This window comes from Ascaphus truei, chromosome 5, assembly GCF_040206685.1.
Source record: "Ascaphus truei isolate aAscTru1 chromosome 5, aAscTru1.hap1, whole genome shotgun sequence".
Classification (NCBI taxonomy): Eukaryota; Metazoa; Chordata; class Amphibia; order Anura; family Ascaphidae; genus Ascaphus; species Ascaphus truei.
Genome location: NC_134487.1, coordinates 280,349,569 through 280,421,657, shown reverse-complemented (window position 1 = coordinate 280,421,657; position 72,089 = coordinate 280,349,569). Strand labels below are relative to the sequence as shown.

Here is a 72,089-nt window from a genome sequence, read left to right as displayed (position 1 = left end):
ACTGCTCAGCAGGTTACAGATAAATGCACATTTAGAAATGCCAATAATCACAGCTGATACACGAGTAGGGTATACAGGAGGTCAATAATGGGGTTAGGTCAATAAAGCCCATATGCACCCCACCCCCCCTCAATATAGAGCTGGTATATATCGATTACCCAATAGAGTGGAGCCGGTCTAACTGCTAATCGCATAGTCCCCTATATCAGCGCCGATCCTGGTTATATCAGCGCTGATATGCTCGAGGACATGCCTGTCTTGGAAGTGAGTGACTCAGTGACCCCTCAAGGCTGGAGGATCCCGCGATAGGATAGTAAAGCGCGATCCAGATTAAACACACACCGCGAGGGAAGCTGTTAGTATAATAGCGTGGATTAATATCCATGTACTGCTACATTTGAATGAATAAAGCTTCCCGCGTGTGCAGGAGGTGAGTGGCCGACGCGCGCGTTTCACGTGTAAAACGCTTCTTCAGGGCACGTAGGGGGAGGTCCCTGCGTGTGGAGGTAGGTTTATATAGTCAACGTGAAAGTTTCTGTATTCACACTTAACCCCTTCGTTACTGGTGCAAGACGGATAAAGTATCCCACTGCTAAGAGTGCACTGTATGTGGTCTGCAACTTGTAACAGCTTAGTTGCCAGATTCAATATGCCCATAAACTGTTGCTAAAGTGTAAGACTCGTTGCAAAACTATCATGGGCTGAATAACTGTGGCTACAGTAATGTTTGTCTATGTGATGCATTGCTGTTTAATTGCTCACATTAGCTGGGGGTTTAGTGTAGTAGAATTTAATATTCATTGTAAGTAGTGATGGTTAGTCACTGTTAGTAATGGAGGTATATCTATGATTATAGACCAAACCTATTGCAGATACACTGTATTCCATCAATTATGAATAATAAATAAATGAATGAAATGCACACTTTGTCCTTGTATCATTTTTGCTAGTAGTTAATTTTTTAATGTTTAATGATTTTGATTTTATGATTTTATGAATGTAGGTTGTTGAAGGCTGCTATGTAACTATATATATACTGCAAATAGTACAGAAGCGAATACATGGGAGTAAACCCATGAATATAGATCTTAGTGGGCTCTGATCGTTTCAAGTTCAAGAGTTATAGGGTTTATATAAAGGGGCTGAAGACAAAGCCCTCATTAAGTCCAGATGGGCTCAATGTTCCCAGTGTATAAATCCACCTTGATTCGATCTTTAGTAGTTCATTGTCCCAGTCCCCACGTCTGATTCCTGGAGAGAATTGATCTATCCCCATAAAGGTGATGGCTTTTAGGTCTCCCTGTTGACACTTATTTACATGATTAGCCACTGGGGTATCCAATTTATTCCGGATAGATCCTACATGTTCCAGAATCCGTATTTTTAGTAGACGGCGGGTTTTGCCCACGTACTTTTTTCCACATTTACATGTTCCCATATAAATTACTCCTGGTGTATTGCAATTTATGAATTTGCGTATATTGAAGTGTTTCTTGTTGTCATGGTTACTGAATGTTTTAGAAACTGTCATGTACTGGCAAGCCTTACATCTTTGACAATGAAAGTTGCCATTTACACGAGGTGGTAACCAGGTGGCCCTTGGTATTGACACATTGTGGTGGCTGTGGACCAGATGATCTCTAAGGTTCTTGGCCCGTCTGCTGACCATTGCTGGATAGGATAGTATGGAGTCGCACAGATCTTCGTCTGCCCTGAGTATGTGCCAGTGTTTCAGTAAGACTTCCCTAGCCACCCTCCATTGTTTTTTGAAGGTGCCTATGAATCTTACTGTTCTTTGTTCTGGCTGCTTTCTTTTGTCCATAACCAGTTCTGATCTTGCCTTGTGCTTTGCCCATTTGTATGCCCTTTTTATAGTATTTTGACTGTATCCCCTTGCAGTGAACCTGTCCTTCATGTCCCTTGCTTTTTCTTCAAAGTCTTCATCCTTGCTGCAATTTCTTCTTAGGCGAAGAAATTGCCCCACCGGTATTCCCTTGATAAGTGATTTGGGGTGATGACTACTGGCTAGGAGTATGCTGTTTGTGGCTGTCTTTTTGCGATATATTGTCGTTTCAAGATTGCCATTGTCATCCTTTGTAATCAGTAGATCAAGGAAGCAGATTTGTTTGGGGCTATGTTCAAGTGTCAGGCGAAGGTTGAGGTCATTTTTGTTGAGAATTTCAATAAAATGTTTCAACAACGCCTCAGTCCCACGCCACACTATCAGCACGTCGTCAATGAAGCGCAACCACATTTCCACAAAGGTGGTCAGATATTCCAGTTCCTCAGAAAAAACTACTTCTGATTCGCACCATCCCAGATACAGGTTGGCGTATGTAGGGGCACATTTTGTGCCCATGGCTGTACCCTGTATCTGGTGATAAATGGTTTTGTTGAACCAGAAATAGTTTCTCTTTAGAACAAACTGCAGTAGTTCCACTGTGAAACTGTTATGTTTTTGGTGGTGTTGACTGCGTGTGCTGAGAAAGTGGTTGACTGCCCGTATTCCCTGATCATGCCTGATGCTGGAATACAGTCCCTCCACGTCCAGGGTAACCAGAATACAATCATGTGCCACTGAAATGCCGTCCAACTTTGTGAGGACATCTTTAGTGTCTTTAATGAAGGACGGCAAAGTGCTAACAAAAGGCCTCAAAATCTTGTCCACATAAGCACTTGCTTTCTCTGTAAGGTTTCCAATCCCAGAAACTATGGGTCTACCTGGGGGTGGTTGTTTGTTCTTGTGAACCTTAGGAAGGCTATAGAATGTGGCGATTTTGGGAGTTCGGACCAGTATATAGTTATACTCTTTCTCTGAAATGAGCTTCGAGGAGAGACCCTCATTGAGAATATTGATCAATTCCCTAGTAAATCTCTGAGTAGGGTCTGCTTCAAGAATCCCATAACACGCCCGGTCAGACACAATTCTAATGTTTTCTTTCTCATAGTCCTCTGATCTTAAAATAACAAGGTTGCCACCCTTATCAGATGGTTTGATTACAATGTCTTTAGCGTTAGCCAGTTCTTCAAGGGCTAATTTCTCACCCATGCTCATATTGTCAAGTTGTTTTGTCTTAGGGAGAGATTCAAGATCCTTTGTAACTAAATTTACAAAGGTGTCAATATGGGCATACTGTTCCCCATATGGCATAAATTTAGACTTGGGTCTAAGGTCAGTAAAAGGCCCTTCACCCGGAGTCCTATCAGATTCTGCCTGTAGGGATAAAAGATCCTCAATAGCTTCAGTTTCCCTTGCATCAGGTATTGGGGCCCCCTCACGGTTCGCCAGCCTCCTATCTCTTGATCTATACATTTTGTGTAATTTGAGTTTTCGTGCGAATAAATTCACATCTTTAACCCATTCAAATGTGTTCAGATTATTGGACGGAGAAAAGGACAGACCACGTTTCAAAACTCGTATATGGTTTTCATTGAGGGTTTTATCTGTTAGATTTATAATTTGAAGCTCGTCACCTTCTAGTACCCCTGGTAGCCTCTCGCTTTCTTGTTTTTGGTTTTGTTTCTGGAAGTGTTCGTATTCCCGCTTCTGAGAGCCCATACCTTTCCCTCTCCTGGTTTTTCTTTTTCCCTCTCTGTCTCTTTTGTTCGTCCTTCTTTCGGTTGTCTCTGCTCTAAAAAAGAGACCTGAGGTAGGTAATGTGCAATTGATGACCTGCGTCCTGGGGTGTTACTTTCTGAGGTAGTTGGTCTTTCCTCCTCACTTTCAGATATCTCCCACTCTGTTGAGGACTCCTGGGTATTAGATTTGGGTTTGGTTTGTTTACGGCCTTTAGAGGTGAATTTATACCTGTAAATCTTGCCTGTCTGATAGTCTTCAGTGTCTCTCATAAATTTTTTATGTTTACGCTCCTTTAGATCACTTGTAAATATGTCTATATTGTTTTTTAGATAGTCCTCTAAATCAGTGAACTTATCATTTGTCTTCCATTCTTCTACTTTTGCTAGTAAAGTGTCAAGTTCACAGTTGATCTTTGTTAATTTGTCTTTTTGGTAAGTGACCAATAGTTCCATTAACATAATAGAGCATTGGTTATGTACTAACTCCCAAGATCTAGTGAAGTCATCGTCTAATATGTCATAAGCAGGCGCAATATTCGCCCTAAGACCCCTAGGGATAAATTCTGCCTTAAGATACTTCTCAAAACTAAATATCTCCCACCAAGTTTTCCTCTGGGATTTATAAACTTTATCCAAATCCCTAAAGAAGTCACTGATATTGGGTGTGGATGAAGATTCTGGAGCTACGTAATCAGATGAGAACATTCGTTCAGCCTCCACCTGCCATTCATTAAAATCAGATTTGTTAGATAAAAAACCAGACATAGTGTGCTGATCAATGGATGGTATTGTCGCGTGCTGGGTGTAATAATGGGTCAAGACAACCCAAATGTGATGTGCTACACGTAAAGAAAACCCGCACAGCTACTGTTAACCACAGTGAGGTGCTGACTGGATGAAGACGTGATTGTATCATATGAAAGAAAAAAGAACCCAGTCTTCCAGCACTCAATCACAACAAATGTATAATTGTAAATTTAAAATACTTTATTAATAACCATGAATAAAAAATAGGGTGTTAAAACTAGATTATAGGGAAGGATCCTATGAGAGCCCACTTGAAGGACAGTCTCAATGTGAGTGTATCAGGGCGTATAATACGCACTAAATTGATACACTCATAGGCTCCTTCCCTATACCTTTAGGTAGCTATAACCTATAGCGACTGATCCCGAGTATGTACTAGGGATCTGATTATTCAACATCTACCCACCGAGCCATAGGTGGGTTATCAATGATACAGTCACGTGCTGTTGAATACCATTTAACCTATGGCTCGGTGGGTAGATGTTGAATAATCAGATCCCTAGTACATACTCGGGATCAGTCGCTATAGGTTATAGCTACCTAAAGGTATAGGGAAGGAGCCTATGAGTGTATCAATTTAGTGCGTATTATACGCCCTGATACACTCACATTGAGACTGTCCTTCAAGTGGGCTCTCATAGGATCCTTCCCTATAATCTAGTTTTAACACCCTATTTTTTATTCATGGTTATTAATAAAGTATTTTAAATTTACAATTATACATTTGTTGTGATTGAGTGCTGGAAGACTGGGTTCTTTTTTCTTTCATATGATACAATCACGTAATCATCCAGTCAGCACCTCACTGTTGTTAACACTAGGTGTGCGGGTTTTCTTTACGTGAAGCTCTTATTAACCTTTACATTACCAGGAAAAGCACTCTGTATTAGATTTGTCACAATCAAACTGCAAGCAAGCAAGTTCCCCTGAGAGTGAGAGATACAATGGAGTGAGCTTTTAACCATTTACATGTGGGAGGGGGTGAGATAGATATCTATACATATATATTTAGGCACTGTACCATGTATAAGTTTCACTGGATGTGCACTGAGCTCTGTCTGTGTTTCATGTTCTGTCTCTGGTTTTAACTATCAACTGGGAGCGCAACATTCTGTTTTCTCTATACATCTACTTCGCCCTAAAGGCGGACATCTGAAAGGGTTCCCCAAGAGCTGCTCCCATCTGCACAGAACCAATGGGTTAACATCTGGGATTGCTTGTTGCTATGTGTTTCGTCATGCCCACCCTCTGCAGTGTTTATGACTCTAGACAAAGGAATTTCAAAGCCCAGCTAAATTCATTCAAAACCCCTTCAGCCTACAACTGCATCGCCCCAAAGGCAGACAGCCGAAGGGTATCCAAAGGGTGTCAGCCATTTGCTGCCATCCGGCTGATCTTACAGCTGCTCGGTTACTGGGTTGGGTAAAGTCTTCTAACACAACACATTGCAGGCCTATCTTACCTCTTCTAACACAATTTTAACCATGTCTGTAACTGTTACGCCTATAATCATATATTACCTCTAACTGTCCATGAAATGTCTGTAAATTGAATGTATCACCACTATTCATTTAATGCAACAATGTATTATCAGAACTGTGTGCCCAGGGCGCTTGAAAATGACAGGTAACGCTCAATGTATTTACTTCCTGGTAAAACATGTCAGAAATAAATAATACAATGTTTTGATTTCCAGGGTTATTTGGCTTTTTGTTCTTTGGTTTTCGTGGTGGTTTAGCAGAGCTGATCTACAGCGCATGATTCCTATCCCGTGCCATAACCGGAAGTCTCTTTGAATGTTTTCATTAGCAAGATACAAAATACAGAAGTGTCACTACTGTACTGTATGTTTAGAAAAAGGGTAAATATCTGAGAAAATATAGACACTGTAGCTTCAATGGTGGACTGATGATCTAACGTTTATTGAGGTATAGCTTTAGGCTACCATATATTCTTATAACTACAAAACTCTGCCATACATACATTATTCACAAAAATTGTGTAGCACCAAACATCTCAGTCATTTATCTGAAAAAAGTAAAGTGCTCAAAATAAGCAGGTACAAGTGTGATCCCTCAGTTTCTTTCACAAATGTAATATATGACCACAACATATACACTCTGTTTTGCTTTCTGCTCTGGTCTATTTAGATTAAATATAACAAAACACCCGCTGAGTGGCCAAATGGAGTACCAACACCGAGTGTCGTCTTAACGCATGGGCACGCTGGGCAGTTGCCCGGGGGCCCCACGAGCATAGGGGCCCCACGCTAATCTATGCACAGACCAGAATTTAACACTCATTCTCCCATCACCCGCCTCAACATTCAAATCTCCCGCTAACTCGGTAGAAGGAGAAAAATTACGACTTGCAGCGGAGAGTTGGCGTGTCTGCATTCGCGAGAGAAATGTCGCCGTTTTTATTGCATGCAATGTTATGGAAGCAGAATATTGTAACGGATTCGCAGGAGGCAATTAACGGCTGGGGTGGTGCAGGCAGGGCCCAGTGCTTTGCCCGAGGGCCTATAATGCTGTTAAGACGACCCTGCCAACACCCAAATATCTGTGGTAGAACACACCAGATTTATTATATGGATCCTTTAAGATGGATTTCACCAATACATTGAATTTTCAGATAATGTTGGAGAGTTTACAATCTATGTTTCTCTGAGAGGTAAAGTTACTTACAGTAACTTGGCCAAAGTTAAAGCAAGTTTAAACCTGTCATTCCCATTTCATAGAACATTGCTTGATCTTACCATAAAGCCACCCCTTACCCGTTTCTTAAAAAAAAAAACTAAACATCCATGCTTCCCAGAATGGGGGTATCTCCTGGTGAAAAACAGCATCACTGCTAACTACATTACTTCTTTTAAGCCATTGCAACTTTAAACCTGATGAAACATGGCAGCCTAAAGGTAAGCCGCCAGTAAGTGTGGCAGGTGACATCACCCTTTAGTGACTGGCTCACCAGCAGGATGTTGATGCAATTAACATAAACCAGGAGATTTACCAGTTTAGGGCCATTGCAATCGCATGCAATAAGAGCATGGCCACCAGGATCAGATACTTAAAAACTAAACCCGGGACTTCAAGGGGTTAGCTGAAAGGGTAGCACATAATGACCTCCAGTAATGTGCTGACCACTCACAAATACGGGGATGGGGGGGGGCATGGAAGTTTATGCTGAGTGATGCCCAAATATCAATATAAGTAGTCACAACATATGAAAAGTAACCATTTAAATAAGTTCCCTTAACTATAACAGAATCATGCTTTCTAATTGTGTATCTCTTTGAATATGTAAAATAGTTGGTATTACAATGTAAGCCAAACTACAAGAGCACCATCTAGTGGTTAATTAACATACAATGTTATTTTGATGGGAATTCCATATACAATCACGTTTTGGATGTATAAAGTACAGTACTAATTAAACATTTTATAGATATGTTACCATTTTTAATAAAAGGGAATAACCCCAAAGGGTTAGTGAAATCCTGCTCTATACGAAAAGAGGGCATGCAAATAGGGGTGAATCTAATCAGGAGCCCAAAGACGAGAGGGTGGTGCTAGCAAGGAATTTATTTTGAACAATAATGGGAGAGAAGAGAGATTCCCTTATAGCTACACTCAGAGAACCACACTGCAGATTTAAAACTTAAACTTTGAGTATTTTTTAATAAATGGGTCCTAAATACCATTTTTATCTACAAATGCATGTCTGGTGTGCTGAAATTAAAAGTAGACTTGGATTTATTCAGATAGCTGTGCTCTTTGCCCACAATAAACCCATTGTTATACCATATAACTGCTTAAAGTAAACTGTGCAGACATTTTTTTATAGGTTTATCTTGTGAAATCCATAGAATGTTGTTATCCTTATAAATAAATAAATGTTAATAAAAATATAACATATAGCTGTGGCCATCAAAGGGTTAACCCCCAGACTTAATGTAGTGTCCCATTCTTTAGGAGCCCAGCTAACGGTGTGGCCTGGGCTTGGTTTTATGAGGTAGTACCTCCTGGGTGTAGCTAAGAATCACTAGGAAGGGAGCCGGCCTGAAACAGTCTAGGCTTGGTCTCCCATCTTAAGGGGTAGCTAGGCTTAGGGACTAGAGGTCAGCCACCAGTAGCTCAACAAAAGGAGAATGGGGGTCACTGGACATGTTGAGTATAGAGTTGGACCTGAAGGAAAAAGGCTGTTGCTGCTCCCTCATTGCCCTCGAGGATGCCCTTCTATCTCCCTACCGGGCGTTAGTCTTCACTCATTTCCTCTAACACCCCAAGCTAGTGCACATCCTCTGGTACTGCCAGCCTTCCAGTGTCTGCACACCAGTACCCCTTTTGACTTGCTCCTGTAGCCCAGTGGCTTTATAGGAACAAATTCTCTCTAAGCCCGCTGGTCAGAAAGCGCATCGCACAGCAGATGCTAGTACCAATAATCAACTATGGGTCATAGTATTTGGCACAGCACCTCACTCACCTTAGCAAACTAGACTCCTTCTACAATTCAATATGCCGCTTTGTCCTTCAATGTAACTACAACACACATCACTGCAAGATGCTCAAAGAACTAGATTGGCCATCACTTGAGTCTAGGCACAAAGTTCATCTCTCCTGTCTTGCCTTGAAATACTTTCTGGGCAAGCTACCAGTCTATCTGAACAAGCTCCTCACCCCTACCACATGCAGCACTTTTCACCTGAGATCTGACACTAAGGGACTTTTCATGGTCCCAAGGTTCAACAATGTCACTCCTCCTACTCTTACTGTGTACCCCACAACTGAAAAAATCTACTGGAGACTCTCAAAACCACCAAAAGTCTAAGTACTTTAAAAAATAAAGCTGTCTCACATTTTAATGTGGTGGCAACTGTTACATACGCCTATAACTTACTTTATCTTTAACTGTTCATGCAATGTCTTCATGTTTAATGTATAACCCTGTTCACCTAATGTAATGCAATGTCTTTATATATAATGTATAACCCTGTTCTCCTATGTAACTATGTATTTGTAACCATGTACAGTATCTGTCATCATAACTCTGTGCCCAGGACATACTTGAAAACGAGAGGTAACACTCAATGTATTACTTCCTGGTAAAACATTTTATAAATAAATAGTGCTTGCACCCTGAACTCCTTCCCATCTCCATTAGGCTAAATAACCTTTTTTGAGCACTGTGAAGAAAAGCTTTTTTCTAGCATGCCAATTAAATATACCAACACAAAATTGGCTTGTATATTGACATTAGGAATTGGTACTGTATATTCATTGCTTAGTATTGTATTGTTTGTCTTTATTTATATAGCGCCATTAATGTACATAGCGCTTTACAGTAGTAATACGCGACAATCATATAAATAACAAATAATATAAATATCAGGTCATGGGAATGAGTGCTTCAGACATAAAAGTAACATATAGGACTAGGAGTCCTTGCTCCGAGGTGCTTACAATCTAGTTGGTAGGTAGGAAGAATGTACAGAGACAGTGGGAGGGAATTCTAGTAAGTGCGTCTGCAGGGGGCCAAGCTTGATGTATCATGCGTATAGTATTAGCCACGGTGCTACTCATATGCTTCTTTAAGCAAGTGTGTCTTAAGGTGGGTCTTAAAGGTGGATATAGAGGGTGCTTGTCGGGTATTGAGGGAAAGGGCATTCCAGAGGTGCAGGGCAGTCAGTGGGAAAGGTTTAAGGTGGGAGAGGGCTTTAGATACAATGGGGGAAAAGAGAAGACATCCTTGAGAAGAATGCAAGAGTCTGGATGGTGCATAGCGAGAAATTAGGGCTGAGATGTAAGGAGTGGCAGAAGAGTGTAAAGCTTTAAAAGTGAGGAGGAGAATTGAGTGCGAGATGCGGGATTTGATTGGAAGCCAGGAGAGTGATTTGAGCAGGGGAGACACTGATACAGATTTAGGAAAGAGTAGAGTGATTCTGGCAGCAGTGTTTAGGTTAGATTGTAGGGGAGACAGGTGAGAGGCAGGAAGGCCGGACAGCAGGCGGTTACAGTAATCAAGACAAGAGAGAATGAGGGCCTGAGTCAGAGTTTTAGCAGTTGAGCAACAGAGAAAAGGGTGTATCTTAGTAATATTGCGGAGGAAACAGTGACAGGTTTTAGAAACATTTTGATTGTGAGAGGAGTCGAGTGTAACCCCTAAGCAGTGTGCTTGGGCTACTGGGTGAATGATAGTACTTCCAACAGTAATGTGGAAGGAGGTAATAAGGCCAGGTTTGGGAGGAAGTATGAGGAGCTCTGTTTTTGCCATGTTAAGTTTAAGACAGCGGAGGGCCATCAAGGATGATATCGCAGAGAGACATTCAGAAACTTTGATTTGTACAGCAGGTGTAAGGTCAGGTGTTGAAAAGTATATTTGTGTGTCGTCAGCATAGAGGTGATATTTAAACCCAAGAGATGTGATTATGTCATCTAGAGAAAAGTGTGTACAGAGAAAATAGAAGAGGTCCCAGGACAGAGCCATGAGCCCCCCCCCCCCCCCCCCCCCACACACAGAGAGACTGATAGAGGAGGAGGTGTTAGCAGAAGAGACACTGAAAGTATTATGGGAGAGGTAAGAGGAGATCCAGGATAGAGCTTTGTTCTGAATACCAAGAGTATGGAGAATGTGAGGAGAAGAGGGTGGTCCACGGTGTCAAATGCTGCAGAGAGGTCGAGTAATATGAGCAGAGTGTAATGACCTCTGTCTTTGGCAGCATGGAGGTCATTAGTTTTTTTAGTGAGGGCTGTTTCAGTCAAGTGAGCAGTGCGGAAGCCAGATTGTAGAGGGTCTAGGAGAGAATAGGTGTTGAGAAAATGGAGCAAGCGAGAGAATACAAGACGTTCAAGGAGTTTAGAGGCAAAAGGCAGGAGGGAGACAGGTTGACAGTTAGAAAGACAGGTATGGTCAAGCTTGCTGTTTTTGAGTAATGGTATAACTGATGCATGCTTGAAGGAGGCGGGAAAGGCACCAGAGTAGAGGAAGGAGTTAAAAATGTGTGTGAGCATAGGGATTATTGTAGGAGCAGGAGGTTTTAGGAGATGGGAGGGAATGGGGTCAAGAGGGCAAGTGGTAGAGCGAGAAGAGGAGATCAACAGTGACACATCCTCCTCTAAGATAGTGGAAAAAAAGTCAAGGAAGGCAGGAGGAGAGTAGTTTAATTATTATTATTATTATTATTATTATTATTATTATGACCATGCGACACGATTTCTGAATGAAAAAAAAACGCGTATTTCTGTTATGTCTTGAATTAAACCACATAATACACAACATACTGTAGCACTCACAAAACAACAAAAAGATCATATTAACTGGTGCTTACACTACTAGCCTTGTCACTGCTAGTAATGGTCTTCCCATAAAAATGGAATACATTTATGTAAAGTCTGCAGATCTCTTTTCTGTACAGGTGGTGAATATTTTTGCATCCCATTATTGACTATTGGGACTCTATAGCTTCTATCAGACAATTTTCTCTACGTAATCTTGGAATTTCTCAACTTCTTACTGCTGTTTTTAAACTGTACTCTGGGGCTTATTCTGTAAGCTGCGTTAGTGCTGAATCGTGCGATGTGCACAGAAAACCCCATTGACTTAAATGGGGCTTTCTGTGCAGAGCACACGGTTCAGCGCTAACAGAGCTTACAGAATAAGCCCCAGTCTATGTTTTCTGCCAACTATGTGAGCTGAGTGCTTTCTGGGGCAATCAGTTTTTTGCTATTTAGCTTTATCCTGGTGATCCCCCTTCTTTCAGCTTTCTCCTTACACCAGCTTTTTCTGACGTCACTGCCCTTGTTTCTGAATGACCTAACAGGAAGAGTTCCCAACGTTTTAGGGTTGCAGATGTACCCGTCTTAATTCAAAATAGCTAATAAAGAAAAGCAAAATATGAAGGTAAACTAATGCCTTCATAAATAAAAAATAGAATGAGTTCTACTATATCACTTGATACTCTGCTTAATTAGCAGTTAGTAACAGCTAGTTCTAATAGGGTTCAAATCATGGTGATCTATATTCCATTATGTCATTCCTGCTATATCAGGATTTTAGTATTAGTATCACTCTCTCAGTTAGTGGCGATTATCGTTATACACTGATTGTTAGTAATCACACTTAGTTCTAATTCTGAACTTTAGGAATATATTCCTTATCAGTGGCGATTTTCGCTTTTAGATATAAGGCACTACAGTTTAGTAGTCCGTCAAGATTATAGTAGGATTATTAATATAGTCCTAGCTTCATATCACGCACAACATAGTCTGTCACACCTTAGGTGTAGTTCTGAGAACCAATATTGTATACTGCACCGACACACTTTATTCGAGCAAATGCCCAGTTTGTACCTGGCAGATACCTGGAATCCGCCGCTGCTCACCTCTTGCATGCTTCGTTGCGTTTGCCTTCCCAGCCACGTTTCATGCCTGGCTGACGGGGGCCTGATCTGTTAAATGATAATGATCAGGATTTACTAGGCTGCAATGCTTCGCTTGTCCACCAGATGGCATAAACTCATGACTTGTAAAGCGCCGAATCAGTAATGTGTGGGCTTGCAGTTGTTTCGTTTAAAAAAAGATACTGTACCACAGTGTGCTATTGTAACTTGGCCTTGAGACTGAAGGAAGACGTTGCAAAAAATGTATCAATTTAGGCTTTACATACTGTATTAAATAAAGACAAAGACCATTTTCGCTTACACTATTCTCCAGAGACCCACCCGCCATGAGTGTTCAAATGCAACCCGTGTTCCAAAAACCTGACAGAAGTTATGCTTATTTGATATGGGCCGCTATTAATGCAACAGAGGATAAGATGGCAACAGTTGTTCAAATTTATCAGTATTTTATCGAAAACTATGACTTTTACAAATTTTCGCCAACTCCTCATTTGTGGAAGCGTGCAATAAGGAAAAGGTTATGTAGTGACCCCTGTTTTCACCGTATTGAGCCCCAATTTGTTGGAGGGTATTGGTGTGTGTCACAGGGTTTTTCCCGTATCTATGATCATGGAGGCGGCAAAAGGCGAAGGGTCGTGTTAAAACCAACTAAGAAGCGACAGTCCCTGCCAAGCAATGCGCCAGAACCAGAACCAGCACCAGCACCAGCTTCTAATGATGGTCCCGCCGTCAGTGACAACCCTGAGACAGAGTCGGATTTCGCGGCCAGTTTTGATGAAGCTTGCATGTACCTAAGCGATTTCCCGCCTCACCTGCTGACTACAGGTGGGCTAGTCCCGCTGCAAACTATCGACGTGGGTGATGATGAAAGCTGGACTGGCAGTGGCCCGCCGGCGCAAGCTGAATGGGAAATTCAGTAATACAGTATGGTGAGTACTGTATTGTTGCCGTATTATTTTGGTGGGGCTGGCTGGGTACTGTACTTCTTTAGGGGGCTGACCATTACTGTACATTAAAACTTTTCATTTTGTTTTTCCTCAGAAAAGAAAACGGCTAATGGGGGGATTTCGATGGATAATATTGTGCTGTACAGTATGCTGATGTTTTCCGGCCGAACAGTATACTGTTTAATAAACCCGAATAAATAAAACTATGCATTTATTCTACAGTACATGTTCAGTAAATTACTGCACATACTGGGGGCGAGATGTGTTTGCAGCAGAGAGAGAGATTTAATAATATTGTACAGTGAGCAGGGGGTTCCCTGAGCCAGAAATTAATGCTCAGGGACCCCCCCTGCTCCTGCTCAATATTATTACAAATACAGAAATGCTGCGTCATTACTATAGCGGATAGCCGCTAAGGCAATGAAGGGGTTAACCCACCGTGCCCGTTTTATTGTGTGTAGTGGGGATGGGTGAGGGGGGGTTAACCCCTTCATGACTGTAGCGGTTAATAACCGCTATGGTGATTAAGGGGTTAGGGGACATTACTTTGTATGTTTTAATTTTTGTGTCTGTTTTGCAGAAGCGGAGGGGCCATGGCCAGGATGGGGGGGGGGGGGTAACGGTACAGTATGTGGGTAGGGGGTGAGGGTGGTTAGACCTCACAGTACAGTATGCACATTGGGTCCCCCCCCCCCCTCCCCACATTTACATACACTGCACGACATCAATGCAGGAGGGAGATTTACTGGTAAGGAAGGCTTTAGGCCTTTATATCTCTCTCCCTTCAGTGTAATCTGTTTAACAGACACATTAGGGGAGAATGGGCTTTAGGCCTTTATACAGTATCTCTCTCCCTTCAGTGTAATCTGCTTAACAGAAACATTAGGGGGGAGGGGGCTTTAAACAATGCTGTGTATAATGTACTGTATAAGGTTTTTTACAATTAGATAGATGTAATCCTTGGTATTGTAAGGGTTAGCTTTGGTTTTAAATTGTGTTTTCTGGTTGGTACTTACTGTACAGTATATATTGACTTTTGTTTACTTGATTGGTTAAAGTGTTTGTTTGGAAGTGTTTGTATTTACTGGTAGAGTAGCTTGCAATTATATTGTTAACATTCATTTGCAGAATGTAGAGTATATGGTGCATAGATTTTATGCTATGCATCATTTACAGTATACAATGTAAATGCAATGTACTGTGTGGATTGGAATGTTATGTTTTATATTGTAAAATCAGTTAGGATTATTAAATGGATTATTATTATTATTGTCTGTACTGTATAGAGAAGCGTTATTTGTAGGACAGTATGATTTTGATAACCATTCTACATGTACTGTATTTGTATATTGGTTCATCATCTGTGTGTATATACTGTATACTGTATACTATATATATATATGTATATATATGTATACAGTATATATATACTGTACACAGTATATACTGTATATGTACTGTATAGGGATTGTTATTATATATACTGTATACTGTATATATATATCCAGTATATATACAGTATATACTGTACAGTATATATTTATTTCTCTTCATGTATTTATTTATTTAGATTTATTTATTAATTGTGGGGCTGCTGTGCGTGAATTTTTTTTATTAGGGGTGAGGGGGGTGTTTGGCCCTTGGTGTGAGTTTAGGACTTGCAGCAGCAGCACAATTAATAAATAAATCTAAATAAATAAATAAATAAATGACAATAAATACATTTGAAATACATTTTTATTGATAGTGTAGATGTGCAGGGGGTCTCCGGAGCTGAAGCGCACAGGTTTTAGGTCTGGGGACCCCGTGCCCCCCCCGAGATACAGGCCCCTTTAGGGGGTGCCGGTATCCCTCTGCTCTGCTTGGTTTACAGGCCGCGATCACGTGATCGGGGCCTTTAAACGCAGAGGGATACCGGCACCCCCTAAAGGGGCCTGTATCTCGGGGGGGGCACGGGGTCCCCAGACCTAAAACCAACGCGATTCAGCTCCGGAGACCCCCTGCACATCTACACTATCAATAAAAATGTATTTCAAATGTATTTATTGTCATTTATTTATTTATTTATTTAGATTTTTTTATTTTTTTTTTGGCGGCTGCTGTGTGTGTGTATTTTTTTATTGTGGGTAGCGGGAGGGTGGGTGAATGGGGTATTAGCCCCAACGATGGTTGGGGAGGGCTTGCGGGGGGGGGGGTAGCGGGAGGGCTTAACTCCTTCATGACCGTAGCGGTATTAACTGCTACGGTCGTGAAGGGGTTAAGTGCACCCGCAACCCCCCCCCCTCCCGCAAGTCCTAAACTCACACCAAGGGCCAAATACCCCCCTCAGCCATCCCCACTACACACAATAAAGCGGGCACGGTGGGTTAACCCCTTCATTGCCTTAGAGGCTATCCGCTATGGTAATGACGCAGCATTTTTGTATTTTTAATAATATTGAGCAGGAGCAGGGGGGGTCCCTGAGCATTAATTTCTGGCTCAGGGAACCCCCTGCTCACTGTACAATATTATTACAATACAGAAATTATGCTTCTTTACCATAGCGCATAGCCGCTAAGGTAAAGAACGAGTGTTTATTTATACTGTATATTGTATGTGTTTTATTGATACTGTACATGTGCAGAGGGTCTCCAGAGCAGAAGCGCACAGGTTTCAGGTCTAGGGACCCCGTGCCCCCCGAGATACAGGCCCCTTTAGGGGGTGCCGGTATCCCTCTGCTCTGCTTCACGTGATCGGGGCCTTTAAACGCAGAGGGATACCGGCACCCCCTAAAGGGGCCTGTATCTCGGGGGGCACGGGGTCCCCAGACCTAAAACCAACGCGATTCAGCTCCGGAGACCCCCTGCACATGTACACTATCAATAAAAATGTATTTCAAATAATTTTTATTGTGCCGATGTTTGCGCAGAGAGAGAGCAGCAGATCTCTCTCTGCTGCAAACACATCACGCCCCCGCCGCCCATACAGTAGTATCATTTATGTATATGCATACAGTATACAGTACTGTATGTGTACAGTACTGTATGTTAGGGCTTATAGGGGTTGTTGTTATACAGTATATATATATACTGTACAGTGTACAGTATATACTGCATTACAATTCATTATAGGGGACGGCTTCACAGAGAACAGCTCGCAAGCGCCACCATGTGTATTTTCACAGCATTGCAGTATTTCAGCAAGCCGGAATAAAAAGCTTAAATCCCTGCCGGAAAAGAACGCAATGCACTCTGGCAGAAAACGATCAGAAACCTGAATACACCCGAGTATACCCGAATTCACGGGACTAGCCGAGCTCGAATAAAGTGTGTCGCCAGTGTAAGTGAGTCGTTTTCTGTTGGTTAGTCCACATTTTTTTTATTTACTATACTCATAAAGTTTTATTTTAAACAATACACCATTACACCGTTGGGAGTGCTATAATAGGGGCCTTTCTTTTTCTAACTATTTGCATAGGTGGGTTCTTCTCTTTAGTATTTTAGCTCCAGCACCCCAATTTTCTTATTAGACAGTAGCGAGAGTGTTTTCCCTTCTTTCCCCTCCCCATTCACATATTTAAACTAATGCCTACAACTACGTTTCACAGATCAGGAAGGTCATGAGAGGGTTGGTCCAAAAAGGGAATCGCAAAGAAGGAATGCACAGAACAGTCTTTCAACGTATTATTTAGTGCATGGGAGCAACACAGGTGCTTAGAGATAAGAGGTTTCAGATCATGGGAATAGTAACGAGGTCAGCAGTAAAAAAAATCGTCAGGATTACATAGCAGGGGCAACTTTCCTTAATGGGTGTCAACTAATATTTTGAATACAAATCACGCAGATGAGATTATGTTACCAAGAAAGCCTGAACGAGTCACCAGCTCTAGAGCTGAGTAATTGCTTAGGTTTAGCTCTTTTTATTTGGAGACAGTGTATTTCTAAATGATTATGTTTGTAAAGGATGTGCATGTTCTGACGCTGTAGCTGAAGTGGGTGACCCCATTAATGGTATTTTGCACGAGTAAGAAGCTATAGCTCAAAGACAGAGAAAACACAAGATCACCAAAAACTGGAGCACTCAAATTCTATTTATTACACAGTAGAAAAAGTTAAACTAAAACTGGCTGCCCCATAGTGAGGGACAGAAGTGCAGGGATACACACACTGGTTACTTATTGTCATAAGTTTGCGCTAAGTGGTATCTAGGGTCATCGCATCCGAGGGCCCCTAATTGTGAGCTCTGTGTTGCCCAATAAATATTGCTTTGTCTCGCCTTCCCGCCAGCTCTACATGAAGCCGGAGGAGTTACCGAGGAAATAACCTTTTCAGACAAATACAACTATACTTGTAAAAAAAGGGTGAGAAGTAACTCATTGAAAAATAGCTACAGGTATTTAGTTTTTTTAAGACTCAATAGCTTGCGCTTAACAAATGATTGTACTTATTGACACTGGTATTGGTCGTAAACTTAGAGTGGTAATCACATTTTTTACATGGGATTGAAGCCGGGGATCTCTGTAGCTGAATCCCATTAAGTTTAGCTCTGGCTACCCCTTGCTTCCTGAGATACCGGCACCCCCTATGGAGGTAAGTAGGTGCTTGCCCGCTACGAGATTATGTAATGGCCGCTTTTCAAAGCTCCAGCACCTTGCGGTCCAATTAGAAGCTGTGACATCATCCGGTGCGGCTTCCTATTGGCCCACGTGATGTAGGGACTTTAAAAAGCAGAGAGATACCGACACCCCCTTCGGAGGTAAGTGTGAAGGCAAAGGGGCCCAAGGACCAATAAAATAAAGGTTAAGCCTGGTCTCTGGTCCTTGTCCGTCCTTCCCCTGGGCTTATCTTGATACCAGACCCCTGGGCTACCTTGTTCTTACATGCCTCTTAGATACTATGTAAAAAGGTATTCTTTATTCCTGCGTGTAATGTAACTGCAAGTATAAAAATGTGTTTTAAAGCATAGCCAAGGTCTCTGGACATGCATGGCTGAGAAATCCTTTGTTCAGGCCTCATGTCTGGGGAAATAGGTATTGCTGGGACTGGAGTGGGAGGGCTGTGTGTACTCAGGGCTGGGGAACTATGACTCTGAGGGCAGGGCCATTGTTCAACTCAGACTCTGAGTCATCCATCTCCACAGGAGGTATCAAGCTGAAACTGGACCCTGAGGTTTTATTGTAAGGCCCAACTGACTCAGGTCTCAGTGGTTAGTTAGGAACAACACAGGAAATAAAGGTCTGTTACACCTCTGTTTTTTATTGGACCAATAAATAATTATTTTTTTATACTACTTTTTGACCCGCTCTCCGGGCTGTGCGCTATATTTCCTGTGTTGTTCATCCTGACTCTCTACCAGTAACAGCACGCTTTACAAAGAGCACAGGATGGGGGCATTCCAGATATGTGAGTATATCTTTATTCAAACAATTTGTGGTCCAATAGAGGTCCAGGGACTATCCTAATGAGGTCCTGAGGAGTGGGTTACAACCCCCTTACTCTGTTCCTTCAGGGAATATTGTCTCTTTTAAGAACTTCATACCCCTTGGGAGTTGCCTCATCATTTTCAGCCCCTAAACCTGTGCCTTTGACTAATCTTGATTATTGCAAATGTATGTGCTATATGGATCTGGCGCTAGAGCGCGTATACCACAGAAATTTCTTCTCCGTGGTTAGTTTGAATTTTCCACAGCCCTGATTGGCCCACATATACTCCGCCTCTGATGAAGCTCCATATGCAAACAAAAGGCGTAGGGCGTCATGACACTATTACATCATAACCAGAAAGTGTTCTGTAGCTCAGTAAGAGGCAGCGAGGGATAAATCTGTCGCTACGGTAAGGGATAGTTTCGAGATTATAGATTATTTCAGGATCTCGCTCTCACTTCTATTAGCGATACCATCTAACATAGGCAAGTGCTATTGATACAGCAAAATACTGACAAATGCTCCTTTTGTGGGAGGTAGAACCCGCACCTCTCTCTGATCGAGTGATGCACTTGGTCAGACGGTGGCATTCCTGCATCTGTTAAGCCAATTTAGGCTATTATATATCCCTGCCTCTGCCCACCGTTTACCAACTAAGCAAACAGGTTATATATTTACACGCTTCCTAATCTGGTAATATTCCTAGGTAGAGGGTATCCTGCGTTTGCCTAAGCCTATTAAGGTTATTTATATATCTGCCTCTGTTTCTATTGATTGAATTGGCTTACAGGTTATTCACCCAGCTTCCTATAATGTATTAACATACAGTGTAGATCCTCTCGTCAGTCTGTATTAAGACACAATAGGCAATTATCTGCGCTTATTGCTCTCTTCTGATACCATTCAATAAAGTTATTGCACGAGGATAACACAGCACCTATTTCATTATGTGCCATCTTATTTCAACTTCACCAATGAAAAGTTACATTCTAACGGCCCAGGTGTGCACTTAAAACGCAAATCGATGGCCTGTGACCTTTATCATGGACTTTCCTTTCATTGTTAATACTTACCATATTTGCGTAGGTTGCACCCTGGCTCCCTCTCCCAGGGGGCACTAAACTGACATCTCCACCTATATATTTGCTGTGGAGCAGTGTATACCTGCTCTCCTTGGCCCCCACGTAGCATCCGTGCTCTGATTGGTTGGCGGCCTTCCTCCATAGTTTCAGATGGAGGCCAAGGTCTATGTAACGGAGCTTCCAATCTCACTTCCAGAGGCGTTTTCTGATCCTGGCGTGGATCCTCAGTGGTGTGCTCAGAGGCTTTTCCCAGAGATACCTGAAAAACGAGTCCGGGAGCCTAATTGAGCAGGGATTTTGAAAGTGCTCTGCAGTGATTTGCATCAGAGAGTTCTGCATGGTCTCTATCCCCACAGGAGTGGAAGTTGCGCCTGGCACCCAGATAGCTAGGATTCCCCGTCTTTCCCAATTTTGTGAGTATAGCTCCAATTTGTGTTTTTGTGCTGTGCTTGCTGGAATAAAAGCCTCTTTATTAAACTGCTTTGTCCTGTCTGGTGCCTGGATCCCTATGTTAAGTTCTGGTCTTGCGTGACAGTAAGTATCTAAGGGAAGCAGGGGGCTACCAGAGCTGCAATTAACAGGGTTCAGCTTCGGCGACTCCCTGCTTCAATCCTATCTTTAAAAAAAAAAAAAAAACATTTAAATAATTGCTGCTTGGGTTGCTCCTTTAACACAATTAGATTATGGCGTAAATGTAACAAAAACCTTCCACAAAAAAGAAACAGTAAATACACTCATGAATGCATTTTAATATTTTTTACAAGTCCCTGATGTAATGCCCCAAGGTTGGAGGCTTTGTACAGTATGTGTGTGTGATACAGCCAGGAATGCCCTGGCCACTTTGTAAAAGCAGCCATTTCCCCCATAAGCCTGTGCAGTTTAACTCAATGTCAGTATCTTGCTCCCTGAGCATTTCCTGCTCTCTCTCTCTTCTCTTCTCTTCCCGCCCCTCAATGTTTTTCCAGTGTTTAAAGCTATGATTTTCTCTGGGAAGTGCTTCATATTACCCTCCCGGACACTTACCTTTCTTTTTAACTCAGGTACACCCCAGGTTCCCAGCAGCGGAAGCTCAGGTATCACACCGCACCACACCCACACATCGCCCAGGGGGTGGGGGAAATTGCGCTTATAATCATAAACAATGTTTTTTCTAATCGAGTACCAGAGATTATAGCTGTAAAGCCGGACCTGTTTATCTATATCCAGTAACTTAGCCAAGTAAAAAAAAGACTTACTTTCTTTAATAAGAAAATAAATACAATAGTCATAAAATGTTTACTTTTATAAGAAGCAACATCCATGAAAAATAAATTCACTTTAAAAAAAATCAGTACAGAACATTTTCATGTTGATTTGACTTATTATTAAAATGACGGTACCCTGTTTCTATGGTGATAGGTCACGTGCCATGGTAATCAGAACTTTGCGTTGTGTGACATGATGTCAGAATCTTGACAGTGACATCATAATGAAAACAAGCATCGGACCGCACTATATATTTTACAGTACAGAGGTTGTTAACGTTTTATTTGCTCTGTATTTCATAACAGAGATTTACTAGCTTTAAATGCCAGGCTTGACTAGTGCAAAGGGAAAATGTAATGCTCCTTGTGGAATCTCCTATCGATTTATATACATTTTTTTATGCTGTTTTTATGGCTATTCATGTAAGACATTCTGAGCACATAGTGCTGGAGGCAAAATAAATGTTAAAAAAAAGCTAATGTTTAACACATTAACGTGAAAGTCGAAAATGATAGACTGGAAATAAACCATTTTCCTCACCATATCTGCCCATTTCCCTTACTTTCTACAAAACAGAAGACTTAGATCTAAGATTATTTATAACTCTACCTAGATAGTAACATTGTATGTATACTATGCATTCTTCAATTGCTATTCAACCATTTTACTGGAAGACTGCCCCAAGCAATTAGTACTCTTTCCGTAAAAATGTACATCCATTACCATCCTCCAGCTTCAAACACAATACATCTGGTCTTCTCTGAAAGGTCCTTCCCTCTTGTACATTATGGACACATTTAATGTAAGTGTCTCCACATTGTGCTCCCACCTCCCCCTCATTCCCTTCTTTCAAGGTGTACATGTTTAGGTTACAAAATCAAGCTATATAATGGTTTAAATGTTAACCATTCACAGTCCATGTAGCCCTTTTTAGTTCAGTAAGACAGGACAGGCCACACAAATGGTTTCTAAAATGAATTAGCCACCTCATTTCTATTGGTATTACTTGTATATACACAACTTTTGGCCACAACCACTTTTGCTGAGAAATCTTCTGGGCCGCCAAAATAGTTTTTTAGAACTAGGGTTAATTTAAAAAACGAGGCCTCCCCAAATGTTACGACACTTGTACCTTGGTTTACTTTGCTTTGTAATGCCTTAGTTTACCTCCCCCCCCGCCTCATGCCTCTCCCTCTCCTTTTCCCCCTAATGTTTCTCTCACACCCTTTGTCATTCCATGTATTCCTCATGGCCCCTTCTCTCATGTATTTCCCTCTTTTCCACAATGTGTTTTTCTTCTTTCATTACTCCGTGTTTCTCAATTTATTTCCATCTCTCATTCTCTCTCTTCTTCCCCTGCCCCCACCCCCAATCAGGCACTTCCTTCTCACCTAGGGTGACCAGATGTCCCGGTTTTTAGGCCTCTGTTCCAACTTTTTGGGTGCTGTCCCGGTTTTCTATCCCACTGGCCGCATGCGTGATCACCACTTGCCAGGAGCGAATGCGCGATCGCCACATGCTGGCCGCGCATGCGTGATCAGCGTTTGCCAGTCGCTCATGCGCAAACGACAAGCTCCGATCGTGCCTACGCATGAGCGACCGGCAAATGTGCGTGATTTGCTGGGAAAAATATGGTCACCCTATTCCCACCTCTCAGCTACATGCTCTTGTCCTCCTCCACATGGCTCCGCCCACTCTACACTCTCCAAAAGGAATCTAAGGCCACGGTCCCAGTGCCTTCTACAGCGCATGCCTCGGCGTGCGCTGTGCGTACAAGCACCACACCCCCAATCAGTCCGGTCCCAGTAATTGCCTTGTCGCGGAAGGTGCAGCCGCGCTCTACTGCAAGTTTTTGCAAATACAAAAAAATTGTATTTGCAACTTGTGACGGAGGCGTGGCCACGCCCCTCTGGCGGTTCAGCCATTGAGGACAAACTAGCCGCGTGAGGTCATGGCCACGCCCCTGAACCCCCCCCCCCCACGCCCCCTCCAGTCGCAATCTCTCCCAATACCTCAGATCGCAGTGAAGCGCTGTGCATGCACCGCCCCCCACCGAGCGCGCGTGCTACAGTGCACACTGGGACCGCAGCCTTACCCTCTGTGTGCTTGCCTGCAACTCAAAAAGCCCCCTGCGAATAACAGGTGCCAGAACAGGGCCTGTGGCCCATAAACCCACAGGGAATGGGATAGCAGTACCGGCTGTTTCTCCCAACCAACTCTCCCCTCCCCCCCCTCACATTTATCACCACTACTTTGCAAAACACTGCATCAATTTTAATTAGACATGACTATGAAAACAAGTACAAGCAAAAGTGGTGTATATTGTATCTTCTGCGATGTTATTGTTCTCTTAAAGGTAACTTGCTCCCAAAAGTATTAAAACATGGAATTGCACAATATTACACAGAAGCAGTTACTATACACTTTTATTATAATTAAAATAATTTCTGTTACATTTAATTGTACATATAAGCAGCATTCTCAGCCCTTACTTGCGACAGAGACATTTCTGTATCCATGCATGGAATCAGTGAAACTTTATGTACAACAGAGTCCACACAGAGCATGATCTACCTCCCCAATAGCAGAATCAAAGCAGAGAGAATGTTTCCTGACACACGTGACCGCAAAGAAAGTCAACACACAAATCACCATATTCTATTCTAATTAGACCAGGAACCGTCTGACTGTATTGATATGATACACCATGTGGGTTATCCATTGAACTACAATAGTGCCTACTTGGGCGCTGTCACTTTGAAACTTCCGTTGACATCGGTGGGAATTTCCGTGTAATAGTGCCCCAATTGGCAACATCACGGTTTAATGAATAACCCCCTGTGAATCCTTCAATATCCTTGCACTGTATCATGTCAACGAGATTGTTGGATGAGAAAGGATTCCACGGTGGTGAACTTCCCTCCTTTGTAAATGACAAATAACTGTATAAAAGACTGCAGCATGTTTTTTTTTAGAGCAGGGGTGACCAACTCTAGTCCTCAAGGGCCACCAACAGGTCGGGTATTAGGGATATCCCTGCATCAGCACAAGTGGCTCAATCAGTCCCTGCTTCAGCACAGGTGGCTCAATCAGTCCCTGCTTCAGCACAGGTGTCTTCGACTGAGTCACCTGTGCTGAAGCAGTGATGTCCTTAAAACCAGAATTGCTAGCCACTCCTCTTCTAGGGTCTTGTGCCTCTGATAGTTGATCTGTGTATTCAATAAGCCCGATTGACTCTGGCCTGGAGTACAGAAATTAGATCTCAAAGGCTCGCCTGTGGCAAACTTTGCCAGCCCAAAATCAGATGTGTTAATACACTTTGCCTGAACAAAAACAGGTGTGTTGATAGAATTTGTTCTGTATTTTTTAACAACCTAATACAATTAACATGTAAACTAGAGCTAGCTCATTTCAGATTTAGTCAACAGCAGGACCTACACCACCCACCAGCGGGAGAAGCGGCCATTGTTTTGAATCAGCAGTACGCGAGAAGGGAACCGGGCTATCGCTCTATTTCTCCCGCAGGAGCAGATACATCATTATATCGTTAGGACACCAAAGCCTGCGTCTCTGCAAAAGTGTGAGGAACACGAGTTTTCAATGCTTCTCGCCCCTACTTCTTCATTAGCACGATTGTAATGTCTCAACTAAAAATGGCAAAGATCATGTTAGTACATAGACCCCAATATGTTTACTGGATCAAGTGTTCCTTCTGCCTCTCCTTGTAAATGGTTCTAAGAAATCCAATTTAGCAATAATTATATTGTAATGAATGAATCTGTTATCAAAGTCAGAATGTCATTAGAATGCAGTATAATTATCTTATCTGTCTTATCCCCTCCGGGGGGTACGTTTGATCCATGGGCTCCAAGAGGGGGGGTCTTCAGAAACAAGCAGCGGGGAGGCATGCGCCAAACTCTGAATCGTTCTTCCAGCCGTTTTTGGGAGGTTAGTGGCCCCTCCCCACTTTCCAAGTTGGCAGGTCAGTTTCATTTTGCTGGGTTACGATAGATCCAATGCTGATCATTCTTCCTGTAATTATACAGGTAAATAAGAATTTTAACTCAGGGAGTGTTGGGACCTACTAAAGATCATGCCTTGAAGTGACAGCAGGCTTAAGATGCTTTGGCCAAAGGGTTGAACTAAATGGCCCCTTTTCAGGAGACCATCACATTGGAAGTAGCTTTGGGCATCTTTGTTTTTGTTTTTTTATTGAGAACAATAAAAGGTAACAGTGTACTCCTCCCACTCAGTCTCCCTTTTCACCTCTCTCCCTCATTTACCCCCACTCATATCCCTTATACCCCTCTTCCCTCCCCCACTCTCACCTCCGTCATTTACCTCCTTTCTCACCATCCTCTTACTTTCCGTTCCCCATCTCTCTCCCTCTCTTAATAGCAGCAGTCCAAGCTGACTCCCCCACCTCCTTTAATATGTGCATCAATACAATCCACACAATAAGTACTGTAATTAGCTAATTTGCCGATCGATTAGTTCTCCTGTGATTGGTGGGTGAAGATTCGGCTCGGGGGTTCACTAAATGGCTGCGGAGGAGTATTCTGCAGTCAGTGGAATGCATATGCATATTAATATGAAAAAGTTCTGTGGGGAAGATCATGCGACCAGGCAGTCACTAGATACATTTGCTCTTGTGCACTGCTAGAGAGGGCAGGGCTCAAAAAGGGTGTGCCAGAGCCTGTTTCAGAAGAGGAAGTGGATGTGACTTGGCAAATGGTTGCTATAGAATCAAAAATGGCTTGTTACATTATAATACATTAAAAATGTATTTCAGAATTTTAAAAAAAACACGTAGTATATTGCTTGGTCTGCAGCTTTGTCTCTCCCCTCTATCTTGCCCCTCCTACCCGCTTTCTCTTACACTCTCTGCCCTCTTTCCCTACTCACTGGGCCCTAGTTGTTAAGCATGGACAGCAGGGTTTTTCTGGGTCCTTCCCAGTGCCGGAGGGGGACCCATCCTGACTCCCGTTACCAGAAGTTAGACCTGACTTCCTGCCTCTCTCCCATCTCTCGCCAATCCTGGCGCCCATTCCCAGAAGCTGGCAGGCCGAGGACAAATGTCAGGACAAGATATAGCAACTTATAGTTGGATAAACTGCCCAATAAGGTGGATTCAGGGATGGCCTTCACGGGAAACACACAAGTCGCCTTCTGGGCTATAATGGTTATCAAGGGACAACGTGGCTGTTATTTCCACTGGTTTATGTCAGAAAAGAAAAATGAAAGTTTTGAAAGCAGTCAACACTATAAACCATTCCCTTTATCTCCTTTTTTAAAGAAAAACACTCATCCCAAGGTGAAGGTCTTGTTCATTATTTCTGGTCTCCAAGCGGGTCCTTCTCCCCTCCTACGTTGAGCCTGGTTGTACTTACCCCAGAAAGGATAATGAGAGTGACAAGTGAAGAACGACAGAATAGCAAGTCTACTCTTAACGTCGATCGTAATATTTTTTTTTAGCGAGTACAAAATGGCAATTTAAAATAAATAATTACTATTTGTGGCATCATAGGGATGAGCAAAAAGACATCGTCGCTACTCTGATCTACACCCAAACTGAAAAGCATAAAACAAGCATCACACAAAAAGGTTGATTTAATATTTATGCAGAAAATCACCCAGCAGAATTAATAGGCATGACATTAATTATTATAATTACTGAATATATTTTGCTGAAAATGTATGAGCTACTGTAGGTATAATTTAGTATTTGGTCCAAGTTAGAGAGTTACATTATTAATTCATACACAATTCGGAATGCAGAATGTGTGCGGTGTAACCCATGTTTCACTCATGACAGTGTATAGCTGCAAATAAGAACTGCAAAATGTATTAGAGACTTATTTGGAAGGCAATTATAAGCAAGAAACTAGCTGAGGACAAAGGTCATGTTTTATCATACAAAACCCATCAATCTCAAGGAATATTTTTTGCCTCTTTACTGTAGGCAGTAAATATAACGATGTTCTGATTTCATTACATTTCAGTTTCTGTAAATAAGTTCACTTTTATAAAAGCTATCTAAATAAAATTCACTTTTGTGATAATTTGCATTTCTTGTTTTAATCAAGAATTTTCAAGGATGCTTTTTTTTCTATTTGATGCACTTATTTGCTGCATTGGAATTAAAGGTGTGTATATATATATATATATATATATATATATAAAGTATTTCTACATACAGTAGTAGCATATATAAATAAAACAATTACACACACACGAAAATGTATACAAACAAATTGCTATAGACCAGTGGTTTTCAACCTAGTAACCCTAGAATTATATTGTGAGATACTGGGGAACCCCAAACCTCTCTTCCCCCTTTCACACTCCCTCCAAATTTCCTTTACAGTTCCTTCTCTTTTCCCCTCACACTATCTTCCACCCTCCCTCTCCCCACTCATCTTACTTGGGGGAGATGAGGTCTCCAGTGCTGCTTGTGATGGGGAGGAAAGGGTTAATACCTGATTTGCCATGCATTACTGTTGTTGCCCTGTCCCTGCCATTTTTATTCCCCATTTGCAGTCCATTCCCTGTCTGCGAGGGTAAAAGACAAGATGCATTGCTTGCCATCCCCTCTAACCAACACATGATAGAAGATCTTAAATGTAAGGCAGGAGGTATTTTTTTTGTAAGTCCAAGCACGAATTACTTGGACATCCAGCTGTGATATGGGTGAATGAGCGTCGGTATTTTTTATGACCAAGCCTCAAAGAGATCGAGCTGATTAGCATCTTCCTGTCTAAAAGAGTATCAGTTATGAAAAGACCCAGCAGACCCATAATGTATACACAACTGACATACTGATGCACAGCAGATGTCAGGCTAGTGACCCCTGCGGTCAAAAATCAGACTTAGTGGTCCCAAGAAATGGGTGTAGCCCAGGTATGCTAAGTGGCATGGGCGTCAACCTTACCCATGCACCCTGCCCACTGGACAGCCCTTTTGTCCGATCTTAGGAACTGTGGGTCACTTGGCTATTCGTGGTTTTTTTTGTTCCCACGAGGGGATTGGATCCACATGTTAAAGATAGCTTTGGCCAGTCTATAACTGTGGCTCCCCAGGTATTTCCCAGTGTGATTCCTGAATTTTAATCCATGATGTAAAGATGCAAGACTTTGTTCCAGTACAGCAGCAACCAGTCCAGGAGTGAAGGGGTTAACAACCACATAACCACAGGACTTTTAAAACCAAGGCTGCATTTCTTGCACTGGCAAGCAAAGGACCATTTCTTTCGTTCCAAGGACAATTTATTTCGTTTCCTGATCCCAGTGTGGTTTTAAGTGTATTCTGCAGATGTCGTGTGTTTGTCTATTAAGGAAATAAATCACAATTTATTTTGCAACTTGTTCTGTTCAATCAAGTACCCAGAAATATAAATGTGTTGATAAAAGTTGATGTCATCATGACACTGCTCCGGTTCTGGGAATCCACAGCCCCCTCCTCTAGTTGGAAGTTGGACGCAACTTCTGGCACCGACAGGAGGGAGAGGATTACAGTGACAATCGGGAGGCTGCTACTGCATGGGGAGCTGGGGAGCCTATAGGTGCCGCACCTGGGACACCTGTCCCAGCTCCACCCATATTGTCCATGGAACCCTTGAGGGGTGCCCCCACAACCCCAGTTGAAAATCATTGCTAACGACATTAGCTAGTAGTATTCAGTTTATAGAGTAAATGTAGCAAGATGAAACTATCCAACAAAAATAAATGTGGCTACAGGTGGTTACGCTTATGTACACTATTTGGTTAGATACTTATAACAGACTATAGGATCTAGATGTTATTAGCACTGATGCATCTTCTAGATATCAAGCTAATTTTAGTAACGATGTGTGACAATTATTTAATCCATAACCCAATAGTGAAAATGCTAATATTTTGTATTAGAACAGCTCGTGACTTCCCTACAAGTTCCAGTATTATTATGTATCTTTTTAACACCTGCTCTTAAATGCTTAGTCTGGCACATAATACAGAGACTCACCGAGGCATCCACCGCTTCCGTAACCAGTTGCCTCTCCTCAGCCCTGAAGCTATGGTATAACAGTTTAATGAGAAATCGGCAGAAAGGAGCGAGAATTGGACTTTCTACAACTGCAGCAACAAACGCCCTGTTAACAACTTCTCCACTCGCTACACTTTAGTCAGAAACAATGACTTTGTAGATGTCTGCCCGATGCGCATTTCACTCGCATACAGCAATTCATAAAGCAAATAAAAATGCAACGTTTAAATGCAAATCACGGGAGATTAGGAGCAGCAGGGAGGAAACCGATAGCCGAGGGAGAATACTTGGAGGGACAGCGCGCTCAATACTCCAACGTTTAAATGCAAACCTTCGTAATGGGATGGAATATAGGAAAAGGGACAAATGAACCAAATGATAAAGGATGTTACATATTTTACTAAACAACCTTATGTAAATTTTAAAAAGCCATCGTGATACAAACTGTTGTCAGATCATGAATAAAACTGATATTTTCCATGAACTCTAACTGCATTTGATCCTGTAAAATCTAGTTAATTTAACCATTTCCCCAGGTAATAAACTATTCTCAATGACTTCACACTGGTCAAGAAGAAATGCCAACATTGGTTACCAAAAGGTTAAGGTAGAAAAGGTCCCATTATAACATCATAAAACTTTTTTTATAACTCATATTTTATTGAGACTTTATCATCATACAACACGGTTTACATTAGTTTGCATATAAAGCAACAAAGTTATGCCTTCCATCATATATGTAAAAAATAAATAAATAAGAAAATGAAAGAGGGAGGGGGGAGTTGTCCTCTCGATCCTCTCACTTGTCCTCTTCTGCTCTTAGATTGGTCCTTGCTGCCTCTAGGCAGTACCTTCTGCGTGGCCTGTAGCACTGCTCCCTAAATCTACATCCCTCTTATGAGGCTCGATCGATCGAATTCCCAACTCCTGTGAGTCAGCGGAGGGCGTGTTTCTGTTACTGTCATAGCAAAATTGAAGTACCATTTATTCCTGGGATATCCGTTTGTGCTAGCCATAGTATCCAGACTTTTAGAAATTTAGCACCAATATCATTAACCAAACTCGTTACGTCATAAAACTTTAACGGCTTAGATGTAGGCTACACTAACAACATTTTTGTTATCTAAGCAATTACTGTGTTTATTATATAAAGAAAATCCTACAATATACATCAATGCATTTATCACAAAACTTTGGATTTCGTGTGCTGCCATCGACACAGTGTTTGGCATCCGTCTGGTTCTCGTGACGCCATTTAAGTCTCTGGCTGTGAGATTAACTAGTTGGAAACACCAAGAGGGTGACGTGAAAGTTCTTTTGAGACTGTTAGACGTATCTGCGCTGCTGGATACTCGAGTTACATTGCATCTTAATGTTATCTATGGAGACGGAGTTGAACGTTTTGTGACATCATATTGATGTCTGTAATCCAGTAACCGGAACTTCCTGCACTATACATGTCAAGGATAACTTGGCAACTGCGCTCGAATTTTTTTTTTTTTTAAACATGCAGAACTTTTTAATATGCTTTTAAGACAGATTAAAATGAATAGACAAAAGTTATTCAAGAGTGTCGTTCAGGGCAGTGTCACACGGAAACTTCCACTGAAGTTAATGGGATTTGGTTTGTTATAGTGCCCCGATCTGCGCTTTCACTGTTTCATAAATAACTTGCAATGTCTCAAGAAGAGTCTTTAAAATGTTGAGGGTGCAACTTACCTTTATAAAAAGGTGTAATCAGTCCCACAAACCTTTGCAAATTGAAGACCAAACTCTACCTACAATGCTACATATACAAAATAAAATACTTGGAGGTGCCAGACGTGGGTAAAAATGCATCAATTGCCAGATCAGGCCTCTTAAACAGGTCACAGAAATGAGTTCACTTTGGTCCTAGGAGGAATTGCCCCTTTATTCAACTTTATTTTGTAATACGGCCATATACCTCAAGCGTGAAAAACTAGTAGTCATCCCAATTCACAAAAGTGGTGAAAAATGCTTTCCAACTATATTCTTTACAACTATAAATTAATTTCTATACTAAATCTATAATATAATGTAATGGAAAAATGTCTTCATTACAGACTGAGCAATTATAAGTCATCAAATTAAAAGCCAATTTCTATCCGTCTTCTGCCCAAATCATTGCACTGTAAAAACCCTGTTAAATATTCAATATCCAGTGTGGAATGGAAATTCCGAGATTTTATAAAGATTTTTGATACCGTTGACCACTCCTGTTTAACAAAACGTAGGGCTCTGGCACTAGACTACATGCTTTGAACTGGTTTCTCTCATCAGAAATATTTCAATATGTCTCTCTCAAACCACCTTGATGTCAACAGTGGGGTACCTCAAGGCCATGTTGAGACCCATTTTCTTTTCAGTTTTGAGACATGACTTGCTCAGTTTCTGAGACCATATACACAAATGATACTCTTATACGCACAGTTCCAGCCTCTTCAACCTTGAAAATGTATTCTAATTTGATTACTCTATGGTTAAATGCTGGATCCCACAAATTAAATATTTTTTAAACATTGACAAACCATTAACTAGAGTATTTGGGTCAAGGTTAAACTTCTAAAGCTTCCAAAGACTAAGCTACTGATTAGAACCAACTCTACCACTAAGCTAGACTCTGTTTTTAGCTTCAACTATTTGGGTATATGGTTAGACTCCAAACTAACGTTTGGTTCTCGGATTGACACACCGAGTTGTAAAATCTATAGCCAACAGGGTGCACTTTATAGAAATAAACCTACTGTAGCTCAAGTCTCATGATCAGAAAGCACATTGCATAACAGATGCCATTATTGACTACAGTGACATCACAGTGTATGGTACCGCTAACCAATTAGCTGACCAGGGTTCACAATCCTACTATGCATAGCACATATAACATAATATCTGCCTCCACAGGAGCATGCTTATACCGAAGTCAACAAAAGTTGGTCATTCTTCTGTCTCTTACTGGGCCTCTCACATCTGGAACAATTTTCCAGTCTTGAAAATACTAGCTGTTTAAGAGCACAACAAAAACAAACCAGCGCCCTAACAGTGAATGAAATGTCCAATGAGTCCAAAGTATAGCCCAATAAATGATGAATCAGGCTTCACTCATGGATCCATGATATGTGGAAAGAATAACAGGAAAATAATCATAGTGTATACTGTAAACACATTACATGAAAACATAAAACATATAACAAAACTAACTCACAACATAAAACCTAAGCTTGTGTTCCCAGGAGCAGATCAGGAGACACAGAAGGATCGCACGGCTTCCAGGGCACACTGCGGACCCTCTACACGTGGAGAACAGTCCACTGCTTTAAACCATCTGCCGTCCTTCCCATCTGGTCACCCAAAGACTAAGAGACTGTTGATCATCTTGGGACTTGAACTATCTCCACTGGATGTCCAGGATTTCACTTTTTTGGACTCATTTGGCACCGGTATCTCTCTTTGTTTTACAACATAAAACATGCAACACAGAAGCTGATAATTCAAACTAATTTATTAATACAAGGATGCCTGTTGCAGCGGGTCATCAGGGGTTAAACCAGAAACCTACTTACAACAGGACCGGAATTTGCAAGCATGAGAACACCAGGCAGTATTGAGTTCCTCTGGGTGAATAAAAATCCTCTGCAGACACCTGCACAAGGGAGGGGGGGGGGGGGGAAGTCGTCCACTCCTCCTGTTGGCCACACGAAACCCAGCAGACGCAGCACTACACAGGGAACACTCCTACACGTGTGCTTGTGAGGGGATCCACCGTGTGACGCACTTCTGGTACTTCCAAGGTGCCGTGACCTCTGACCCTACGCGTTTCGTGACAACGTCACTTCCTCATGGGTTTAGATTGGTTGAGGTGTAGTACCAAAATATACACCTCAGGCGGCAGTGATTGGTGCAAGCTAAAGCCAATCAGGTATAGTTTAAAGTAACAGCTTCTAAAACTAACTAAACAAGGACATACAAAGAGTTAATAACAATAAACCCAACCAATAACAACAAAAAAAAAACAATGAACAACTACTACTATATGCACCAACACATGTAAAAATAACAGATCCATGAGTGAAGCCTGATTCATCATTTATTGGACTATACTTTGGACTCATTGGACATTTCAGTCACTGTTTGGGCGCTGGTCTGTATTTATTTTTGTTGTGCTCTTTCTGGTGCTGGTTCTACCAGTTTATACCTGGCTGCCCTTTTCTTGTTTTTTCCCTTTTTTCAGTTTATTCATTGTCCTTGTTGCTATTATTATTTTGGCGATTAGCGCTGTTAAGCACATTTATTTTTGTTATAGCTGTTTAAGAGCGTTCAAGAGACTGGCTCCCAGTTTTTTTCCTTGTGTATAAAATATTGTATAAATAAAATAAGTGTATATAAAAAAAATTGGTTTGTAGAGAGCACTCTTGGTGGATAAAAATGTATAGTAAAAGTACTTATATGCACTTGCATTTTGGACAGTCAATGGCAACGAGCGACACACACACACACACACACACACACACACACACACACACACACACACACACACACACACACACACACACACACACACACACACACACACACACACACACACACACACACACACACACAAATAGTCCAGAGCACTCGTGTCTCAAAAAGGTAATTTATTTATTCCATTTATCCATCTCCTGGCATAGGAATTAAAAATACTGGACACAACGGTGAAAGATGTGACACGCTCGAGAAAAGTCGGTGGGAGATATGTTATTTTATAAATGATCTGACCATTACCTAATCATTTCTAAATTTCACTCCAAGTGTGCACCAATTTGCACCATTTTGTAAAAAAAAATTAAAAAAAATATGGGGACAGAGTGACCTCCCCAAACTTTTTTTTTTTTTACGAAATAGAATATGAAATAATGCAAATTGGTGTATACCTGGAGAGAAATGTAGAAAAAAAAATGACGTAATGATTAGATAATTTATAAATTACATACCCGCAGTCATACTCTTTTCTTCTCCCTCTCCCCCTCCCTCATTTTCAATGGGACAGAAAGGAAAGAGACAACATCACCTCTCTGCCCCACACTATTTCCTCCAGCATCAAGCTCATGACACCTGAGTGGCTACTGCTGGGTAATGCAGTCAATCACGATGGATGAAACTGCCCTGCCCCCAAGCAGCAGCCCTGCTCGGGGAAATCCCACTGTAACCTCCCCCCCCCCCCCCCACAGTCAGTCAGGTCACTATGTCACACATACATGTCCAGTATTACTTCTCATTTTTTACTGTACAGTCTCCAAATACAGACCAGTCGGGTTCAATACCGAACACTGGCAAACCCAACGTCTATACCCTTGTAATATTTGGCATGATAAAGGTACTATAAATATTGCATTATTTCTCAACCACTCCATGCAAATTATTCGTAGCTTTCAGGTTAGGGTTACATTTGAGCTTCCCAACACTCAGATTTTTTGCATATCTCCAAATCCGTCATTATATTAACTCGAGATGGGATTTATTTTTGTCGTCTTTCTGCCAGCTTGGCGCTATTGTAGATGGTGGCAATCTTGCACCTTTTACGCTTATTGATACATATCCCTGTTGTGTTACATTGGTCCTCTAATCCAGAGCAGGCTTGTGTTTCTTGTAATTATTTTTGGGAGTGAGGAATTAAGTTGAAAGTTGTGTTCTAGTTTATGGACAAGTCAAGCATGATTACATTGGGGTGGAGGTGGCAGAATACGATTATGGTTTCTCCTGATAGAAGATGTTTCTATGCGTCATATTGTGGTGTGTGCCTCCTACTTTCAGCTGCTAATGATTGGGGAATCTCGCAGTCGTATGTCCATATTGCTGCATACGTTTTAAGAAAAATAATGACGAAAAAAAATTGAACCTTATAAGACTTCTATTTGCTTAAAAATGTTTTTAATAGTGTCTTTTCTTTTCTCATTTTATTCACCCAGATATTCTGCAGTTAATTTCTGTTTGAGAAATGGTAATATAAAAAGATTTGTTCGGAGACTGCCATTTCTATAGCATTATCACTCCGCTAGCTACGATCTCATTAACTTCACATACGCATTTTGTATTGTAAATGGCATGGTCTTTCTTGTTTTGATGTGAGAAATGTGACAAAGCTTTATAAGGCCCACTGTTTGAGCCACTTGTGCTGAAGCAGGGATATCCTTAAAACCTGACCTGTTGGTAGCCCTCGAGGACTGGAGAAAATTTGTTCCAGTCTCAATGTAAGTTTGACTGACCATATTGCAGAAAGAGGCAGAAAGGACTACATACAGTATTAAAGAAATAAAGAGACAGGATCAAGCTCCTTCTGTTTTGGAAAGTGGTATTAAGAAGCATCCCACAAAGAACATCTGATACATGCTTAACAAGTCGCAGACGTCAGAAGAAGTAGATCTATGAATTTTGTTTCTTAGTATTAATAAATATTAATGGATATGTCAAATGATGCCGATATCCAATTAGAACTAGTTTTGCCACAAGGGCCGGATAATGATACTTTGTGATCAGTTACTGTATAAGATAGAAATAAATCCACAGGCCCTAAGACTCCATTGTGTCTGCAGTGTAGCTGCGGTTTGTTTGAACGGTGCTGGATGAAGGTTCTGATGAACTAGAAACCATCAGCCTCTCTCTGCTTCCAAACGCCTCTTTCACTAGAACAAAAGAGTTTAGATATGTCAACATAATACAGGGGATCATATACATATTTTTTAAATACACATACAGTAGATTGAATCGGAAACATTTACATATGAAGAAACAAATGTAAAAAAAATTAAATATTCACAAATGACCCCAACACCTTAGCAACAATAAGAAAAAAGCGTATTCATTATTGCTCACATGTGGATGTGTCTAAAAGCTTCCTAAACCAGTGCGAATAGGCGTGTGTAGTTTAAGCGATCTCACAGGGGAGGCGATTTACAATCACAGTGATGGTTAACAGAAATAGTTTTGTGGAATACAGCTGAAAAGCTCGTTAGGTTGGTGATGGGTAAATATAGCCATTCTCAGCCAATTAAAGCAGCAATACGGGTTTTATATATTTTTTTATATTATAGGATTGAAGCAGGGGGTCTCCGTAGCTGAACAGTGTTAATTTCGGCTCCGGGGACCCCCCTCCATCAAAAGATACTTACATCCGTAGGGGGCGCCAGTATCTCTTTAGTTTAAATGCCCTGGTCATGCAGACCAATAGGAAGCCGCGCCGGAGGATGATGTCATAGCTTCCTGTCGGCCCCTGGGATATTTAAATCTGCCATGTTAGGCACACAGTTTCGGTGACTGCAGAGACTTCGGCACCCCCATACCGAGGTTTCTCTGGAAGCAGGCGGTCCCCAGAGCTGAAATTAACAATTTCGAAGACCCCCTGCTGCAATAATAAATAAAAAAAATGAAACCCGTATTGCTGCTTTACGTAGATGCGATTCAAAAGACGTCATTTGGGAATTGGTGACATTAACTCAATAACTCAAAGAGCCAAAACGCACCACTTTTAAAATCAGATTCTTAGGCCTCATCTTCCCCTTCCAGTGGTTAAGTTAGCAATGTTAAATGAGGCCCTTACCCCTCTTGCTTCAGCTTCACAATAGGACAGTAAAGATATAATAGAGCCATTCAGTCAGACCCCAGTGAACCAAATTGCTCCAAATCGGAGAATGCTTGTTCTTCCCGTTCAAGCATGTGTAGGTCATTTATTTTTTCTTTCAAATACACAGAAGTCACATATAAAAGCCATTAGATGATTTCTGGATGATAGTTACCATCCCATTTACCTAGAATTACTGCACACAATATGCGCACAACCACAGGAGGATATTATACTCAATTCTGCCTCCCGAGACATTATTACCTAAAGATTGTTGTGTATTTCACAAGAAAACCATAACTAATGATGTTCGCTACACAGCTTTCAATTAGGAAAGTGGCCCGTTGCCAAAAAATGTTTGCCACGTTTGAGCGCTGTAGCTGGAAAGAGCAGTGATTCAACCATTATAACCTATTTCTAACATGCAACCTACATCAAAATCACTGGCCATTTAACAAAATAAATAAAATAAATAAATCTAGAAGTATTTATGAAACAGAAGATATAATATTGTTATGAACTTGCTTACCAGCAGTAATGCTACTTATGTCCCACACTCTCAGTCCATCTTTTTGGCCACCAAATGCATACACAAAGGGTGAATCTGGGCAGCAAGCAGTGCAAAATAAGACACCCTGAAACAGAAACGGATGTCATAATATGCTAGATCTTAACCTTCAGACCTGCACAGGACCAGCACGAACCAGTGGCAAGGATATGTTAAATAGGTTCAATCTTGTTAATGAAAACGTAAATACTGTTCCGTCTTACTGCATCTCAACTACCTTCCTGCTGTCCTGCTCATGGAGTAGAACAATTATACCCCTTCACAGTCCACATACATTTCAAATGAACCTAAAATACTTATACTGGTCTATAGTTTACAGCAATGTCAACTGGTGTGGTCACTGGCATATCCAGGCAGATGAGATGCACACTGGGTTGGAAACGCCATACAAGATGAGATATTTGTGGATTACTGCAAGAACACTTAGTCTTAAGGACCGTCATTGAAATTCAATTGCAATTAGCATTTCATTGACATAAAGGTTACCATTTTCATGTCCCTGGAATGAATTAGACTTGGTTTGTCAACCAAGATGTCCCAAATCTTCACATGTTTATCTGCAGATGAAGTCACGAGGCAGCCTTTTATTTGGCTGCTTAACTCGAGCCCTGGGTGGGAAAAAAAAATATATATATTTTAAGTAACAGAATTTGTATTGCCCCAGTAGATCTCACCCTTAACACTGCGACCCAACGTTACCATCTTCAGACGGAGGCCAAGCAACGTTGGAAAAATCAATGTAAGGGAAATAATTTACCAACAGGGCTGCTATACTGTATGCTACTAGGCAGATTTTTTGGCACTATATACATGTAGAACAAATATTTACGGGAATTGTTGCAGACGACACATATATATATATATATATATATATATATATATATATATATAAATATATATATATATATATATATATATATATATATAAATATATATATCTTATTCAGACTTTGAAAAGGAACATTTCTTTTACAATGGTTGCATTTATGATACAACTAAAAACAAAATCAAAGACCCGGCTTCCAAATTTTCAGGCGCGACGCCGCCATCGCGCTTACTATAAGCGCTGGCGACGGAGTCAATTGATTTGTTTTTGGAGCAACGTCGCACGGCACTTATTTCCTGCAACATACAAAAAAAAAAAAAAAAAAATCAATAATGCTATTGATACAAAGGCAGGCAGAATGATCCATCTCGAGCCTAGTGATGTATTGAGTTTCTGTTTAAGAACACATACACACGTCGAAAAGCAGTAGGAATAACATTAAATAAGAAAAAAATAAAAATGCAAGTAAAGCAAAAATGAAATGCATGTGTTTTTTTGATCAAATACTGGATTAGGAAATACCGGTGAAATATACTGTATTGGTAATAGAAACATGTTCCATGTCTTACTAAAAATCGCCATTCTTTCAGCAATCTTTTGCATTGAATTCTTTTTAAGTCAAATCATTGAAACAAGTTTTTTGTTTTTGTTTTAAAATCGTACAGTTAAATACTAGAGATGGACGTCAAAAAAGTATATTCCGTTATCCACAAAATGAATAGAATAACTTCTACATTGTACACAGATTTAACCAAGCAAGACAAGTTAGTAAATGTCTTCCTTTCCTTTATTAAAAATGAAATGAAGATTAGTCTCTCCTGTGCCCACCACCGATCGTGCCCAATAAGGAAATCGCTCCTCGAGGACCAAACTCTGTCCATGCATTTATTTTCCTGTGCGTTACAGTTCTTGCTTATCCTTTATACACTTCATTTAAACACAGATGGATTACGTCAATTTGTTATCATATAGCTGATCTTTACTACAATCACCACAACGGCTCAGCTCAGCCAAATCGTTACAGTAACATCTGCCGGGAACATAATATTCATGAATTCAATGTATTATGATTTTTTTGTAAATATGATATACCTTGAGAAAGGTCCCATGGGGGAGGGGGTGGAAAACAAAACGTTGATGCAACAAATAAATATATTTTAGATTTTTATATGGATGGGAAGTACTCGTTGGAGAGACACACACACACACACACACACACACACACACACACGTTTAGAATGCAGAATATCGCGCTGTAATGCAGAATATCACAGATTCTCCATAGGATTAAATGGCAGTGATAACGCAAGATATAAATGCAACCACTTTGAAGCAACAAAGATGTTGGTAGACACAAAAATAAGAAAAAGGCATTCCCAGATTTGCAAATATGTGCGTATAAGATGTACGTTTCAGTCCCTATGGGGACCTCTCAAGAGATCAGTATAGAAACAAAAGTTACCTTTTGGTGGACAGTTAACTGGGCTAATTGAATGGCTGCTGAACGGCAACATTGCAGTGAAGATATTGGAGTAGGTATATGGAAATTACATTCACATATGTTGCAGATATTGCACCCGTTAAAGGAGAAATGCAAACAATACCCTACGTTTTTTGTTTTAAGTAAAATCAGTACTGAAGTACTAGATAATGCGATCTTTTTTAATTTTACATTTCAACTTTTATATACTGAGCATCCTTTGATTTCTATAGCAGGGTTTATCCCACCTCCCCAGCAGTGCAAGATATTTGCAACACTTTCCTGTTTGTGATCATTTGTTGCCAATATTCCCAGCAGTTTGAGCTGCAAACTGTAACAATACATAATGTTACCCAAGTAATATGACGGTGCATCCATAGAGGGGGGAGCCGCGCTCCTCCTCACAGCGTGTGCAATTGGGAGGCGGGGCACTGATGTCCCTGGGCCAATAGCCCGTGACGTTGACGCCGCTTCGCTCTGATTGGAGGTTTTCAGCCGACAGCACGCTCAGAAACAGGTTCGGCTGTCGGCTGAAAATCCTTGCGCCTCAGCACGCCTGCGGACGCTCGCGGGAGCCCCCTCTCAAGACATCCTCATTGAGGATGACGGGGCTCATCGCAGAGCGTCCGCATGGCTCAGCGCTGACTCAGCCTAAGAATACATTGTAGCTGCTGAGATACACGGACTGACGGATTGATTTGAAACTGAAAGACAGCCATTTAGTGAACCCTGGGAAACAGGATTTTGCTGATCAATCACGGGGGAACCAATCGATCGGCACCTTGGGTATTTAGGTTTCAATGAAGGTAATCAAATGTTGCATATATTAAAAGAAAAATAATTGGCAACCTGTTTGAATTGCCTCTAACGCAATAGTTATTGCAATAAATACTGCTGCTTTGTTGAAAATAGTCATATGTGCATCATCTCTAACATTTCTGCATTAAGTGTTAACAGAAGTAATAACACCTGCTACATCTGTGTGTTATTTATGCCTCTTACAGTAATATTCAGAGCACATGTTGTGAAGGATCTATATAGAAACTTAACAAAATATACTTACCAGACACTTCACCGTCATGAGCCTTAAGTGTGAAAAGGGGTTTGTCCGATCGTGCATCTAAACAGTATACAAAGCCATCTTCTGTGCTAGCCTAAAACAAGAACACGAACCAGCAATATATTAGTGCCCAGCGCCAAACAATTATCAAATATTTAATTAAAACGAAAAAATACAGAGTGCTACTAAATCAAACAACAGATTAAAGTAAATGAACAAAGGAAGAACACAAAATAATTAAACCTCCAATTTCATTGTACTGATAGGTATTCCCACAATCAATTTTTGTTCGTAATTTGCCTCGAGCATCAATGATAGCCCATGTAAACCTGTAATGGAAAAGATGCAATGCAATGGTCATCCTTCTGAATGTTTATGGAGTGCGGATGATTTAACCAATTCAGCACTGCAGACGCCTGAAACACATTTTGGGTAATCAATTGGTAAAGTGATCTCAAAAGTGGCTCTCAGCAGAGAAAATGTATCTAGAGGGGAAAGACAACTGCACTTTTATAGCAATTTGTGACATTACACCTTATATCGCCAGCTAAGTGGCAAATGCAATCTCGGTTCATTTGTAATCTAGGCTTATGAATGGTATTAAATCAAAAGGTGTACTATTGTCATACTTGGGGATTAGATGTACAAATATATATATTTAATATAATAAATTATTGGATTTAACAATTATTCCCCCAAAAAGTGTCACAAACCAGAGCACAACCATGGACATACTGTACATATCGTTTGTACTGATGTAAAAGGCAGTTGATGTTTATAAAGGAAACCTCAACAACAAAAATGCATCAACGTAGGCAAAAAATCACTTGGGAAGAAATAAAGTTTAAAAACAAAAACATTGAAAAAATTTCTGAAGAATTAATAAAAACGTTAACCCCACAATAAATACAATAGTTGAAAATACACAATGGAATGATTTTGTGCCGTGATAAAGCAGTGACCCGTGGCTGTTTTTTGGTTCGTTCTTTTCCGACCCGGATGGTAATCAGGGGTCCTGGAGCTGACCTGTGCTACTCCCAGATCTCGGGGCTCCCTGAACCCAGATGAAGGAACCAGCATTCAGCTCACTCCAAGCAAAAAAACAAAAATGGCGGATTAAACCTCTCTCGTGTTTCAGGCCAAATGAAAGCCGCGACATCATCTGCAGGAGATTTAAAACCCCAAGAAGTAACGCCTGCAGCTTTAGATGTTGCTTTAACACAAAGCATCGGCAGAGCTTTGAAAAGCATTGTGTAGCTAAAGGTGTTAACGGCTATTTCACACTGTGTTTAATTTTAGATTAATTAATGCAGTGAATAAATAGACATCCATCTGTTAAGCCAAGTTTAGCAAGATGGCACCACTCGCCCCTCTGACTTACTCTGTGTGCAAATGCGATGCAAAGAATACATTGTACGCCAAACAAACAACTTTCCTAAACATTAAGAAGCACACAGTAAGTAACAACTGGCTACGAAGACCAACGAGTGACGGTCAGGATTTCCTTAAAGGAGCAACCCAAGCAATGTCCTCTGTGTGCTTTTCTTTTTAAATAAATCAGTTCTCTAGTATTAGATACTTACAATTTTTTTTTTCCATTCAACTCTTAATGCAATTTTTAATCAGTTGTAATATACTGATCATCCTTTGATTTCTATAGCAAGCTTTAAACACACCACCAAAGCAGTGCAAGATGTTTGCAACACTTTACTGTTTGTGATACAGGCAGTCCTCGTTTTACAACGAATGGCTTATCCAACGCTATGCAATGCGTTCATTTTTACAACGCCAAAACGGCTTATCCAAAGCTCTTACGCTTTGCAAGTGTGTATGTGTGTATGTGTGTATGTGTGTGTGTGTGTGTGTGTGTGTGTGTGTGTGTGTGTGTGTGTGTGTGTGTGTGTGTGTGTGTGTGTGTGTGTGTGTGTGTGTGTGTGTGTGTGTGTGTGTGTATATAGCGTGTATATTATATAGCGTGTGTGTATATATAAAGCGTCGTAATATATATATTATACTACTGTATATAATATATTATTTATGTTATAATATATATAATGTTGAAGTCATCATCGGTGACGAAACGCGTAGGGCGTGGTCTGATTGTGGCTGTCATTTGCCCATGAACATTGCTGCTGCTGGAAGAGATACGGGAGTTCCTGAGCCTCCTACGATCCTGTTACCGGCATAGAGAATTTCCAACCACTGGTTCCCAGAGGGACACTTTTTGCCGAGCACCCAATAGGAGGGTTTCCACTTCCGGGTACACGAAGGAGAGTCACGGGAGGACGCTGCTACCTCGAGTCGGACCGAGAGGACCACGTTGCTGGCTTATGAGAGCCAATCTCATAAATGCTTATATTTGCAGTACTCGTGAGTGGCCATTTGTTTGATTTAATGTTCTTTAAATACATTTTTTATTACGTTAATGCACTGTAGGTGAGCGCCTGTTTTTTTCCTTCTTTTTTCACAGATTTGTTCAGGGATTGGTGATCCCATTGAAACGGGCTGAAATCACCTGGGAGCATTACATATTGGAACAGGACTCTGTTTTTTCAAAGGTTTTATTCATTTTTTTCTGATTTTTCATTTTTTATATATTTTTTTATATTTTTAATTAAAATATTTTTTATATATTTTATATTCTTTTGATATATTAACAATCTTTTTTTGAGAATACAAGTTCATATCATAATGTATTAGCTACCATCTTACCGCCCCACTAGGCATATCCATTTATATAGTTTAATAGTTCTTTATCGTGATTAGCTTCAAATCAGGGTATATTAAAGGCGCTACTTCATTGTTTCTGTATAGTATATACACTATATAATTTATGTATGTGCTTCATATCTTATTGCTTGCATAAAATATTTGGTGTATTTTAGTGTTAAAAATGCCTTCAGGATCGGAACCTTTCATTTAAACAGTGTTCCTATGGGAAAATGTGTTTCGCTTTACAACGTTTCGCTATCCAACGCCATTTTGAGTAACGCATTGTGTCGGATAACCGAGGACTGCCTGTAATTGGTTGCCAATATTCCCAGCAGTATGAGCTACAAACTAACAATAGATAATGTTGCCGTAGGAATATCCGGATCCATTGTAGCTGCTGAGTTACACTGACTGAAGGATTGACTGAAACTAAAGGGCAGCCATTAAATGAACCCCGAGGCGCAGGATCTTTGCTGATCGATCATGGGACCAAAAAATTAGTTTTCAATAATGGTAATCAAATGTTGTGCATATATATCTATATAACTTTTTTTGTTTTAAAAATGCCACTTGGATTGCCTTTTTAACATTGTCAGAAGTCCTAGGAAGCTGGGAGAAGGAGTGGCTCAGTGAGTAAAGACACTGACTGGCAGCGAGTTTGAAGCAGGGGAACCTGGTTCAATTCCTTGTGACCTTGGGCAACGCACTTTATCTCCCTGTGCCTCAGGCACCTAAAACAGAGTGTAAGCTCCACGGGGCAGAGACAGTGTCTGCAAAATGTCTCTGTAAAGCGCTACGTAAAACTAGCGGCGCTATACAAGAACAAACATTATTATTATTATAGGTGAATAACGCACAACCGTTTAGTAACTGTTTTATGCAGGCTGCACATGTATATATAATAAAATAAAAAAACACTCACTAAAAAGTTCCTTGGAGAAAAATGGTTCCATGTGACTCGTTCAACCTGCCCACTAAATCGCCAGATTCTGTGGGTTTCTTGAGGACTTCTGCAGTCATACAATATGGCCGATCTACAAATGCCAAACAAGGAGAAAAACAAAGAAACACACACACACACACACACACACATTAGTGCTCTCTTAGCATCGCTCGGGCTACAGAAAAGATAGAAACATTAGATTTATTTAAATTATCTGATGCACACAGCAATAGGATATTGATAGCTTTATAATAAAAACATATATATAGTTATTGTCTGAGCTTGCGGCCAGTAACAAGTCAAAATGTCAGGACACAAAATATAATATGAACCCATTAAAATATAAAAGCAAATGTTTTTCAAATAACGCCTCCTAGGTTGCATTGGCATCATACCAACTATTTCTATGTATTGGCCCAAATGTCCCTCATTCACATTCTGTGCAAAATATATACAAAATTAACCAATAACTACAGCACAATATATATACAGCTTGGCTAGGTCTGACCCAGCCAGACCCACAGATCAGTCTCCAAATCAGACACATTTGCCCCTTTTACAAAAAAACAAAGATTTGCGCATGGCGTCCCCCCACGTAGGTGCGAATGTCCGTGTTAGGGGCCATTTGTGTGCACATTCGTAATCGAATAAAACGCATCGAATATTCGTTTTATCATCACATCGATCGAATGCTAGGACATGCGGAAAAGGGGATGGCGAAGCGGATACTGCGGCGGGTTTAGGTACGGTCACCCACATTTTTTCATGTCAAATTCAAGGTTCAATAAAATCGACCACAAATCAAACTGTTAAAAACACTGCATAGAATGTGCGGATTTAAATTGACACATTTGCCCATCTCTACTATAACTATTCAACTACTCCAGCAGCTCTCAACTAGAGTGGCTGGATACCCTAGTGTGCTGCGATTCTCTAACATTGGTCCCGCTGCCCTGCGACTAACCAGCTTCTCAGCGGGCGCATGCCGTGCTGCCTGGAGACGGACGCATCAATTTACCTCTCCTCTGCGAGTCCGGAGTAGAGAGGGGCGGAGTGCAGAATTTCACACCTCCAGGCAGCATGGGACGCACCCGCTGCGCAGCCGACATGTTTGAGGTGGGTGGGTGCCCGTGACCAGAAGAGGTTGAGAACCACTTTACTACTCTTCATGGTAATATGCTCGCAGTTTTCCAAATACGACATCAAATAACTGCCCCATAGGATTACGTATTGCAGCTCGGTATTTATAAACAATGTTTTTTCACACACACGACTCTACATATACAGAAGTGTTTACATAAAAGGAACGATGGGAGTGGTAGTATAAGGGGAGGCAATAATATGAGGACTGAGCAGCAGGATAAGATACACAGCAGGGTGTCTAGTAAATGTATCAGAGAAGACCTCATTTGCTTAGGCCTCGTTCAGTGTGTCAGCTGCAGGACTCGGAGGGAGGGCGGGAGGGAGGCAGTGCTGCAGTTTGCTGGGCGATCTGTGTTTATCCCCCAGCAGACTTTTCAGCGTTGGGGAGGGGGCGGGGTTACACACAGCAGGGTAAGTATCCAAGTTGCAGTCATGAAATCATTCTGAAGAATGATTTCATTGGCTGCCTATGTCCCAGTGACGCTGCTGCAGCTCCAAAAAACAAAATTTTCGTTTATTGAAACTGTAGCCAGCATCAACTCCTGGCCTCGGAGACAGGGCGGTTGCTACCCTGACAACCAGTATTCAAATTGAATACTTTGTTTCTCACGGCAGCACGCACAGCAGCACGCCCTCCCTCCGAAGCCAGCACCCTGAACGAGGCCTTAGACTAGCTTGCTGCTCAGAATAATTCCCAGGTTGCAACCTAATCGCCCAGAAGTATTACAAAGAAGCAAAAGGTGTGGAACGCCAGAATGAAAACAAAGTATATTCCCAGAACGACTATTCTACAAGGACTTGAGAACATGATGGATAACTAGAGCATTTGGCAACATCTCAGTCAAAGTGCATGCACAATACATTTAGAAATGGTGTGTGTCCCATCAACAAACTACATTAAACTTGATTTAGCAGTTTACCCATCCCAAAGTAAAATTCATATTCTACCCAGTTAGTATGTATTAAATAAATGTTCTTTAAACAAACACTACAAACCCATCTGCTGCTGAGCAGGAGTAAGTCCCAAATGTGCCTCCGTTCACATTGTCCGTGGACTCCAATGACAGAAAAGCGAGATAATAAAATCTGATTTCGAGGTTCCTCCGGCACAATTAACCGATGGCAAAGATGGTAGAGAATTAACATTCGTAGGTCGCTTGCCTTTGCCCATCATTGACTTCAGAAATTTAGAAAAGGGGGTGGCCTACTCCTGTCCGTAAAAGCCACCAACAGACCAGGTATTAGGGGTACCCCTGCTTCTGCACAGGTGGCTCAACCATAATGACTGAGCCACCTGTGCTGAAGCACGGATATCCTTAAAACCCGATCTGTTGGGGGCCCTTGAGGACTGGAGTTGGCCGCTCCTGATTTAGAGTATCGCGCCCTCCAAACATTTTTCTTGGCTACACATCAAGCAATCTTACAATTGGAAGGATCACCACAGTTCACAAGGATGAGAAAGTAGAGAATAAATCTCTGTCCAATACACATCTCTAGCATCTAAGTGAATGGATGTGTTTTACTAGACGAGGAGTGCATTGGGATCTCTCAAACAAGAAGAAAAGCCAATTTGTTCTAGCAATGAAGAAAAAGGACATGCATTGAATATTGTTTCATTAACCCTAATTGTGCCCTTGTTTTGCCAACTGATTTTTTTGGTTGCTCATAAAGTCCTAAACAGCGGTCTCTGCCAAGGGAAGCTATATATCTGATTTAACTGCACTCTTCCGATCACTAACCAAACTTCCAATGAAGATGTAGAAGAAAAATAAAATAAAAGATGAAACGTCAAAAGCAGACAAGGTGTGCAAATCCCAGCTCTCTGCTTGGGTATCATCGGCCACTGAGACCGTTATCTTAACATAGTTTGCCTTTTCCTATAAACTATTTGCCTATTGTAACTGAATATTAGAGTGTTGCGTGAGTTTCAAATCAATTCTATTATCATTTCACGAATAAGAAAATACAAGGGACTTACTTGTCATAGGAGCCAGATATAAGCGTTTGTGGTTCAAAGGGATGGAACTGCACCGTCTGAACCTTAATGAAACATTGAAATATTGATGTTAGATTCAGAAAGTGTAGTGCACGGCAGCGGTCCGCAATCTTTCCAGCGTGCGCCCCCTTTCCTGCTTCCTCCTTGCTCGTGCCCCCCCTCCCTTACCTTCTCTCTGGCGTCAAAAGTAGCCATGGGGTCATGTGACGTCAGTTGCCATGCCAACGTGACATCACATGACGCCGCGTTGCCATGGTGACGCGTCGCCAAAGAGAAGTTGCACAGGCCTCACGCGATCCCCCGGCATTCATTTAAATGCCTTGGGGGAAGAGCACGGGGCCTCTGCAACCCACCCCCCCCTGACCAATCTTGCGCCCCCCAGTTTGCGCATCGCTGGTGCACGGGGAAAAAAAGCTCTTTAAAAAACGACACAGACATGCAATACAAAAACACATTACAAATACAGCAAACATACACTATCTGTCTACATCTTTATAGCAGAGCTTAGGCTCTTTTACTCCCCTCAATGCCCCTGTTACATAGAATCTGAATCCAGAGGCTGCCCATGAGTTCAGCAATAAGGCCATTATAATAAATGTCTATAAACGAAAAAAAAAATTTCAGATTTTAAAAAGGTAAAGCAAGATCACATAATGCTGAAAATATCCCCTATAGCAATACAGCCGCCTGGTTAGGATGTGTTATAACAATTGAGAGATGGATTTAAATGAAAAGCAAACAATTCTGTTAGCCCTGTTAAGAGCGATTTATAAATAAAATGAAAAACGAAAAAACAACTCATTTATGAAAATAAAAAAAAGTGACAAAGTGCATAGTTATGCTTTAACTAGTCTAGAAATATCAATATCTAAGTTGCGATCTGTTGAAATCTAGTCCATAGAAAGTTGTCAACCACTACGCAAATATTCCATCTATATGTTAAAATATATTTATTCTATGTATTGTAATTAATTGAACAAAGTACTTTGAAGTGCCATATTCTAACACAACTACAGCAGATAAACTTACTTGTTCCCCTAATCATCACACATTTGTCATACACCATACAGGGTCTTATCACATAGACCAGGGGTGGCCAACTCCAGTCCTCTAGGACTACCAACAGATCAGGTTTTAAGGATATCCCTGCTTCAGCACAGGTGGCTCAATCAGCGTGCACAGGTTCTAAATGGTACCTTACACTGTAGATACTTTTATTATTTTTCTATGGGCAACAAAATATCCTATTGCACAATTTTGGAATCTTGGTGCCTCAATCAGTGGCTCAGTCAATGACTGAGCCACCTATGCTGAAGCAGGGGTATACTTAAAACCTGACCTGTTGGTGGCCATTGAGGACAGAAGTTGCCCAACCCTGTATTTGGGCACATTACCTTCCCTCTTCTGAAGGAATGTAAAAAAAAAATTGCAGCCTCATGCATTAAAAAAAAGGCGTCAAAACGTGAGCAAAGCTTGAACGGGCGACCATGCGGTACCTTGTCTGTGTGCAAAGTAAGGTTTGCCGCTGCTTTACCGAGGGACATATCCCAAAGAATGATTGTATTGTCTGCGGATGCGCTGGCCAGCACATTTCTGAAAAGAAACAAATGTACACATGGGTGATACTGCTGTCACAGAGGCGGACATACGACAAAATACTAGAGATGTGTAAAGTTGTTCTTCAAATCTGCGAATGTTCAATGCAAAGGTCTTAAAGAAGCAATTCAAGCGGGCACATTTTTGCTGTAATATTTTTTAACATGGGGTTGAAGCAGGGGGTCTCCGGATCTTAGGGTTACCATACGGCCGTATTTTCCCGTACGTCATCATTTAAAGTCGCCACTCGGGAGGAATTTTTAAATAACCAAAAAAACGACCCGAATTTCTGGCAGCACATGCGCGAGCGCCAACCCTGCATGCGCAGTCAGGGGTCATCGTTCACGCATGGTTGGCTTTCGTTCGTGGATGCATGAACAAAAGCTGACTGCGCACGCACTAGCTATCTGCTGGTGCATTGGCAGCCGGCGTTCATCACTTGCGCAGGCACGTTTGGATTCCATTGGCGCGAACGCCAAAATGTGCGTACGCAAATTAAAGCAGACCACGCATGCGCGGGTGAGGAGCGCCGACTGCGCATGCGTGATGGGTGTTCCGGCTTGGTGTCTTCTTTTTTGAGTGCTGAATTATGGTAACCCTGCCGGAGCGCAATCCAATTAATTTCAGCAGCGGGACGCCCTGTTCCCAGAGATACTTCCCTCTGTAGGGGGTGCCGGTATCTATGCTTTTCACAGCTCCCGCGTCACGTGGGGCAATAGGAAGCCACCCCGGATGATGTCACGTCTTCCTATTGCCCCGCAGGGCACAGGAGCTTTGAAAAATGACCATTATGTGATCGCTATTAGTGAGCCGGAATGGCTACCGGCACCACCTACGGAGGCTAGTTTCCCCGGAATCAGGGGATCCCCAGAGCCGAAATGAGCGGGGTTCAACACAAGAGACCCCCTGATTAAATCCTATATTAAAAAAAATTTTTAAATACCCAAATAAATAAATAGCCGGCTTGAATTGCCTCTAAAACTCCATTTCATGTCTCAAAAAATCCTTAATTTCATGTCATTTCACTGGCAACCTTTGTTGAGTTTGTGGCACTTGGCAATACTTGGCCAGTAGACCCACACTACACATCTCCATCGTTCTCGGAGCTAGAAGTATAATGCAGAATGAACATGGAAAAAACATTTCTAGTTTCAAAAGCTATAATTATATGTTATAGCGACATTAATCTAGCCATTACCATCAGAAGCAGCGATTATGCAGGAGACGGACGTATTGTTCTTATTTGCTAAATAGGCTTGAATAAAAATGATGCAAGCAAACGGATAAACACAAGTAATGGACAAAACATTTCCTGGAACAAAGGAAATCACAAATCAAAGGCAGATCTGCATGTTCGTGTAAGCAGGAATTGGCAGAAAACAAAATGTATTTTATTCAACAAAAGACAAAATAATGCAGGCTTGATGCACTACAGGGTTACTAATGGATTGTATATTAAAAACACTCCGTCTAGGGCAGGGGGGAAAGACTCCCGTTCTGAAGGGCTACCAACAGATCAGGTTTTAAGGATATCCCTGCTTCAGCACAGGTGGCTCAATCAGTGTGCACAGGTTCTAAATGGAGAATTACACTGTAGATACTTTTGTATTATTTTTCTACGGGCAACAAAATATCCTAGTGTACAATTTTGGAAACAAAGGCAGGACAAACATCTAAATAATTATTCTAAACACGTTATGAAATCCGTTAATCAGAAGACTGCCAACATGGCTCCAAATCATTATGATTGGAGGCCTGCTGATATAGCCCAGCTTCGGTTTCCCGATTCAGCAGCAGCAGGTATATATTAAATGGGACAGAGGTAGGGCAGAATATTTGCTAAACTGTGATGGTGCCGATTGGGGCACGATCGCATGGCAGCTACCAATGAAATAGGAGTTTGTTTGTTAGTGCCCCGATCTGCGCTCCACTACCCCTGCTCTCACTAGGAACTGCACAGATAAGATAAGATGTTTACAATCCAGTCTCACAGATCTTTACCTGATTTGTTTATTCCATGAAAGATCCAAGACCGCATCAGAATGCCCTATGTGGTTTTCTTCTGAGGAGGCACCCTGTGAAATGAAGCATTTGAGAACATTATTTGCACTCGGTGTTGCTAATCCTGCTAACACATTAACCTATTTTATCCACAACCGTATTTCTGTTTAGCAGCAAAACATGAAAAATCTTTTTTTTTTTTTTTAAATAAATCAGTTCTGTAATATTAGATAATACCGCCTGAATTTTTTTTAAATTCATGCCGTTTTTAATGTACCGATAATCCTTTGGTTGCCACAGCGATCATTTGGAAAGTCATATCCACTACCTCCTTTGAAACATAGTATCAAAAACGGGGCTCTTGCTGCTTTACAAACAGCAGACTGTCTATTACTCGGAAAGCTGTAACAGCAGCATGTTACACCTGTTAATATAATGTTACATATCAGCTCCAGCATTTCGGTGACTGCAGCATAGTCAGAAGGCAGCCATTATCTTAGGCACACAATCAGGATTTTTACAGATTTATAACAGGAACACCAAACGATCGCCAGTTTAGGTAAAACTGTAGAATGATACATTGTCACATGGGGGGTGCGGGAATGTAGTAATGCGGCTTTAAAAGACATACTATATTCACACTATCTTACCTGATCGCTGGCGGTTTCTGAAGTCATGTGACGTCGCGTTACCATGGCAACGTCACCAGAAGCCACCGGAGCTTAGGTAAGTTACAGAGGCCTTACTCACGCCTTACCCCCCCACCCCTCCCCCCCCCCGCATTTAATTTAAATGCTTTGGGGGAAGAGCGCACAACCTCTGTAGCCACCGCACCCCCCCCCCCTCCCCAAAAAATAATCTCACGCCCCCCTGCACTAAATAACTGTAGAGGAGTATTCTGCAGTCAGTGGAACACATTTGCATATTAATATGACAAAGTTCTGTGGGGAAGATCATGTGACCAGGCAGTCACTAGATACATTTGGTGCACTGCTAGAGAGAGGGCAGGGCTCAAAAAGGGGTGTGCCAGAGCCTGTTTCAGAAGAGGAAGGGGATGTGACTTTGTAAATGGTTGCTATAGAAATTGTAAGTTGCAATGCAGCTGAGAGCGTTGTTCGAACATCTTTTGCAAGTAGATTCTGTAAAACCCCCTTCTTTCCTTCCAATCCCCACTAAGGAGAGCCACCCAAGGCCTAGAAATCATTTTCTTTTGTGAGAGGTCTTCAAAGCCGCTCACACCGCTGCTGCATGTCCCCCACATTACAGCACAGGGTTTTATGAAGGGTCCTGGGCATTAAAAGCAGAAGGATATAAATAACTGGGAACCAATGTTACAGCTGCAGATAAACATCCAATCTGTTTCCCCCATAAAGTGCAGTCACTACACTGGCATTGTTTGCGAAGTCAGGTATCTGTTCCCATTACCTACCAAATATAATTGGCCCACAACGTGCTGCATCTAAAACAACAGTCAAGTTACCTTCTTGCCTTTCTTTTTCTTCTTTTTCGTTTGTTTGCTTCCGAGGGAAAAGACGGGCTCTAGACAATCTACCAGATCCAGGTCCCACACGTCAATAACCGAAGTCATGTTCCCTACAGCGACGTAGTTTCCTAAAGAAAAAACAAAAGGCCAGCGGCTCATAGAAAAAAACAAGCAAATAATGAGGATCCCTGGAATTATAATTATGTTCCCGCTGCCAGAATCAGAGATACGTTCAATGAAGGGCTCAGAAAGGTTATTCTATTTCCACGCCATTAGCCAATTGCATTCCAAGTACCGCGCTGAAGTCAAACCCTTATTTTATACCAATAGAAAAAAAAAACATGTCTATTTAAATAGTAAGTGTCAAACATCACTACATTTCTGAATATGTATTTCCTAAAAGCTGCATTTCTCTCTACTTTATTTTATTTTGTATTTTCAGCTCCAGGAACCCTGTGGTTCCCGAGATACTTGGCAAGGGAGGTGCCGTGTGTACTTCCTAGAGGTTTAAATCTCCAGCGTCACGCCAGCCATGAAGGCAATGCTGCTTTAGAGCAATGCTTGTGGTCACAGTCTAACTGTAACACACGCACACACTGTTTCTCAGGCTCTGTGCCTGGCATTTCCTTAAAGCAGCAGCCTGTGCTGATCGCCGGTGACACAGTGGTTTTTTATTTTTTTAAACTGATGCTTTGTTCAGGAGAAATATGGAGGGTCCGGAAAGATCAAAATGAAGCTCTCACACGACTGAGATTTTCTTCATCTTGTTAAACACTAGTACAGGAGTGACCAATGCCAGACCTCAAGGGCCACCAACAGGTCAGGTTTTTCAGGATATCCCTGCTTCAGCACAGGTGATGCAGTCTTTGACAGAGCCACCTGTGCTGAAGCAGGGATCTCCTAAAAACTAGACCTGTTGGTAGCCTTTGAGGACTGGAGTTGTCCACCCCTGCACTAGAATATTTGTTTTGGGGGGCATTGCTGCTTTATCTGTATTGTAACAGAGCCAGCATAATAAAGAGACTGGAGTTGGTCTGAATGATTCATGAATGAATACAAGAGTGGCAAAAGCAGCGGGAGACTGAAATCCTAACAGGTCTCAATACCTTTTGACATACTTTCATTCAAGACATCACCCTAATCCTCTTCAATGTCAAGTGACTATAAAACATTCTTGGAGTACATTAACTTGCTCAGTACCCTGAACAGCTTTGCTAGCTTCGCTGGTATAGAAAGTGTGTCAAATGTTAGCAAACCATCAGAGCTTTCATATTCTCCCACTACTTCATCTTAGTTTCATTGGATGTTTAACAAGTCTGCAAATTTGGGCCAGAAAATGGATTTGCAAAGGAAGTCATTTTCAGGATGATGGGTCCCCTTTTACATTTCAACATGAACAGCTGCTTTCAAATATTCCTGATCTACAATTAACAATGTACAATATATATTTCAGTTCCAGGGGGAAAGTTGTCCACTAGTCAAAGGTTTCACACTTAAGAGTATCACATTCAATTTTTCTACGAAGTGGAAAAAGAATTAAAAAAACTTTTACTGCACAAAAAAAAAAAAAAAAACTATTTATTTTATTAAATTCTTACGTTTTGGGGCTCATTATAATACCAGAAACGACTTTAAAAAAAAGTCAAGTAACAACACACACACACACACACCAAAATATTTGCATTGGGTTAGCAACAGGGTAACACTAGAAATATACAACAATGAACATTTTTTTAATAAAAAGTTTAAACAAGCTTTTATAATCTAACTTAAATGTGTTAGTACGTAGCGTGGTTCAATGATATACATCAGCTGTTTAATGGAAATGGGAGCATCTGTTCCCCTGAAAAAAAAAAAAAAAAAAAAAAGATTTACCTGTCGATTCTTCAGGGCTGGGATCAAAATTCAGCCACTCCGTACAGAGGGGGTAAGCAGGTAAGAGGATATCATGATGGACATAGAAAGAGTCCTCTTCATGGTTATACACTGAAAGAACAGTTTGAGAGAACATGATGAATGAGAAAAAAAATAAGAGAACAAAGTTTAACCACAAATGCTTCCCGATCCTAACTTGTTGATACACTTGCTATTTAAAAAAAAGTAATCTTCCCTGTTGAGGTTCTCAAGAAGTTCTGATGCAAACGATCAACCAGTTTATCTATTCTTCAGACCACCTCTGTTGTCTTCAGATGCATTTTCCAAACCATAGCACATCATAGTATGAGGGTTGTTAGCAATGATCTACAAAGTGGCATCATAACCTCATCTACTGTATATGCATACCTTTTCTCCTTACACAACTCATCATCCTGCTCAACCTCATCTTCTCTGTCCCTCTGTCACACTATGATTTCCTGTGAAAAGGTCGGCAATTCTGCCCCATATTGTTTTTCTCCCTAGGCTTCAGTGTTTTGACATATACAGTAAAAGAATACAGAACTGTGTCAAACGAACATTGCATGCTCACCATGGATCTCAAGATTGCAGTTGTCTTTTTCTGCCCTCCCGCAAGCCAAAAGGTTATCAGTAGGCTTAATGATAAAATCATCTTGCTCGTATTGCTCCTTCAAAAATAAATAAATTAAATAAGTGTACACATACACACTAGGAGAGATCTGGATGGATATAAAAATACACACACACTAGATGAGGTTGAAAGAAGACATACGTCCATCAAGTTCAACACACACACACACAAAAGATATACTGTATAACACTCGCGAATACAAAGGACAACGTCTCAGATCAAGGTAAGGGGTTGATAATAGTAGATCAAGGTACGTGCAGGATATAGAGTAATCAGAAGCAGGAATGAACAAGCTCTGCACTATTGCACTTGTGATCTGAAGAAATGAATGAATTAAAAGAATTATCTTTAATATGCACGTAATTTAAAAAAAATCTGTGAGGCGAAGTGGGGAAAAAAGGGTACACTACTAACAATATATACAACATAAATTAAAACTAATCCAAAGCAGGTCCTAAGCTACCAATTACAAGAAATAATTGGGCAAAGGCAATCTAAGATAGGGGGCCCTTGGCTACTGAAGTACACCAAGGTAAGTGACACCTAATCAATGAATACAGCCACATCATTATTAGCAGATAACCAGATCTCAAGTAGAGACTAGTGTTTGTAGGTAAAAAGAAGCCAATCGGTCTAGATGGTTAAATTAATGGTAATAACCCTTAATATAAAGATCTAGAGCGGTTACCTGCCTCCGCTAGATAGTAACCTGTAGGAATACACAACTCTGTGTAAAATAGTAAGAGGTCAGTGAAATTAGAGAGGAGCATACAAAATGTATTATAAATATATATACATACACCTCCTATATTCACTTGGGAGTAGATAAAGGATTAGTGAAGGGCTGCAATAGAGCCACTAGTAGCCCCACGGTGCACCTAAGGCCTCGGACATAGCGGGGAAGCGCGCGCTACGGAGCACATGGCGTCGCGTGTGCCTGCCGCCCAAGCAATCTGTGGACTCAGTTCGCTCGCGGCGGCGTGGCAGTGATGTCACGAGGCTGGTTCGCCCTCATTGGCTGAACCGCTCACGTGACCCGACCGTCGTGCATCAAAATCAAATTTTTTTGCCGGCTCAAAATTCTGCCGCGCGGTCACACTATGGCCGGCCCTATAGAACTGCTGCATTTTGTTTGCGCTGCCGCTCACACTATGGACGCAGCCTAAGTACTTGATATGTTGAAAGGTATAGCTACCATTGTTGCCACTGACATGTAATAAATGTACAACAGTAACTAAAACCCTTTGAACTGTCTCTCTAGACTGGTAATTCTCAGAGAAGTGCTACATTAATTGACAGGGTGCCCATTCCAAGCCTTAGCTAGAGTAACAACCGCGTTAAGTTTAAACTAAAAGGCTGAAATGGTTATAGTCTGCGTGTGGAGGAATAACTGACCTGGAGAAATCAAAGCCCCAAACACAGGGACGCCATCCACGTGACCTCACGCACGTTTTTGCGTTGCTCTGACGCTTTTTCGTAGGTGACCCGTGGACTGTCTCTCAAGGGTTTAAATAGCTCCTAGTTGGCATGGCAACATATCAACGAATCTTGACTAGTGTACTTTTCTGCCTGTATCTATCGGTATGGATAAGGAAATTTACTGAAGTATTAGCTCAGATTTTTACATAATAGTATTAATTTAAGCAATATGTTATACTGCAAATCAGCAATTCATCGATGTGTGTATACTCCAATTCCATCTTCAGGTAGGACGGACACACGCACACGCACATCACAGCCATTACCGATTCCTCTGGTTCCGGCTCCCTCCGACTGCAGACTTGAGCTCCGTTTTGTTGACACGTTCGTGCTTTACCCTTTTTCCCCCACTTAACCTCACTGATATTTTAATTACGTGCTTCTTAAAGATAATTATTTTAATTCATTCATTTGTTCAGATCACGAGTGCAATAGTGCAGAGCTTGTGCTTTCCTGTTGCGGATTACAGAGGCACTCCACTGAAAGTAGTATCCTGTCTGGGTGCAAGCTGCTGGGGACTGCAGTACAGAATAGATCAGGGCTGCACAACACGCGGCCCGCGGGCCGCATGCGGCCCGCCTGGCCTCCCTGTGCTGCCCTCGATGAGATTTAAAAAAAAAAAAAACTTTGAAAAAAAAAAAAACTTTGAAAAAAAAAAACTCTAAAAAAAAAAATGGCGGCGATTCCCCGCGGTCCCGGCGCGCATGCGCAGGGCCCGCTCCCGCTCCTTGCTCCCTCTCCCTCCCCCCAACCCCCCGCTCGCAACGTGGGACGGAGGGGGAAGTCACAGCCAGCTGAGCTCTTCTGCGGCCGCTCCCCAACCGGATCCGAACGTGGATATGTGCAGGGGGGTGAGGTGAGGTGCAGGGGGGTGAGGTGAGGTGCAGGGGGGTGAGGTGAGGTGCAGGGGGGTGAGGTGAGGTGCAGGGGGTTGAGGTGAGGTGCAGGGGGTTGAGGTGAGGTGCAGGGGGTGAGGTGCAGGGGATGTGATGTGCAGGAGGGGGGGGGGGGTGATGTGCAGGAGGGGTGATGTGAGGTACAGGGGTGATTGGAGGTGCAGGGGTGAATGGAGGTGCAGGGGGTGATTGGAGGTGCAGGGGGGTGATTGGAGTTGCAGGGGGGTGAGGTGCAGGGGATATGATGTGCAGGGGGGGGGGGGTGATGTGCAGGAGGGGTGATGTGAGGTGCAGGGTGTGAGGTGCAGGGGTGATTGGAGGTGCAGGGGGGTGAGGTGCAGGGGATGTGATGTGCAGGAGGGGGGGAGGTGATGTGCAGGAGGGGTGATGTGAGGTGCAGGGGGTGAGGTGCAGGGGTGATTGGAGGTGCAGGGGTGATTGAAGGTGCAGGGGGTGATTGGAGGTGCAGGGGTGTGATTGGGGGTGATTGGAGGTGCAGGGGGGTGATTGGAGGTGCAGGGGGGGTGATTGGAGGTGCAGGGGATGTGATGTGCAGGAGGGGGGGTGATGTGCAGGGGGGTGATGTGAGGTGCAGGGGGTGAGGTGCAGGAGTGATTGGAGGTGCAGGGGGGTGATTGGGGGTGATTGTAGGTGCAGGGGGTGATTGTAGGTGCAGGGGGGTGAGGTGCAGGGGATGTGATGTGCAGGAGGGGAGGAGGGGTGATGTGAGGTGCAGGGGTGATGTGAGGTGCAGGGGTGATGTGAGGTGCAGGGGTGATTGGAGGTGCAGGGGTGATTGGAGGTGCAGGGGGGTGATTGGGGGTGATTGGAGGTGTATGGGGGTGATTGGAGGTGCAGGGGGGTGATTGGAGGTGCAGGGGGGTGATTGGAGGTGCAGGGGGGTGAGGTGCAGGGGATGTGATGTGCAGGAGGGGGGGTGATGTGCAGGAGGGGTGATGTGAGGTGCAGGGGGTGAGGTGCAGGGGTGATTGGAGGTGCAGGGGGGTGATTGGGGGTGATTGGAGGTGCATGGGATGTGATGTGCAGGAGTGCGGGGGTGATGTGCAGGAGGGGGAGGGGTGATGTGCAGAAGGGGGGGTGATGTGCAGGAGGGGTGATGTGAGGTGCAGGGGGTGAGGTGCATGGGTGATTGGAGGTGCAGGGGTGATTGGAGGTGAGGGGTGATTGGAGGTGCAGGGGTGATTGGAGGTGCAGGGGGATGATTGGGGGTGATTGGAGGTGCAGGGGGGTGATTGGAAGTGCAGGGGATGTGATGTGGAGGAGGGGGGAGGTGATGTGCAGGAGGGGTGATGTGAGGTGCAGGGGGTGAGGTGCAGGGGTGATTGGAGGTGCAGGAGAGAGTGATGTGAGGTGCAAGGGGAGAGAGTGATGTGAGGTGCAGGGGGAGAGAGTGATGTGAGGTGCAGGGGGAGAGAGTGGTGTGAGGTGCAGGGGGGGAGAGTGGTGTGAGGTGCAGGGGGGAGTGGTGTGAGGTGCAGGGGGGAGAGTGTTGTGAGGTGCAGGGGGGAGAGTGGTGTGAGGTGCAGGGGGGAGAGTGGTGTGAGGTGCAGGGGGGGAGAGTGGTGTGAGGTGCAGGGGGGGGGAGAGTGGTGTGAGGTGCAGGGGGGGGAGAGTGGTGTGAGGTGCAGGGGGGGAGAGTGGTGTGAGGTGCAGGGGGGGAGAGTGGTGTGAGGTGCAGGGGGGGAGAGTGGTGTGAGGTGCAGGGGGGGGAGAGTGGTGTGAGGTGCAGGGGGGGAGAGTGGTGTGAGGTGCAGGGGGCGAGTGGTGTGAGGTGCAGGGGGGTGGGATGTGTGTGGTGTGCAGGGGGAGATGGGGGTATGAGAGATAGATGGTGAGTATCGCAAAGGTTGATAGTGAGGGGTTCTGGGGGAGATATGAGGATGATGATGAGGGGTGCTGGAGGAGATATATGATGATGATGATGATGATGATTATTTTACCCGTGCGGCCCAATTTTTTTTTCCTTGGAGCAGTTCGGCCCTTCTCGCTTTACGAGTTGTGCAGGCCTGGAATAGATGGACGCAGGCTCTCCAGGACTTCGTTTTACAATCAACTTTATTCACTTTTCTATCAATGTTCCGGCTCACTACAGGAACCGGTCTCATGTTGGGAAAGGGTGTAGAGAGCCGAAACGTTGATAGAAAAGTGAGTAAAGTTTATTGAAAAACCAAGTCCTGGAGTGCGGGACAGACAGACACGATTCAATGGAAGTGTTGGTGCAGAATATCAGAACATATTCCACCAAATGCAATAAACATAAAATAGCCATTGTACTGTATATAATCATATACATTTGAGTCTTTTGCAACAGGATCATTTCTCCTGTCTAACAAAAAAGCTACTTCCACAATATGAAATGCAGACTGCTTGTGCCTTAGCCAGTCAGACAGACTAATGCATATAAAGGGCAGTGGGCTGTTGTAATACCCACAGTAATATGCCTCGCCCCCACCACCCCCCACCCCCGCAGTAACACTCTACAAGCACAAACGCGGTGTTATACAAGTCTATCAATTCTAATGGCACAATCCCAAATATACTTTAGTCGGGGTTTTGATTTGAGATGAAAATTCTGGAGATTTCTAAAACTCTCATTGACATCCACTGGAATGAGGGAATTGTTTTCAAAGTGGCAACTAAAAATTCTACCTGTTTAAACGAAAAATCATGGAGTCTCTTCCCCTCCCCCCCCCCCCCCCCCAATCTCTTAAATAGGCTGAGTTGGTCAGTACAGTACGCAGGAAACTGCATATAGTGACTGAAATTATTATTATTAGGTATGGGAATGGATTACAAAGAGTGGATAAATGCCTCTTTCCATCGCATTCCTTAATTGAAATGATTTTATGTAGTTATAAAACTCATTTTTCTTTGCGTCTGGGTCTAGCACATTTTCTATTTAAAAAAAAACAACTGGTAGTTGCAATATAGTAAATGACATTTCCTCTTCAGAAATGTTGGTTTCCGCACAAAACATTGAGGATTTCTTAGGTGCCGGCCCCTTTGCTATTTTCTCATGTATTTCTTACACTTTCATAACTTTTGGTAATATATTAGACTTGACATTGTGCACAAAGTGTTTCTCCTTTTTGTTCTAGATACGTGGGAGCCGTTTGTGGCGGACTTGTACGCTTATCTATTTATGGTTCTAGATATTAGTTTGGGGGTATACACACAAGATAATCCTTTGTTCAATACAGCTCCATTAAAATCGTACTTACTGTATCTTTGAGGGTGACGTAGGCATCATTTTCATTGCTGGCATACACGGAAAGTCCAGCCAGACTATCGCCAAGGTTTGCAACATCTAAACAATAAAGGAAACCAGTTAGGTTTATAAGCGACGATTTCTGAAAATTATGTATACGGAAGGACTGTGCCAACGTAATCAAGATATTGCATATTACTTTCGATAAAAATAAGCAGAGTGATTAAACACTACATTAAGCAACCCTACATCCAAACGGTCAGATTAGTAACCCCACGCAGAGCTCTGCTAGTAATATTTCGCCAGAAGAACTACAAATCCCAGCATCCTGTGCTTCGAAGAGCATCAATTCAGAGGTTCTTCCAAAGACAAGAACAGCCAGTGAAGTAGTGCCAGTCCACAGTAGCTAGCGAAAGACCAGCTAAACACTGCATCCTGGCTGGCTTAATATGATATAGCACTGTAACCAACACAAATTACTGCAACAAAATATTCACAGTAATATATCATCATATCAATGCATCCGACAAAAAAAAAAAAAAAAGGGAGGAGTGGTTGAGTAAGTAAAGGGACAGACTATAAATTAGAGTGTTAGCTCTATGGTGCAGTGACCCATCGTGCCTGCAAAATTCTATGTGCAGCGCTGACCACACTGTTCTATTATTATAAAAGGCAGGATGATAATTAAACGTTTGCACAACATCAGCTCTCCCAATAGGAGCAACGGATGATGGAAAAGCAACTTGTAATGCAGCAGTTTTATCCTTTTGAATCGATCCTTAAAAACACAAATGTCTCGCTGGATAAATGAGGGGGGGGGGGGGGAGTGTACGTCGATGCAAAAATAAATAAATAGCCAAAATAGTGTCATTGCGTTAAGCTAAATAAGTCTGAGAAGTGGAGTGCCTGTAAGTGCTCTGTTTTGCACAGATCTGCATTACAATTCCTTGGATGTGGAAGTTCATGCAAATTATCATCATTGTATTGACACAGGGGTGGCCAACTTCAGTCCTCAAGGGCCACCAGCAGATCAGGTTAAGGATATCCCTGCTTCAGCACAGGTGGCTCAGTCAGTGACTGGCCTGTTGGTGGGCCTCAAGGACTGGAGTTGGCCACCCACCCCTGTGTTAACAGCTTCAATGAAAGCAGGTTTTGCACCCAATATCCAAACTCGGGATTTATGATGTATTCCATATGAAGCAATTTTCTGCAGCTACCCGAAGCAACGCTCCCATATAACACTTCTAATAAGAATGTTGACAGGTGAAACAACGAAAACCAAGCTTTAAACAGGTTAAAACAAGTAAAACTCACTTCACAAGTGGAAACTTGGAACTCTTCGGCACAAACAAACATTACTCACTCTCCTTTCCACTCAATTTATTTGTTGTGCGTCAATGGAGAAATCTCCAGTAATAAAAACAAATAAAACCTCTATTCTAATTATTTATACTAGGCAGATGTTAAAAGTACAATTGGGGAGCATAAAAATGGCTGCCATTTCCTGCCATAGGAAATTATTGTTTTACTACCCAATAATTGAAATGTTCCAGAAAGTCTTTTGGTTGCAGAGTAAAGTGATCACTATTACAGTAATCACATGGCATGGGATCCCTCCGCTTCCTGCATCTTAAAGCTGCAGTTCAGTCAATATCCTGCATGTGTGTTTTTTTTAATAAATCAGTTCTGTAGTAAGAAAAAATACTTTTAGCATTTTCTGTTTTTAAAAAAACAACTTTGAAAGACCAATTTTCTTGTATTCTATTTTAACAGCCATTTGCTAAGGCACTGCCCCTTCATGTCCTGTCACAAGCTCTTGCACACCCCTTTGTCAGCCCTGCCCTCACTCTAGCACATGTCAGTGCAGGAGTGCTCATGAATATTCATGAGCTTCCACTGCCAGTCAAGCAGATTATACACAAATCCCAGCTTTTAATATGTCACCAAATTTCGACCTATCAATACATGGAAAACTAATTGAGCTGCAGCTATACTGTTCTTTAGCTAATTAGAGATTGCACACATGAAACTATTGAAGTAAAAAAATAAATGTAAAAAAAAAAAAAAAAAAAAAAAAAACTGCAGCTTTAAAGCTACCACAACGGCAAATAATACGTTGCAATTTGGCAAACTGCACAGGGGCCAACTGAGGTCCCTCCTGTCCAGTTCCTTTAAGGAAGCCCTGTAGATTTAGCATAGTGCCAACATTACTGGACGGCCCATTAGTGCCTTTGTCGTCATTAAGGAGTGTGTAACAAAGGTTGGGGGGGTGTATACATTATATAGGACCAGACAGGACCAGACCGGACCAGACAAGACAGGACCAGACCTCTTCTGTTTTCTTCAAAAACAAAGCAGTCATTTAGAATTAGAAGATGATAAAATGGGTTTTCCCTACAAATGAATTATATTAAGTTTGCAAGTTGCAAGTAAGAAATATGGCCACGCCATAGGGACGCATTTTCATCAAGACCTGCGATATAGATCATAAGATATTATGTATTTTAATCAATCTTGTGCTTCAGGGGTGTTGGATTTTGAACTATAAGACCCCCAAAACAGACCACCAGAAGACTTTTTTTAATATGATGAAACTGTGCAAGCATGAACCAGCAAGGGATGGGTTAAAGGTTGAACTTGAATAGTATTACAAAAAGTATGTAGTTATAGCAGCACTTCCAATGTAATAAATGAAAATCATATAGTAAGAATAGGTGCACGGGAACAATGGGGGGACCCCTAATCCCTCCGAAAAACACAAATAAAGCACAACTGGTGTTCCCAGCACTCACAATGAACATACGGAAACGTGGAATGCGTAAACAATCAAATATATATTGACACGGCAAAATAACTGACTGCAACAAAGGGCGAACTGAGAATACAGGCTAAAAAATGGAACAACAAGAACAGGCACAGCCTGTGGGGGAGGAGGGGATAGTGATAACACCGAGGAAGTGATAGTGTTATCACTGTGAGGAAGGGTAAACAACCCTTAATGGAAAGAGTGGAGAGAATATGTGGGGGCAACGTTTCGGTGTCAACAACCCCTTCTACTGGCCCATTCCCCGAGCCCCCAGTAAAGCAAAGGGACTAAGGTACTTCCCTACCACCTCCGTCTCCACATCCTCCCTCCAAGGAAATAAAAACATGAAATCACACACCAAAATATTAACCGCCAGTGTACAGGATCTATATATAGGGAACTAGGAAGAATTGAATAAGGTCTCTAGACAAGTGATCTTCCCTAAAGGCTTTTGCAACATGTTTACCATGACTAACACAAGTCTGCTAAAACACATCCAAGGCCCATCCCCTACACTAAGCCACAGAAAGGGGATAACTGGAAATTGCTGACAAGAAGATACAGCTAGGGTGGGGGGGGGGGGGGTTATGTAGTATGCAAGGCCAGTAATATAGTGGGGGCGCGGGCTGCGCCGTGCACGCGCGGCAGTTATAGTTGGCTGTGGTTAGCCAGCAATTGTATGCTAAGGCCGCGCGCACGGTCGTGAGCGTGGAGCCAGGCGATAGCGGGGAAGAGTAAGTATTCGCGTCGCTACCGCAATGTATGTGTGTGCGTGTGCATATATGTGTGTGTGTGTGTGCATATATGTGTGCACAATATTAATAAATAATTTATTCTCACAACAGGTCTTTTTTTTAATTTTTAACACACACACACACACACACACACACACACACACACACACAACCTTCCAAGCCTGTCGCTCACAGCAGCACGGACCGTACACACAAAGTGTGCGCCCCGTGCACGAGCGTTCACACATGCACGCGCGCGCCCACTATATTACAGGACTAAGAATTAAGTTGAAATACGGATTCCTTCAGGTATATATACACACCAGTGCTTTAGGAGAAATCAGCTGTCTTGACCAGGTGCTTGCTCTCTTCACACTGAGGCAACACTGTACTATTATCCCAATTGTTTGCTGTGCTAATAAACAAAATGTACTTTGAGAAACATCACTGTTTTGAACTCGCCTTCCTTCAAGGGGTTAACGGTGTAACAGATTCAGTTTAAAAATACAATACAATATAATGTATGGTTTATGACAGCCCAAAACATTTCCTGAGTCTGTGCTGAGTTTTTTGCTACAACATATTTTTGTGTGTTAAATGCATATTTTTTTGTATTATAAGCAGGGGCCTGAGACACTGCCAGATATTAATTTTACATATTTTATTTGCATGATTCTTGGGTGGTGGCAGCGTATAGATATGATTGCAATTGAGCAAAGGTTTAATATTAACTCATTGAAAGTACCTTGCGGGGGTGGAAAGGTGAGTTGGCTAGAGTAGCCGTGTGTATGAACACTAGTTGCATATAGAAGTCATGTGCTCACTTGTGTGCTGTCTGTGACAGGTGGTATTCGGGACAGATTGAGGGGAGATATTTTTCATTTGAGGGACCTTTGCGAAGGTGAATAGCGGGACAGCTTGCGAGCCGTGTATTACTCCTTGTAGTCACGTGCTCACCGGTGTAACGTACATAACAAAAGGTTTATGTGAATAAGATTGATTGCACAAGGCAGGAAACAGCAACAACTGCTACAGGGAAAACTGTACCTGTTCTCCCTTCTTCGTCATAATTGTCCAAATCATATTCTGCCAGGTCATCATCATTCAGCTTGGAAATTTTTTCTTCCTGATCCTCATTTGGTTGAGAAACTTCATTTGAATCTACATCAGGATTTTCAGGACTATCCATGCCACCTTCTGGGTCTTGTGAAGCTGCCCCATCATCTTCATCCTCTACTTCTCTGTCAGTAAGGAAGGACAATGGAACAGTGTGAATACAATAAAAAAAGAAAAAAGGGAAAAAAAAGTAAGGATATTATACTTTTGCAGAATTGATAACAATAATAACTATTTCATACAGCGCTTTTCGCCCAATGGGACTGTGACGGGGAAGAGGTAACCAGGTTCACTAATAAAGGTTAAGCCCGTTTGGTTACCTCTGATCCATGTTTTGGGGTCCTAGAGTGTCAGCTCTTGGGCCCAACTGTTGTATATGCATTACCGGTCATTGCCTGTAATTATACAGATCAGACCTCTCTCTGTTCAGGACACATTGCTCTTATCAGCTGTAACAAGCAATCCACAAAGAGCGGGTTCTGCTAATGTCCAGCGACTAAATTTGCCTTCCGTCAACCACATGGTACAAAATAATTCTAATTGAAGTTCTTTGAAAAACGGCAATGGATTTTTTACCATCTTATATTCCCAAACACCCCAGATAGCAGCAGAAAGGATATAGAGGAATTCAAGCAGTGAGAACCATACACAGGCAAGTGTTAAGTTCTCTAATTTAAGCTTTCTACCATCATCCACAGTGATATGTACCCAGGAATCAGGTCGGAATCCTGGATGCATGTAGACACATTTTCTCAGTAATATCTCCCCTTGAAAACGCTTGCGCGATTCGCTTCAGCACAGCCCAGAAATGTAAATTGTGCAAAGGGATGTAAAATATCCCTGTAACTATAAGGGGTCCCCAGATTAAGGGGGGTACCCAGTTACTGCACAGGTAACCCAGAACCTGCTTAGAGGTTCTGGGGGGTACTCCAATCATCTATAAGGTTGTGAGGGGACTTTTAAAAAAAAGTCCAGCCCTAAGTTTATTGTATAGAGTGTGGGGAATATGGCTAGTAAGAAATAACGTGCAGCTTCTTATTCTATTTCCCATAACCCACAGACTTAGGATATTTTTAGAGTGTATATTGTATTAAACTGTTTTAAAACTCACAGAGATGAGCTGGGACTTTCCGAGCCAGTGTTCTGAGTGAGCCAGTGGGCTACCAACTTGGGTGCCACTGTGTCTACTCATACGGTGGAGATGAAAGCCACAGAGGATGCGTCAAGACCATTTGGACAGGAGGGAAGGACAAGTATCCACGTCCTGAGATCAATGGACGCTATTTGCATGTCAATTTGCCCAACCAGAATGGCAGGAGCCTGTCACCGCGGGTGGCATCGAGGGAACCTGGGTCAGAGGTACCAAATCGCACGTCCCTTGGTTCATTCAGATTTCCAGGTAACACTGTTTTTTCTACCGGTTTGTCTCGGATTGGTTGCTGAGAATATTCTCACGCTTCTGATAGGGGGTAGTAGTTTGTGAATGAAACTCAAGAGGTATTATAAAACCCTACGCAAATCAGATTTGTAGTTCTCAAAGTTCTCTCAAGGTTCTAAAGATTCTCAAGGTTTTCTCCAGATGCTAGAATTCTAAATTTCAAGTCTCCAGCAAGAAAAAGGCTGCTTCAGCTATAGCTGCATGGAATATTTTCTGTCCTGTTTTTGCAACTGTTATCAGGGGACAATCCTTATTAGGATTCCCTGCACCTAGAAGAGTCTAGCTTTGTACCCCAGTCCCAAGTACGTGTGTTTTTTTGCCTGTATTTTGTGTGTTTGCCTGTTCCTGTGAATAAATGTACAATTTATTTCATTATCCTGTTTTGCTCAATGCATGATCCGGATAAAAAGGTGTAAATTGCCTGGTCTCCCATGACAGGGACTCAGTTTTTATTTACAGCATAGTGCGTGGTACGCAGCACATAGGATTATTACAGACAGTCCCTGCCCAGATGAGTTTACAATCTAGGTTTATGGAGCCTGAGGCACAGGGAGATAAAGTGACTTGCCCAAGGTCAACAGAAGCCAATATTGGGAATTGAACCAGGATCCCCTGCTTCAAACTGGTATACAGTTAGGGTCTTTACTCTATGAGCCACTCCTTCTCGGAGGCATATAATCTTCACAGTACACACAAAAAAAAAACACTCATTTAGCATATAGTGAAATTATACAATACATGAATAGGTGCAAAGACATTTGACATTGAAGTAGAGACAAATAAAGAGAGTGGATAACCTAGTCTTGTATGGTTGGAGGCACCAAGTATATGGTGTAAGAATGTATGGTAGGAGATCTCCACACTCCTAGTAAAAGATGATGCGCAATAAGTCAGAGGGAACAGAATTCATCATTGCACTGGTTTCCCAGCTACAGAAATGTTTCTTTTACCGCTTGAAGATACTGTTAAGGTTTAAACACCCACCTGAAGTAACCATAAAATAGACATGCAATTTTAGCAGACTGGCAAAAACAAATCTTTTATCCCCCTGTACCCTATTTTCCAATTTACACTTCCTTATAGATTGTAAGCTGTGTGGGGCAGGGCCCTCCTTACCCACTGTAACAATGTTAATGCTTTATATTTTATTGTTTTCATCCTCCAACCCTATTGTACTGCGCTACAGAATATGTTGGCGGGATATAAATGATGAGTACAAACAACATAAATGAGGAAAGTCACCTTCGGAACACACACGTAAAATAAATGTGTGTTACACGCTTGCAATTTTACTTTCCTTATAATACTTACTCTAGTTGCTCCTTTGCTTCAGAAATTAGTTTACTTAACTCTTCTTCGCTCAGTTGCACCTATCAGAAAACAAATATTGCAAAGTGCAAAATGATCAAAATAAACAAATCAAGGGGAAAAAAAACCAGTATTACAGATTACTTGATAATGTCACAAATCACACCCCATCCGCCCCTAAACAAAATAACTGTTTTGTAGAAGTTTAACAGTCTAGGACTTGGATTCATCTAGACCAGGAATGACCGGCCTTTTTTTTCCCTGAGTCATGCCTATAAATGGGCACCACTTTTTTGGCGGGCCACAGTCCTACTGCCCCCTTAAGAATTTTACGTTGGGGGGAGGTCTCCGGTCCCATGGCAGAGGGGACCTGGAGCCATGCGGTGACAAGATGGGTTCGACTTCTGGCACCGGCCAGGTGGGGGGGTTGGCACAGAGGCCTTGGTAGTGAGTTTAGCTCCCACCCACCAGAGCGGCTCATCCCCAAGTATCATCATGTGGGTTATCCAAAATGTCGTTGAGCCCCCATAGTGACCTGCGGAGCTATGGGTTATTAGCCACCACTGATCTAGATAATAAAAATAAATAAACCTCAGGCAGGGACCAAGCGAGACTAATATTCCAGAGTGAGTCACCGTTAGTTTACACTTTACATATACCCTGAAATGTCTTAATATATATGTAGCACATACTACTCTGTCAGCAACTGAACAGACAACAAAGAATGCTGACAAAAGAGACAACAATCTAAGTATTGTGCCATTAGTCAGAAGGAATAAATGGCAATGAATTCCATACTATAATACAATTCAAATCACAATAGCTTTAAAAAGGCTCAGGAGATCTGTTCTTGCTTTGAAGATGTAAACAACGATGCTTCCAAAAGCAGCTGAAGTGACCTTATATTGGGCAACAGAATCTGTAGTAGGTGAGCATGTAATTAATATTTTATGCATCTGGCTAAATTAATGTTTATAAACCAGGGCAGAAGTTACTTTAGAAGCAACGTTCCTTGGAAACTGACCTACCTGTGAAGCAAGCCAGGATAAATTACAGGGGAAGTGCCTACAAACTACAAATCTGTACAACAGCACTTGGTTAATGGCTCAGAAAGCTACAGGTTAAAGGAACCAGCTGTCCACATGTACCATGAACAAGTCCCACTTGGCTGTGTTAAAGACTCGGTGTCACTAACAGACGTGGAGAAGCTATTGAGATAATAGGTATAAAGCCAGAGATACCTGGGCATGTTCCCGATATAAACCCAGGCTCACGATCTGATGTTATATATTACCATCAGCAATACAGTAAAAAGATGGGACTATGGGGTGCCCACTTGTCAGATTCATGTCGTCTGCGGCAGAAAATACTTGGCAGCCCCGTAACTACAATAGGGTACAACACAGACGAACGCAATCGCCCCACCTTTTCAGGAACCTCTTTAGCTGCTCCCCGCCGTACCCAGGACACGCACGTTATCTGGCAGCTCATTGTGTATACACTGCACTGACTGCTCTGTATGGGGAAAGTGACATGCAGCACTTCCGGTTTGCAATGGCGGCCCCCACTGCACACCACGTGTGTTCCTGTATGTGAGACCAGCGTCGCCCGTCAACGCGATGCTACTTCCTCTGGTTTGGGACACACCTCCTCCACGGTGTGTGAGCAGTACTGTACTGTTTGCATGCATATCTTCACACTTCCATAGCATACTTTATTTGACTTACATGAATGAGCTATACACAGTGCCAGTAGAATTAAAAACGTGTTGAATTTAATCATCCCTTGATTCGTTTAAAAGTGAGGTTTCTATTTATGCCCTTCACAAAGCAACCCATAAGCAGCAAAATACATTGAAATCAATTATTCTCAAACGGTAGTCATTTGCAATGTAAGCAGGTCTATCCTGCAGTGTGGTTTTTTTATCACTGCCAAAAGAAGTGCAAATTATATCAGTGCAAAGGTTTTACCTGAGGAGAACCAAGGTTCTTACCTGCTACAATACAAAGTGTTTTCGCACAATAATACAATTAAAAAAAAAAAAAACAAGTAGGTACAGTACATAGTATTTCCTGTCAGTCAATCAATAAAAAAAAAACAGGTAGGTATTGTAGCAGTAACATTGGTAGGCTGGCAGTCCAAAAAAATTTAGTACACGCAAGACTTCTCCTTTACAGTAATTTATTTAAGGTGTGAAAACACTAAACGTAATGCTCAAATTAGATAAATCAATAAAACAAGTATGATGAGTATTGAAGACAACGTAATGCCGAATCAATCTACATAAATTACAATAAAAGTATTATGCGTGTAGGCTAAATTCTTCTGAACTACCCAGTTACCAGTGTGCCCACACGGGTGCGCAATCTTTTCTCCCTGCTCTCCTCCGGCATCAAATGACGCAGCAGGGTCATGTGACGTCACAACGCTGGAAGCCAAGGTAAGGCCTCGTTCAGGGTGCCAGAGACAGGAGTTGGAGGGAGGGCGGCAGTCTGCTGGGCGATGTGTGTTCATCCCCAGCAGACGTTTTCAGGAGTTGAGGAGGGGGCGGGGCTACAGACGGCAGCTAAGGGATCCAAGTTGCAATCATGAAATCATTCTCAAGAATGATTTCATTGGCTGCCGAGGTCCCAGTGACGCTGCTGCAGCTTCAAAAAACTATTTTTTCGTTTATTGAAACTGTAGCCAGTGTCAACTCCTGGCTTTGGAGACAGGGCAGCTGCTACACTGACAACCAGTATTCAATTTGAATACTTTGTGTCCCACGGCAGCTCGCCCTCCCTCCAAAGCCTGCACCCTGAACGAGGCCTAAGTAAGTTACGGAGGCCTGGCGTGGTCCCCCATAATTTTATTTAAATACCTTGGGAGAGTGCGGGACAGCTACAGACTCTAAAAAAAAAAAACACGCATACTCTTGAGGGTTTTTTTTTTTTTTTTAATTCCTTTGTTTAAATCACAAGGTTAGACGGAAAAGCAGTTAGTCACATATGGGAATTAACAAACTTCACTGCAGCAATGTTTCAAGGCCCCTGGCCCCTTTCTCAAGCTTAAGTTAAAGTCTGGTTATAGCTGTATGTGACCAACCACTTTTTCTCCTTTAACCTTGTGATTTGATAAGTTAAACAGAGGCATTCCAGAAATCCCTCCATGTAGGAGTGTTTTATTTCTATTCTTACTTATGTTCCGGTCCATTTTTAGATTTTGTATATTCTGTTGCACCAGTGCCATGGCGGAACAGAACCCGAGCACCTGTGAATTACAATTCTTAGGGCGAGTGACCGTTCAAATTTTTTTTTTTAATGGACAAACCTCTGAAAACACTCCTTTATACAACATGGAGACAGACCTGGAGGGGTACAGGACCATTTCAATTGGAATATTTTGTACACATTAGCTTATTGCTCAGGTATTTCGCCACATGTTTTGTGAGGTTTATATTTGTCAATGGGGATGTTGGACTACTTCGGTCAATTTTGCAAGCTCTATGATCAAAAACTTTGCACCTCTATTGATAGCCCCATTATAATGTCACGAATACACCATTTAAAATTCTGCACATTATAGTATGCCAAGTGTATTAGAAGTAAACCAATGATATTTTAATGGGCTGTTTATAAGAGCAGGCTGTATATAACCAGTTGACCCAGACTT

General features: G+C 42.0%; 1 protein-coding gene across 1 annotated transcript; it reads right to left on the bottom strand.

Annotated features, from left to right (window-relative positions):
* Positions 1-34,122: 34,122 nt before the first annotated feature.
* Positions 34,123-70,019, bottom strand: PWP1 (PWP1 homolog, endonuclein). Its single transcript, XM_075602256.1, has 15 exons — positions 69,864-70,019; positions 68,442-68,500; positions 65,624-65,817; positions 61,050-61,135; positions 55,373-55,469; positions 54,781-54,891; positions 52,903-53,033; positions 51,423-51,496; positions 49,322-49,418; positions 47,808-47,869; positions 44,666-44,777; positions 41,035-41,125; positions 38,152-38,273; positions 37,627-37,732; positions 34,123-36,162 (listed from the first exon to the last, which is right to left on the bottom strand). The coding sequence occupies exons 1-15, from the start codon at positions 69,927-69,929 to the stop codon at positions 36,050-36,052; spliced, it is 1,521 nt and encodes a 506-aa protein (XP_075458371.1). The 5' UTR covers positions 69,930-70,019; the 3' UTR covers positions 34,123-36,049.
* Between the last annotated feature and the right edge of the window lie 2,070 nt (positions 70,020-72,089).

Excerpts from the sequence above, each read along its gene's own strand:
- PWP1 (XM_075602256.1), bottom strand. The coding sequence starts at position 69,929 with ATGAGCTGCCAGATAACGTGCGTGTCCTGGGTACGGCGGGGAGCAGCT. Across the intron at positions 47,870-49,321 it reads TTACTTTGCACACAGACAAG|GTTCAGACGGTGCAGTTCCA; the intron begins GTACCGCATGGT and ends TGTTTCATTAAG. Across the intron at positions 36,163-37,626 it reads CATAAGTAGCATTACTGCTG|TGAAAGAGGCGTTTGGAAGC; the intron begins GTAAGCAAGTTC and ends CTTTTGTTCTAG.